The sequence below is a fragment of the Rhinolophus sinicus genome, chromosome 17 (assembly GCF_057876585.1).
Source record: "Rhinolophus sinicus isolate RSI-liver-muscle chromosome 17, RSI-T2T, whole genome shotgun sequence".
Lineage (NCBI taxonomy): Eukaryota > Metazoa > Chordata > Mammalia > Chiroptera > Rhinolophidae > Rhinolophus > Rhinolophus sinicus.
The window spans coordinates 17,728,984-17,801,072 of NC_142517.1; positions in this window are offsets into that span (position 1 = coordinate 17,728,984).

Sequence of the window (72,089 nt, forward strand, 5' to 3'; positions counted from 1 at the left end):
TACATATAAGGCCTATCCTCAGCTGGAATAATTACACCAACGAGGGAAGGTTTAAAAATGGATGTTTAGAACAACAGTCTTCAGATATTAACATTTTTCAAAACAATTTTATTTTAAGATGAAAACCCAGTTTTTAGAGGGATGAAATAGTTGTGCCTGTGTCATATTTTGACTCGTTAGCCAAACTCAGTCTAGGCAGAGACAGCCAGTAGAATGATGGGGTTTGAATTCAGCATCAGCTTGCCGCCATGTTCCTTTTAGAGCCAAGATTAAATTGATTGCCAGAAAAAATGAAAATTAAAAAATTAAAAAAGTGCTACATTTCCTTTTCCACAGCTTGTAAACTATGATTTGTACCCATTTCATGTAGGGACTACATCTGGGTTTGTTAAGCTTTTATGCCAGGGAGGGTCTACATTATGGGCCAATTTAAACTCCTGGAATTGTAGTCAGTTTATTTTGACAGATGGCTATGGCAGTGTTGGGAATGATTTAATGCAGAGATGAGAGTGGAATTCCAAGCACTATTATTTCCTGAATTCCAGTGGATGGTGACCAAGCCTCTTCTGAAAGGTAACTTCAGAATGTTTTCAAAAACTAGCTGTCTAGCAAAAGGAAGGTACGAGTTTATGAATGTAGCCAGTTATGTTCTGGGGATAATATTATAATCCCTATTGATATTAAGAGACTCCTTAGAAAGGACAGAAAATAATGATAATTTGATGTGTCTGTATCAGACTCTGGATAGCCTCAAGCCAAACAAAACAAAATTAACTGCCCAGAAAAACTTATTTCATGAAAGGAGATTCTACATAGTTTTAAACACAACCATAGCCTTGGTTTATAGCTTGTCAAGGTATTAGCTTGTCATTGACACGAGGAAGGAAGTTTTACATAAAACAAAAGGGCTGGTCTGCCATAAGCAAAAGATGAAACGTCATTTTTAAAGATGTAGTTTCTTCCCAAGGGAAAGATAAATTTGTATCTCAGGCAGGTCAAAATGGCTCTGACTGTTTAAAAAAAGGCAGCAATGGCAAGTACCTGATTGCCAGAAGCTGAACTGCCAAATGAGCAATCTATAGAAAATAACCTCTGACTCATTTGGACTAAAACGAACAAGCCTTCTCTGAGTCTGGCTGAACGTCTGTCTCTTTTGAAACAAGTTTTTGACAACATTAGAAGCCCCTGAATCTTCGGTATGCATTTCTTAAATTCACACTGCTTATAGCACAATGAAAGTGTGCTGAAATTATACTAAAATTAGAGGTTTAGTTTCTCACGGCACTGACCCAAGGATACTTATAGTTAGGAAGCCTGTAAAGAACTATTTGGAGCTAGCTGTGTCAGGCAGTCCATCTTAGCTCCACGCTTCATTTCTACTCCAATGATTTACCATCCATTGAAACTCCATAATTTGGTGGGTGGGAGTATTTTCCTGTTGCTGCTATAACAAATGATCACACATTTTGTGACTTAACATAGCACAAAATTATGATATTATAGTTCTGGGGGTCAGAAGTCTGAAGTGGGTTGGCAGAGCTGCCTTCCTTCTGGACGTTCTAGGGGAGAATCCGTCCGATTGCCTTGCCAACATCTAGAGGGCACTAGCATTCCTTGGTTTATGTCCCCTTACCCTACCTTCAAAAGCAAATTCCCATTTCATTCTCTCTCTCTTTCCATATATATATATATGTGTGTGTGTATATATATATATATATATATTCCATATATATATTCCATATATATATATTCCATATACATATTTGTATATATATATATATACACACACATATACATAGATCTATATTTATCATCTATCTTCTATCATGTCTACTTTCATTGTCACATCTCTGTGACGGGCCAGCCGCCACGAGTCGATCAGTACCTGAATGGGGGAGTGGGAATGAAATAAAAGACACACACAAATGCTAATGCGGCCGGTCTTCAGTCATGCTGAAGCCCTGAGTTTATTATCTCTAACCAATATATACAGTTTGAGTACGTGCAGTTAAACGAAGAAGATATGCATTATCTCAGCGAAAGTAAATCTTTCCAGCCTCAACTTTACTTTGACATAGAAGATACAAGGTCACTGAAACTCACAAAAGTAAATATCTCAAGGAGACAGAACCTACCAATTGTTCAGAAAGCCCTTAGTCTTCTGTGTCCGGGAACTGGCCGTTTCCACCACATTCCTCAGCAGCCGTTAGGCGCCTCTCAGATAAGGCAGAGGCAATGTTATGGGGGCAGAAACCGAGCCAGTCTGCAAGAAACCATGGCTCCCCACATCTCCCCCTTTTTTATTTTATAAAAGCAAAGTCCATCCAGCCAGGGTGGCAAGGTGACGGTGCCTGACTTAGGTGTCTCAGGACGCCAGCTTCAACTTACCCGTCATTGGTACTCATATTTTATTATATAAGCCCTGTCTTAGGTGTTGAAGCGGCTCCCAAGTACTTACCCGTCTTTAGCTAACCCGTCCCTCTAAATGCACAGGGGTGAGAGGCTTAAGACTTGTCTTAAGCTCAAGCTGATGGATGTCAGCTCGTAAGTCTAACATTTTGCTGATGAAACATCTAATGAGGATGGGGAGTAGGCACAGAACCAAGCAGACACAGATGCTCAATGTAAGACATATTATAACAGAATGGGTAATATAAGGCATAGAGGGCAAAACACTCCTAAGAACATCAACAAACTCAGAGGCAGCCTGAGCTGCATCAAATTTTAAGGGTTCAGCTTTTCTCATACTTTGAATTTTATCATGAAGCCAGCTTTCTTTTATACACACAGAAACAAGAAGGTTACATAAAGCGGCTGAGGCAGCAAGTACAGATTAGTTACGTTTTCTCAAAGTTTGACCCTGACTGTCTTTAGACCTTTTGGTATTGTCCCATTCCCAGAACAGCAGGTGTCTGTTTGTTCTTTATGCTTATCGGAGTTCCCCTCAGTGATCCTCCCAACCTCTGCTTGTAGTTACATTTTCTTAACCCTTAATGCTCCAGCTCCCTACATATCCCCCTTTTTTATTTTTTTTTTTTGAGATCGTGTCTGGCTTAGGTAGTCAGTACAGACATTTTCACTTACCCGTCATTGGATATCAATCATCAAAGCGATCGACTCCTGTCTTAGGTTGTAAAAACGCTTACTGATCATTACCCGTCATTGACTACCGATCTCCTCTGGGGTTAGACAGGGGCAGTGGCTTTTGGTTTATTAGCCATGTGGAGCCTTATTTTGTGAATTTCTCCATAAATATCCGTGACTGTCCCCATCACAGCTTTTGTGATGCAGGGGAGGAAACACAGTATCAGGAGGATCACAACAAGCGGAATTACAAGGGGGGCCATAATTTGAAGCATTGAAGAGTATGATGGAAATACCTTGTGAAAGCTAGAGACAAGTTTGTTGAGAGTATCAGCTATATCAGAGTTTAAAGGAGAGGCCTCTTGCAGTGTCAAGACCTCTTTATGAAACTGGATAAGATCAAGAGGAACATTTTTTCTTACACGGTCTGTGAGACTCATACCTCATAGCAGAAAAATGTTTATTCCAATCACCCTTTGTCTGTTAACTCCCGAAGCATAAAGTCCCATGATGTCTTACCTTCTCAGGGTCAAGTCACTCATATTGTAACAGTTGTGTTGAGATAAGTGGAGAGAACTGATCTTCATTGCCCTCATGACTTCTCTCACAATCAGGTGAGAGAGGAAAGCCAGAGACAGCAATGGCTTTTGCCAGGCAGGGGGAAGGGGAGGCAAGACTCCTTTTTGGATCTTCTAAGGCAGCTCATTGGGGGTCCCCACTCGGTTTTGTCTGGCTTAGGTTGTATCTCCCGTGAGATATCTTACCCGTCTTTGGCTGCAAACCATCTTTTGGGGACCAGACAGAGAGACATAAGGTGTAAAATATAGAAAAACCGAGCCAGTCTGCAAGGTTCAGGGTTGCAAGAAACCATGGCTCCCCACACATCTCCCCACTGACTCTGATCTTTCCACCTACCTTTTATAAGGAGGCTTGAGATCACACTGCACTCACAGAAATAATCCAGGAAAATCTTATCATCTCAAACCCTCAATTTAACCACATCCCAAAGGCCTTTTCCACATAAGGTAACAGATGAACAGGTTTCTGCAGATTTGATTGTGGCTATCTTTGGGGGGCTATTACTTTGTCAGTGAAATTGGCTTTCATCCCAGTGAGTTAAACAGCCAAGCACAGAGAGTGAAATTATTGTGGTTCCAGCACAAGTCTTCACAGCAGGAAATGTGGAGTATTAGCAGGGTGGTTCAAACCTCCAAGATATATTGTGAGGCATTTTTTTTTCAAAACTATGTTGTATAAAACTTCATCAGGCTCATGAAAAGTCAGCAGCTAAAGAAGGGCAGATTAGAATCTGGATAGTCAGCCATGCCCCTTATGGTGCAAAGAAAAATGCCCCACCCACAAAGATGCCCATATTCTCACCTCCAAAACCTCTAAATATTTTAGGTTACAAGGTAAAGAGGAATTCAGATTTCAGATGGAATTAAGTTGCTAATCAGCAGGATGAAGGTATGGAGATTATTCTGGATCATCTGGGTGTGCCCAATGTAATCACAAGGGACCTAAAAATTAAAGAAGGCAGCAGAAGAGGAGATTGTACCAGGGGTTTTATGTGAGAAGTAGTTGAGCCACTGTTACTGCCACTGAAGGTACAAAGGGAGCCACACACCATGGAATATAGGAGACTTCTAGAAGCTGGAAAGGTCCAGAAAATATATTCTCTTCCAGTCTTCAACATAGAACATGGCCCTGCTGGAACTTTCTTAACCTAGTTAGATATATTGTGGACTTTGACCTCTAGAACTGTAAATAATACATTTGTGTCATTTAAGACCCTGGATTCATATGAATTAGTTACTGCAGCAATGGAAAACCTAAACAGATTTTGATACTATTTTATTTTTCCAGGTTTTTGTGTTTATCAATAATAAAGCACCCAAAGAATTTTAATGACTGTCAAATTTGCATTTTGTGTACTGTACTTAAAAAAAACAAAAACAAAAACAAAAAAAAACCAAAAAGCTGCTAAAACACTGGGAAAACAATTAAAATACAATTTAAAAACTCAGCAAGATCATTTTTCATGATTTTAATGGTTACTACTTATGATTGGAAGGGTTAGAGTTCTATACCTGTCTGAATTTTACCATATGTTTTCATTCTAATTGTAGAAACCTATACTCCTTTTCATAAAGTCAAAGTTATTAGCAAAAAAACATGTAAAATTATTTTCTCCAAGCTGCATGCTTAATTTCTAGATCTAACCCCTAACCTATTTTTATAGCCTTTGTGGAGAGAAAAGGGGCCACATGTTAAACCTGACAAGCTCAAGAAACTGAAAATAACCATGTAGGATGGTGTGACCATAAAAATTCCTGTTCACAGGAAGGAGGTCACATCCTTGGCTTGTAGCTTCCTTGACAAAGGCCAATCTTTACCTTCAGTGAGCCTGTCTGTCTTCTTTCTGCATCTAAAATAACACAACTTTGGAATGTGGGAGTAATCCCTTTTACCAGACCTCCCAGGGGGCATGGCCTCCATACCAGAGAAAGAAACTACAAAATCCCTCACTGTTATCTTGTTTCCCAAATATCATCTCTATGTGCTGGAAAATGCTATTAGCTATCCTGTACCCACCAATATTCAAGAAGTGTGTATCTCACCATTTTGCTTTTTATCCAATCTCAGAGATTTTCCCACTTCACGTTTTCCCACCCCCTTAACCTATAACCAATGGATTTCATGTAACCTTCGTCCTTTGATTCTAATGTATAAAATACATTGCAAAACAGCCATTTCCCAGAGCATTTTCTCAATCTGTTGAGACTGCTTCCTGGCAATTGTTGTCAGTTTGGCTCAAATAAACTCTTACAAGCTTTCTCTTAGGCTGGATGGTTTTACATTGACACCTTATATTTTCAACTGGTTTATCTTAAATTAAAGGATACTTTTGTCTTGATGCACAGTATTGAAGGTACACAAATATGGATGAGTTTACCACTCTACATAAAGAAAGGAATTCACAGGAAGTTAAGTCATGTGCCAGGATGAACCCGAGATATATGTCGTGTGTGTGTGTGTGTGTGTGTGTGTGTGTGTGCATGTGTGTGTGTGTGTGTATATGGCAGAGGTGCCAAAAAACTGTATACAAGTGGATACTTTGGTCAACGTTGCTCAAGCAGTAATTCACCATAATCAGAAGTGTCTGGATCTGACGGTAACCACTTTGAGCACCTGTTGTAATTGCAGAAGTCAAATGTGACTTGTATTCATCTTTTGTTATTGGTACATGTTGAGTATTACAATTTTAATACAGTTTTCCTTTCTTGAAATGTGTATACACTTTTTGGCATTATAGATTAGATAGATAGATAGATAGATAGATAGATAGATAGATAGATAGATAGAGATATATAGATATATAGAATGCTAGTGGATTAACTATAAATAAACAACCTCAAAAGCTGATATTCAATTATATAACTAATCATGTTCATTGAAAAAGACTATTTAAATTCTCTCTTCTAAAAATTAATTGATTGGGATATACAATTTAATGATAAAGTTACCACTGGGCTTATACAGTCAGCTCCAAAAAAGTTTATATTCTATGTGGAGAGAAAGAAGATTCATTAAAATTTAATTTATGATGAAAATTACAAAAAAAAAAAAGACCCCGCCGTTAAAAAAAAAAAAATCTCTAGCATAGTGCAGGATTTTCTCTCCAACATCCACTTATTTATAATCAACTATATTCAAAAGTGATGTTATTGGCTACTAATTAAATATAGTGATATGATTGTGGGATTGGGATAGGAAGCTTGACTAGATTCTTATCGTTAAGATTTATTACTTGTGAAAATTTGAATTAATCATTTACCTTACCTACACTCCTGAGGTGCACCAGTTCTAATGCAATACCCAGGCTATCAACATCTGTGTTACGTGGAATTGCAAATTTACTGGCCCATCACAGCCTCCCAAATTCCATTCTCAGTGGTGGTGGTGGGGGAGTGGGTAGTGGTGGGTGTGAAGTCCAGCAATCTTGTTCTAAAAACCTCTAACAAGGATGCTTTAGCAGCTTTATGTTTGAAAATCATTTGTGTAGTGGCTACATTTGTGTTCTCCCCAAGTCCTTAATTCAGAGTCTGGACAGCCATCCTCCAGCTTTTGAGATTATCAATTGCTGAAAGTTCTCAGATGTATAATCCACTAGGCTTTACCATTAGCTGGAGAGAAGCAATAGACAATAATTTTATCTGCTACCCTGATGGCAGTGGTCTGACTACCTAGAAGGATAGAAGTCTTATTTTTGAATGGTGATTGAATATGAAATAGTAATTTGACTGAAAACTTTTATTCCTAAATCAAGATTAGCATTTGTCACTTAAATGGAAGAGTGGAAGAGGGGAGAGCCGGGACATTATTCTTTTGCAGTGTATGACAGTCAGTTGTATAAGCTGCTTTATACCGTGCTCTGACAGATGGCAACGCTGACACATTCTCTCTTGGAGTCTGAGATGATCTTCAGAGATTCCTATGCTGTATCCCCACCCCCATCACAATCCCTGTGTTGTTACCAAAGAACATTTTACCCATCCCTAGCATTGCCATAATCATCACATAGACTCTTTATGTTGAAATATCCTTACCTTTCTTTGTGGTTCTCTTATATTCATCCCAAAATGGCGAGTTGACTCTCTAGCCTTCATGACCTATTAACTGTACTTCAAATTCTCTGAGTGTGCAGACCAACCCAAACCAACTACATTCATCATTTTTTCAGGCATGTTAATTTTTCTGTTAATCTAGATATATAGGCATATAGATATAATAGAATATATTGTAGACTGCTTCTACTTTACCTATATATAGGTAATTTTTACTGTTAAATCTTCCTTTACTTTTTTTTAAAACATGTCTTAATATTTGGTAAGTGATACACTTAAAAGAGGAAATATTGTACTATGCTATCCATTTGTTAAATATTATCTTTTTTTAAAAATTTCAAGACATGGGTATTCACAGCCTTGTTAACTATGGGCTTGCATTATTTTCTTTAAACATCACAGTATGCATTAGAATCTCATTGAATCTCCCTCACTTCTTGAGCCTTTAATATATTAGCGTAAGAGATGCAAAGTATTATCTGATGTGCAAGACATGATAGACAGCTGCTTTATAAATCTTACATAGATCAATAAGAAGGAAATGGAGTGTTGTTTTCTTTTATAAGAAGGAAAATTAGGAGACATTTTCTTAAAGTGACATTATTATAGTAAATATCTATGAGAGAAAATAAGTAGAGTTAAAATCTTATTTTTAGCATTTAATGGAGTTTGATCGATTATAAGCAGTTGGAACTTGCATTAAATATCATCAATTTGGCCAAGTAAACCTCAATTTTGATTTTTTGAAATATTTTTAGAACAAAACTGAATTGAATTTTTTTTTAATATGACAAATTTTTTAAAGATAAATGCCCTGCTTGTCAGCTAAATAGTTTAACAATTATTTTAAATTTGGAGAATTGATTCATAAAAATATTCAATCATAAGATAGACTTGATTTAGCAGCATTTCTCATGAATAACAACATTCTGTAGTATCTAAGTGGTTAGTATAGTAAAATTAATTCCCATAACCATCATTATTCTTATGTTTGATATCTAATTAGTTGTTGTGATAAATTAAAATAAATTTTGGTAAAAACTTATTAAAATATCAGGTACAAGAAAACCTCATGTTTTGATACTCCATTTATATATTATGAGTTTAAAATAAAAATTTAAGACTTTAAATAAATTTTAAATTGCATTTAGTTTTCCAATGTGAGTTTTGCAATTCATAATAATAACTGATACCTACAATTGACCATATGACAGGCTACGTAGCACATTCACCATGTGACAGCTATGTAGTAATTTTTATGTTTTGTTAATTTTTCTATTAACTGAGATATACATGTATATAAATAGATTAATATATTATAGACATATTTTACTTGATGAGCAGAGTATTTGTAATAAACAGAAATAACTTTAGAATTTTATACTCTTCAGTATAAAATTCAATCATTGCCATTGTTTTGATTTGGTCTACCATGTATACATAGATTTGAAATAGACATGATCCCTGACATGAATTTGTGACTCCAATGCTATTATCAGTATTGTCAGATTGTTTCCATTTCAAAACGCCAAACATGGAATGTGGTTTCATAGTATTCTTCCTTTCTGAAAAGACACTATTTTACATGTTTCTTTCTAAAATGGTAGCCTTATGCAGATTGTATATATATATATTTAATCAGATAAAATCAATTTTCATCACTTAAATAATGAATTATAAGTAAAATTAAATATTCACATGTATTCTGAGCATTCAGTACCTTTTATAGATTAGTATGTTGAAAAGATATGGACATTAAATCAGAATTTCTTTAAAATATAATCTAGCATTAATTTTAAGACCTCACTCTTCATATTAATAGCTTAGTGTTAATTAGATCAGGTTATGATTAAAAGTCTGTCAGTTAAAAATAAATAGCTAAAACCCAGGAATACATCAATTAGTGGGATCGTTTTTCAGTTTAAAGATAACAGAAATGAGTATGTTAAAAGATTTTGCTAAAACAAACAAGCATGAATTTGATAACATTAAAAAAAACTGTAGCAAATAATGCTGTCATTTATGGAACATATACTTTATGGAATACATTAGGTGACAATCCATTTTTAAGTTTAGAGATATTGTACTGAAGGAGATAAACAAGATTCCAGGACTAAATTATATTATTCAGGTTGGAGGGGATAAAAAGACAATTAAAAAGGAAATAAATGACAGTCAGTTTGTATTGCGGTGAACACTGTAGAGAAAAGGTAGTAGGCAATACCAGCATGTGCTATTTTTGTATGTGAGGTGGCAAATTGGTGGTGTGTGTATGTGAGTAGGAAAGAGTCTTGCTCAGGAGTTTCCCTGTATAAATGGTATTTTAGCTGAAACTAAAGATTGAGAATGAGCTAACTAAGAGAACATCCATTAAAACAGTACCTGGAGAGAAAATAGCAAGAACGTGAGACAAAAAGAAATCCTCAACTTACCAAAAAGAGAGATGAGATTATGAAATGAAAGACAGAATTCTGAAGAAGGTAGCTGAGTGGTAGGCTAGGACCAGATACTGCATATCAAAAGGAGTTTTGGATTTTAATTAGAGAGAAAGAGAAGTCAGTGTGTGTGTGTGTGTGTGTGTGTGTGTGTGTGTGTGTGTGTGTGTGTGTGTTGAGTATCTCTTTACTCTGCTATTGTTATTTATTACTGTGGTTAAAATGCATAACATAGAATTTACCATTTTAACCATTTTTAAGTGTACAATTCAGTGGTATTAAGCTTATTCACATTTTTGTGCAACCATCACCAACCACCCATCTCCAGAACTTTTTCATGTTCTGCAACTAAAACTTTGTATCCATTAAACACTATCTCCCCATTGCCCCCTCAGCTCAACCTCTAGAAACTACCACTGTAATTTCTTTATTCATTTGCCTACTCTGAGAACTTCAATGAGCGGAATCATAATATGTCCTTTTGTGACTGGCTTATTTCACTTAGCATGATTTTTTCGAGGTTCATTGACGTAGCATGTGTCAGACTTTCCTTCCTTTTTAAGGCTGAATGATTCTCTCTCTCTCTCTCTCTCTCTCTCTCTCTCTCTCTCTCTCTCTCTCTCTCTCTCTCTGATATTTGGTTTATCCACTTAGTGATGTACACTTAGGTTGCTACCACTTAAGGCTATTGTGAATAATGCTTCTGTGAACATAGATGTACAAATCTTTGTTCTTTCAAGTCCCTGCTTTCAATTATTTTGTGTATATACACCTAGAAGTAGCATTTGATGGATCATATAGAAATTCTCTATTTAATTTTTTGAGGAACTGCAATACCATTCTTCACAATGGCTGCACCATTTTTTCATTATTTTAAAAATAGCCACCCTAGTGTGTATGCAGTGGCATTTCATTGTTGTTTTAATTTGCATTCTCTTCTATTGGGGGAGACAGATCATCAAAATTTCCTCATTACCATCTATATAGAAAGTTCTAAGTATCCACTTATTACCAGCTATTTAATAGAGAAAACAGATCCATTTATTTTATTTATTATCCTTTTTGAAAGTGATATCTATTGCCTGTCATCACTTTTTTCCATCCTTTGATACAATGTCAAAATATTTTATAATTTAATTGGTTATAATTGATGATAAATGTGCTGTTAGTGGGTTCTCTTGGATTATATATTACACATATAATATCATCACCATCACCACCATCCTATACCTACAGCATATATTCTTATACATGGGTAAAAGTTTTGCTCCTCTTTAATCCCTCTCACCAATCACCAATCAGATTTATTAGAAATTGTGTGTTACGCTTCCTTTTGGCTATTTTACTTCCAAGGAACACTGTGAGAAAAAGGGTGGGGAGGGATTAATTACTGTTGAATTAAGTGTTTTACCTTATATATAAACTATATTTTATAGATGGAAACGTTTTTTTCAATGCCCAGAGCTCAGTAACTCTTAAAATATTATATTAGATTCATATATTCAAAACAATATGTGTTAAACCTGAACATCCAGACAGGTATTCTTATTGTTTAGCCTCTTTCTTATTATGAGATACTCATAAACTGTATTCCCTAAGTGATTTCCATAAATAGCCAGTTACTTGGTTACATCTCCTATTCCAAGGTAAAGTATTCACAGGTAGAATGTTAATAAATATGTTTTTAAAAACATTTCAGAGCCAAAATAATTGAATTGAGTGGAATGAAATTACTACAGGTAAAAAAATTCAATCCCATTAAAATTGGCTCACTCATATATTGATTTTAATTCATTTTTCTCAGTTATTACTCCGGTAGTAAGTAAGCAATATATATATATACTTTTTTCCTTTTGAAAAGGCAGGGGTTTTTTTTGTTTTGTTTTGTTTTTATGATAGGGTGGTGAGGAAACATTTGGGAATAGAATTAGTGAAAGTCAACATAATAAAAAATAATGAAATAGAAATAAAATGTATTATTACATATGACTTTGTAATTTGGTGAAAATTATTGTTAGTGCTGACAATTTATCTTTTTATCTGACTCTTAAATTTAAAATGCAAATTTAAAGGTTAACAAGAAAATATTCTATTATAAACATGATCAAATTTATGTAAGAATTTTTTACCTTACATAACAGATTATTGATTTAGTTATATGACATGATTGAGAAACCACTCAGTGTGACATATATGGTATATGGTATATAATGGGTAAATCCAAGAAAAAGTAAATGAATTCCACGTATTCTCATTATAATCTATCGACCCCCTGATGTTTTGATATGGAAGTCCTGTGTATGATTTACAATTGGTTATATAAGAATTTGACTACGTAAACTCAAGGTGATAATTGTAGAGTTCTCATTCTGCACTTGAAGCCATTTATTATCAATACATTTTTATTTGATTTTCATAAAACCCTAAGTGAAAGAAGTTTTCAATATTATTATGCATAGCAATCAAGACTGGATAAATACTATGGAGTATTAAAATAGATGTTCTAGTGCAGATTAGTAACATAATTATTACTCATTACTATTTATCACAGATAAGTCCCTGTTCTTTATTAATTTGTAAAAGAGAAGCAATACCTATTCTACAACATCATTGCAAATTAATATATCACATAAAAAAAAATACCTTGCTTAGGACCTACATTATGAAAGGGACTCAGTAACAATTATTCTGCATTGTTCCCATAATTCAATGACCTAAATATAAAAATTAATATGTATACTATATTAATTGTATACATTAATTAGATGTTTTGGGGATACTCTCATTATTCTATGTACTTTATAGGTATATGTTCATTAATCTCACCAATTACTCTCCAAGGAAAATAACATAATATTCTCTATTACACAGGTGATTGCTGTTTCTTTGGAATAGCTATGTTTGATGACATGATTTATAAACTAAAGCATTTCCTGCCAAATTTGTAGTTATGCTTTTTAGTGAAGATTTGTATCAATGTCTCCTCTATTTTCATGAATGCAACAAAATGTCCCCATCACAATATGGAGTTAACACTGTGTAGGGGTTCTGACAGTCACACTTAACATAATGGATCAGTGTCCTGGGTCAATGTTAAAGGAGCATTTGGCATTTTAAAGAAAACTGTTCCAGATTCTAATTAGGTAAAGATTGCAGGAGATATTATTAGACTTTCTTCTTGAAAGATAACCTCATTGTATAAACTGCAAATATAAATCACCTCAAAGGAACAATTTAATGAGGTGTTTTCCAAGAATTTTATTTTTGTCACAGCATGATCCCTTCTTGAAAGTTACATCAAAGATGGGATACTATAACATAGAATAGTGGCTTTATCAGGAGCACACCTTTGTGTAAAATACCAGTTTTATAATATTAAAGTATTCTGCTATAGGAGGAATTATAAGAAAATTCATGTTGGAAAATGTTTATACTGAAAAAGTGTCCAATATATAAATATAAACAAAATATGTATGAGTGTAAATGCATTTTTGGTAATTTATCAATATAATAATTCCATAATGTAAATGTAAGCAAAAGCATATCAATTTCTCAATGTTATGGCACATATTGTTTTAGAAAAATAATAAAAGAGCTATACACATATTAGAAAAATATAGTTAGTGAGCTCAAGACAAGTAGGAAATAGTCTTCGAATAAAACACACATTATTTATAAACATATTTCCAAAACTTACAGAATTAAACAAAATTTAATTTAAGAACTACTGATTAGTGTACTACATAAAAAAAAAAAACCATGGTCCCAGGTTCAGGCCAAATATATACCTACATTTTATTTTATTAAGTACATATATAAGAAGTAAGTATTTCATTTACAATATACACTAGGCAGTGAAATAGTTTTATTAATATGTAACTCATTTTAACAGTTAGGAAATCTAATATCATTTCTTATTTAGATAAGGTAACTTAGGCCTAGAGAGGATAATTTGTTTCTAGAATTAAAAGATAGGTTAGCAATCTGCTCAGATCTGTCAGATTTCAGTGTACATACCTTATTACAGTTGTTTATCTATGATTGACATTTCACTGAAGTATTCAAACTTAATCGATTAGATATTCAATTAGTTTATGAAGGGAGTTACTTTTAAATGCTACTTATTTAATAATTTTTATTTGACAAATAGTAAATTTGTATATTATATTCTGTCCTAAGAGTAGAATACCAAATTAACAAAAAGTTTGCTTGCATTTTGAGACACTTGATATCATGGGGGATAGGTAGAATTATGCAATTTTGAAAACTTCAGGCAAAACCAAAAATCATTTTATATATTATTAACTGATTTATAAATTATATCTATCAGCAGATATGAGATATACTCGTCTATATATCTAAAGAATTTTCGTACATAAAAATCAAGAAAACACGTAAAATATAAAAAAGTCTATATGCAATAATACAAAAAGAGATTTTGACCATTAAAAGCATTACGATGAATAAAGAATTATAATTGAAATGGAAGAGATATTATTTTTACTTATATTAAGTGAGCAATGAAGGGGGAAATGTGTCCATGGTGGTTTGTGGAATGTAAAATGAAAAGTTATTCTAGAAGGTATTTTTCATTATTTTTTTCCTATGTATGAAAGCCTTGCCATGAAGGAGATACAAAAACCATTGAAAAAATAAAAATGCTAAATTAGGGTGATTAAAACTTTATAGTCTATCCATAGAATGTAATGCCATGAAAAGTGTTTCTGATATGCTGAAAATTCAGGTTACCAAATTGTGTATATATGTATAAAGATGGAGAGAAGAGAGGGACAGAAAGGGGGGAGAGAGAGAGAGAGAGAGAGAGAGAGAGAGAGAGAGAGAGAGAGAGAGAGAGAGAGAGAGAGAGAGAGAGAGAGAGACACTGAAGATAAAGAGTGAACAGGAAAGAGAGAAACCATGAGAAAAAGAGGCCAGAGGACTGATAATTGTGTCATCAATGAGTAATGGAATCATAGGAAATTTTACATTTTATTCCTGTATGTTTTCCTATTTTTCAAATTTCATGAAAAATTATACAAATGTATCTTATTTATAATATGTACACGAACCTTAAAATGTATAACCTTAAAGCATCCAGATAAAATTTGAACAGTTTTACTGTTTGATTTAATTTTGAAACATGACACACTCTCAACACTGGTCCCTGCAAGGACCTTCTCTCTAATTTATTTTATTAGTTACTGGTATAGGCAGAACTCTAAACATGTCTCCAAGATTCTCATTCCTTGGTTATTCAATAAAACCCTAGTCCATGTATTCTGTGAAAGGACTTTGCAGAAAAAATTAAGGTTAAGGACTTTAAAATAGAAAGATTATCTTGAATTACCAGTGGGATCAATCTATCACTTGATCTCTGAAAAACAGAGGATTTTCTCCCACTGGAGTCATAGAGATGCAGTGAAGAGGAAAGAAGAGGAGGCATGAGGTAGAGAAGGAGATCAGAGAGATTGGAAACAGGAGACAAACTCAACCCATTGTCCCTGGCTTTGAAGATGATGAAAGAACACCCTCTAGAAGCTCAGAACAACCCCGGCCAACACAGCAAGAAAACAAAACCAAAAACAAAACAGAGATCTCAGTCCTACAACTACAAAGTACTGAATTTTGCCAAACAAACTGAATGAACCTGAAAGCAGATATTTCCCCAAGATAATCCAGGAAGGAATGCAAACTTGCTGACATTTTGATTTCAGCCTTTTGAAATCATAAGCAGATCCGATCAGATTTTTTGTGAAAACCAGCCAAATCTCCATCCGACACCATACATAATTATTATTGTTGACTGTATTCCTTATGATATATGAGTACTTTGCATCCCCATAACTATTCTATAGCTACCAATTTGTACTTCTTAATTCCTTTTTACCCACCCCCAAGCCCCCTCCCAGCTTGCAATCATCAAAACCTTCTCTATCCATGAGTTTGTTTGTTTGTTTGTTTATTCTTTAGAGTCCACATATACAGCTATCATTTAGAATTGAAGGACAGAGGTTCCCAGGACAAGAAAAAGCTAAAGGAGTTCATCAACACCAAACCAGTATTATAAGAAATGTTAGAAGGACTTCCTTAAGAAAACGTAGAAAAAAAGATTTAAAAAAAAATGTATGAATGGTAAAATCTTGTTACTTTTACTGCAGAGATAGAAAACGAATACAACTACTTAGTTACTCCCTTCTAGGTCCATTCCCCTCTTTCATCCCATCTTCCACCATATAGGCAATATTCTAATATGTTTAATATATATTGTTGAATTAGTAAGCGTTTAAGTACAATAAATAATATCTAACTTGTGTAGGGCATTTAATTTACATAAATGAATTTATGCTTTAGACCTTATTTTCTTTCAGATTGTTAACAATGAGTTATCTGTGTTTATAGGTTATTGAATGTAAATTCTGCATAGTTCATAGATTTAACCACATTTCAGTCTTCCATTTCCCTGTGATAGTCTTTAACGTAACTTCAGTTTTCACAAACACAAAAATAGTGTGATTAACATGCATGCTCATGACTAATGATATGCTGTTCTATGCATTAATAATTTATCTAAGTTCTTATTATTACTTAAGATGATGACTGCACTTGTCCTCAGATAATAAAAGCTCCCTTTCCCTTATTTTTGTCAATGCTTCATATGATCACATAATGCATTTCATTTCATTTTGACCATACCATAGGTATAAACTTTAATCTCATCATTGTTTCAAAAGTCATTTATTTGATTTTTAACCTTTGTATACTTCACTATTTTTTTCTTATCTGTGACCTGTCTGTTCTTATACTTTTGCCTAGTCTCCTTTAAATTACCTGTTTTTTAAGTTGCTTTTCAGAAGATTCTTGGATGTTTTAACTGTTAATGTCAAGAGGATTTGGGGGGTTGGGGAGATGTTTATCATCTTTATGAAGATATAATAGAATTCACCTATTTTCAATATTTATATTGTAGTATTGTTGGACATTTTTTTTTCCATGTAAGTGTGCATGCAGTGGTGTCTTCTGGTCAATGTACAAATGGTGCAGCAACATAGATGTAACGATGAGGTTTGCTTAGAACAACAGGTTTTATTTTTCTTTAAAACATTAACATTTCCATATTATGGCAGCTGATGTTACAGAGAAAAATGAAATACATGAAATATTCTTGGCATAATTTTTTTTCTTAAATTACTGAGGTATATCTTAAATATCACACATAACCACTTCTTATGGACAATTCAAGAATTTATGCTTACTTTACTGAGTGGTTACACCATTACCATAAATCAATTTCACAACATATTTATCCTATCTTGAACATTTACAGTTATTCCTTGTTTCCAGCCCTGACTCAGATAACCACTCATCTACGAGGTGATCAAACAATACAGTGAATATTTAAATTAAAGAGACTATATGTTACAATAAAAAACACATTGCCATTAATCTCCCTCAAAATATTCTCCCTCGCTTCAAGCACACTTATCCCATTGTTCTTGCCACTTTCTGAAGCAGTTCTGGAAGTCCTCTTTCATGAAGATCTTTAGTTGTGCTGTTGTGGCTGCCTTGATGTTCTGAATTATTTTGACTTTGGGGAAGAGCCAGAAGTCGGGTTGTGCCAGATCTGGTTAATACGGTGGATGAGGACACACCAGAATATTTTTATTTGCCAGAAATTGCCATACCAGAAGCGATGTGTGACACAGAGTGTTATCATGATGGAGGATGATTTATGACACACTTTAAAACACACTTTCTCTCAACCATAGCTCACATCTGACTGCACTCAACATGTTGAAACTTGTCACACACTGTTACTAAGGTTCAGTGATCCCCTTCCTGTATTGAAGATCCCTGCCTTTCCATTGGATGGCACTCAGCAGCAGCATTCACCATATTTTGTGGTCACAATGGAAAGGCTCCGTGTCACACATCGCTTCTGGTATGGAAATTTCTGTCAAATGAAAACATTCCAGTGTGTCCTTATCCACCTTATTCACCAGATCTGCCACAATCTGACTTCTGGCTCTTCCCCAAAGTCAAAATTATTCAGGACATGGAGGCAGTCACGACAACACAACCAAAGACACCCATGAAAGAGGGCTTCCAGAACTGTATCAGAAAGTGGCAAGAATGATGGGATAAGTGTGTTTGAAGTAAGGGGATGTATTTTGAGGGGATTAATGGCAATGTGTCTTTTACTGTAATATATATATTTTTTAATATAAGTATTCACCGTATTTTTGTATCACACCTCGTAATTTTGTCTCTTTCTTGCCTTTTGTCGACACTTCCTATAAATGCATTTACAGAACACATGATCACATGACTGACTTCTTTTACTTAACATGCTGTGTTTTGAAGTTGATCCATGAGGCAGCACATGTCTGTAGTTTGTGATTTTTATTTTGAATGGTGTTCAATGCTATGGATATACTATCTATTTTCCAAAGTGGTTGCACAATTTTACACTCCCATCAACAATGTATAGGATTTTGGTTTCTCCACATGCTTGCCAATGTGTCATTGTTTGTCTTTTTGATTATAACGATTCCCACAGATGTGAAACATCTGGTGTTTTACTTTGTATTTCCTTATTGACTAATGATGTTGTATATATTTTATTTTGAAATGTTATAATTACCTGATTGTGTTGTTTGATGCATAGAGCATGCTGTTCACTTACAATCTACCTAGTTAATTGACCAGGATAATTATTTTGAGCCATAGTATGTCAATGAATAAAGCCAATAATGTATATAATATTAATATTGATCACTTCAAAATACACAGGTGACATGGTAAAAAGTGTTTTAAATTAATAAATAGTAGCACGACTCTATAGTTAAATATTAAATAATATGACCATTCCAGAAAGTACAATCCTAAATAAAAATGAACAAGCTGTACTAGTACTGAAAATGAAAAAAAAAAAAAAAAGTCTAGTTTTTAAAAATTAAATGAAGTAAAATTATCCTGATGGTATCAATTTACATAAGTTAGAAAAATATTCTTCTGTATTTTCTTCCCTATTAGGGTCTAGGTAAGAATTGGCCAAAAGAGAATCTTTACACAATATTTATAAAGCAAAGTGAAACATTAGCAATCAGCTTTTGAGGACTTCATAATTATACAAAATTCTGATCTATAGGACATAATTTATAGGACCATAAACTATAACCTTTGGAAATATCTGTTCCACCAGAAAGAAATCATTTTCATTTCCTGTGGACAAAGACCTATATGCTAACCTTTACACTTACAGAGGCGTATAATAACTAATTATATAGAATCTAGCCCAGCACTGTCCTAAAAGAAAACTAGTGACCTCTTCAACTATTTCCATAAAACAAACTCAATATCTAAATATACTCAGCAAACAAGAAAGCACACACAGTTTTTAACATACACTCATTTTCTTTGCCTTCTATTCCCAGACACTTGCCAATTGTTGGTATCATTTGGAATTTCTAGTTTTACAGATAAAATCTCTCTCTCTCTCTCTCTCTCTCTCTCTCTCTCTCTCTCTCTCTCTCTCTCTCTCAATCTCTCTCTCACACACACACTTTCTCTGATAATATTATCAAGGTAACCATAGTCTTCACTAAGAATTTTGCTTTCTCTTACTTCCTATATCACATTGATTTCTTCCTAGAAGTATTTATTGTTTTGCTTCAATAAACTTCCTCTAAAATCCACTCAAAAAGTAACTTTTATGTATATTTTCTTATTATTTCTTTTAATTTGATCTTGTTTACTGTCATTTTTAAGTGACCCTTTTACTATGTAAGTAATTCTAAACTCAATTTTATCTCATTCAATATATTTAAAATAATACTCTATTTTGTTTTTGCATTCAGCATTACTATACCTATTCCTCATACTTCTTTATAGGTGATAAGCATGTGCCCCTCTAGAAACTTTTAAGATTCTCTCTTATCATTGATGTGTTAGACTTCACTACATTGTGTGTAGCTCCCTGCTGGGTTGTGATCATTGTTCATACCAGAGAAAGTAAAACAAAGAAAGAAACAAACAAACAAATAAATAAAATAAAAAAATAAAAAATAACAGTAGGAAAGGAATGTTTACAGAAATAATGATTAGGATTTTCCAAATTAAACAATGATGTCAGAACTTAGATAGAAAGTCCTCAGAGAATGCCAAACAAAATCATTTAAATAAGTACACACAAAAACACACCGATATACACATACACTTTCACATGTGTACTTATTATCAAGTATTTCTCTGCATTTTAGATAAAGATTTTGCCTTCCATTAAATTAATTAAATCATTAATACCACTAGTGATAAAGAGATATCACAGGAAGGGTAAAAGAACATCACCTTGGTATTTTCCATATTGTCACACCACTTTCTTCTCTCCATAATATCCTGGGACCAAATTGTTTGGGTAGACTTTTTATTTGTTTGTTTGTTTGTTTGTTTGTTTCTTTGTTAATTTATTTATTTAATATTTGATGATGACACGATAACAGTCAATGATGGCGTGAGATATTTCATAGTGAGGTTCCTAGATAGAAGTAGAAGGTCCTTTACACCTTGAGAGAATTCCAATTGCAGTCTTCAAGGTTTAATATTTGGCAAGTTAAATAGGCAGTAAATTGATTAAATAAATCCTTTCTCTTCCCAACAATACCTGTATTTAGAACTGTATAAAATCTTATGCTCTTTTCTCTTACCCTGGGAAACATTGAGATGGAGGTCACTGGGCTGAACCCGCTTTAAAGAGAAATGAACATAAATCAGTTTAACAAGGGCAGAAATATTATTCTCGTTACATTTGTTGAAAAAAAACCTCAAGTTCTTTGTTAGTATTTCTCTGAAATCATAATTTAAAGAAATGTCATTATTCTCCTGGGTTAAAGTCCCCCTATCATCGCCTCTTACCTTCTGCTCACAAGTACCTCAGTTCTTCATCTCTAATCTTTCAAATTCTACAGATTATATCTAATCCAAGCAATGTAGCTTTTCCCTTTTTCTTTCCGTCCTTCCTCTTAGACCTTTATTAAATACTTAAATTTGATTAATTCAACCCTTTCTTTCATTTTTCCAGATCTGAAGTTTCTGTTCTTTTCCTTACCTTTTCCATTCTTTCATCACTAAAGCTCAAAAGATGCAGACGGATAAACAGAACACCTCTTACAGAACTGTCATAGGAAGACCCTTGTGGTAGGACAGGTCTTGAGCAGATAGTAGCTTCATATTATATACCAAAGTATGACTGAAATATATACACTAAGCAAATACAGAATTATAAATAGATGCACAATAAGGTAAGCTATTTTTCATTTGTTGTGGTGTAAAACATTTTTCAGAGTAATTGAGTTATTAGCATTTGCTAAACTTGTATTATAATCGATAAAAGGAAAGGTCAAAAAAAAAAAAAAAAGGAAAGGTCTATAATGAACCAATTCAAAATTATATCTGCAACTGTATTTAACAGGATAATTCCACATCTTACTGGGCAGATTCTTGTTATAGTAAAACAGAATAGCTAACTAACATAATCATTGTGAGACTAATACAAAAATAAAAGTCATGAGATTCTTAACTGGTTGTCCAGGCTTAATCCTATTTAATAGATATTAGAAAATATATTAAGCACCATATCAAGTTCTATCCAAGAAAACAATTGGGGCAAAATGTTCTTTTAAATAATTAATATGGGGAAATACAAGTTAGGAGAGGTTAGGTCTTTGCGTGCAGTTAAAAGGCAAAAAAAGGATATATAGAAAGAAACAAAAGTAAATACAGAGAGCAGAACAGAAGCAATAATGTACAAAGAGTGTACAAAGAGAAGGAAAGCAGTTGATCTGTGTTAGTAAACATTTAGCTTCTGGGTAAACAGGTCTGACCACAGAACCAAAACTGACAACCATGTTCAAGCTTCCAATGTCTTTGATCCTATCGCAGTGCTCATGACCCTGGAACGTGAGGACAGGTTAGTTCTTCTAAAAGACTTTTTCCTCTCATAAGGCTAATCACAATTTCAAAATTCTTTGAAAATCTTGCCCTCAGAACACTTAACAGAAATGATTATTTTGCCCTAAAAACACTTTGTGGAGAGAAATCACAGTGTGATTTCTGGATGTTCAATTTTCAATATTTAGCAAGGAAAAAAAAAAAATAAACATGCTTTTGATCAAAAAGAAAAGCAAAAGAAGCAATTCTCACATGCCATGCTTTAGGGAGTCAACAGTCCACTGGCAGATGGAGCCACAGCCTCAACTAAGTATTCAGGAATGCCAATGGTGAGTTAAAATGGCCATCAAAGTTGTAATTTCACACCCCTAGAAACTATTTCAATTCATATCAAAGGAAAAACAACTGGTATCCTAATACCAATTCCCTGAACTTTCAGATCTACTTAGGTACATGAGAAGAGATTACATAAAAAAGATAAGACTTCATACAAACTAAATTAACATAGGCGGATGGAGAGGAACAGAAGGAGGTGTGGGGAAGAAGCTTAAAATTTACACAAAGTCCATCAGTAAATTATTTTTCAGGAAGCAAACTGACTGATTTTCAGTATAGGTAAAATGTGAAAATACAGCAAGCAATTGTCAAAATGCCTGCTTTTCTGTTGAAATGATTGTGCTACATAAATTACCAATTGTCTTTCTTGTTCTAATTACAGAGCACTTAGAGAAAGTGATTCCACTCATATTAAGGCACGCGTCTTCAGAGAGAAGTGAAAGATCAGTCACTCAGTTCAGTGTTAATAATATAGAGCTTAATCCATTTTTCACATAGTGTTAAAAAACTAAGTGACAGTTGTGCTTCCATATAGATGTCAATGGTGTATTTCTGTTTCATTTTTAATCTCAGTATTGACTAAGAGATTTCATTTTTATTCAGTTTTTAAAATAAAAATAAAATGTCATTATCTGCATGATGTTGAAATTGCCCATTTTGGCCAGTGGGGGCCTCTTCAAGCTTCCTCATTTACTGTTCTGACATTTCATATATGCATATATGAGTCATGTATATATGAATCATATATGTATATTTGTATATGTATACTATATATAATCATGTGTATATATTTATGTACATAGATATATAATCATACATATATACATGTATATATGCATATATGTTTTTTGTTTTATTAGATTATATGTTTATTCTGATACTTCTAATTTCAATCTAAACTTCTGCCATTGTATATGTATATTTCTCTTCTCCCACAGAGAAAAACGTTAATGTATTTACCTGCTGGTTAAAAATAGTTTCAGAAGTGTTACACCAACACTGCTACAAATTAATAAGTCTAGATAAAAAATATGTATGAGGGTTTTTTTTTGGAGGGGGACTAAGATTACATGTCAATTTTACTTGCATTAATTTATTTTTTTCTTCACTGTTTACGTTAATCCGTTTGATATACAATTGATTTATTTATTTCTTTTTGCATTCAGTTGCAAATTTCCTTTTTTATCCCTTGTTAATTTATATTTGTTAAAATCTGTAGATTAATAACATGCTTTCAAAGTTAGAAGCTCCTTGCATGTCATTATATCTCCCTCCTCACTGTCAATCATTCCCTTTAGATATCCAATTTTATAACTTCTGGTTTATCATTCCTGTGCTTGTTTTTGACAAAGTAGGTCTTTAAAGTGAGACAGCACACTATGCATGCTGCTTTGCACTTTTCTCTTTGTTACCTAAAAATATATTCTTTATAGTGTTCTTTAACAGTTAATGGAGACCTTTTTCATACTTTTCTTTTTATAACTGCATTGCACTAAATTATGTGAATGTACCTTAGTTTATTTAGCTATATTTTTCTCTGTAAGCATGAAGACTATTTCCAACAGTTAATGACGTTACAATTTATAACTGTGATTTGATTTCATGTTGTTGAATGTGTAACTTCAAGAGAGTTCGTAGAACTGGGCTTGCTGTGTCAGTTTTGATGCCTATCGCCATATTCCCAACCACAGGAATTGTACCATTCCGTATTTCCGTCAGCACCATGTGAATGGCTATTTGTTTTAAATTCATCAATACAGTATTCTATCAAAAGTTTGAACTTTGGAAATTCTGTTAATTCTTTCTCTGATTCAATTTCTTATCTGGCATAACATGTGACAGCTAAATATTCAAACAGCAGATTTCCCTTCCCCTCTCAGTCCTAGATAATAACACAAGGATTATATCAAAATTTATTTTCCCCACTTGACTGAAGGAATTCAACACTCCATTGTCCACTGTTTCTCTGCCGTTTGTTTAGAATTGGTATCACCGAGCTGAAAGAAATAATTACACAGGTTCCTTGCTGTCCCTTTCAGCCTCTCTTTAGTTTTCCTTATTAAGAAAATGTGGACCGTGAGTAGAATTATTAGGGTAGGCCCTCCGCTAGATATGAGAAAGCCAATATAGCTTCAAACAAGAACAGTCTCAAGTAATTATTTCAGTGAGATTTCTTTTTATGTATTCATCAAAGTGAGTTCTAGAAAAACCTAAGAGTTTATGATTAACATTTTCCTTGTCATCATCTATCTTTGGATCACATAATTTACTTTGAATAGGTTAATTGACTATTACTCATCCATGATTTTAATGAAGTGTATTAAAATATCACCTGACTTTTCTGCTACATGTACTTTCCTGAAACATATTACGTTTAATTTGTGCTAGTTTGTGTGGTTCTAATTCTTGAAGAGTAAGTTTACCATATATATGTAAGTTAATTTCACAATAGCAGTCTACAATATTTTAATAATATATGTATGCATTGATAAACAAGCTCCATACAATATGTTTAAGTATTCAAATGTATATCTTAGTCTAACACATATGTCACTGTTCCAGATTGATTTATTCTGAATAATTGAATATCTCAGATATTAAGAGGATACCTCCTTAAATATAAGAACATTTTATTATTTTAAGGGTTTGTGATAAAATTATTTTAAAAGTGCTACACATATTAATAAAAAAATAACACAGAAGCCAGAGCATTTTTCTTATTGAATGAAGTCTTCCTTTTGATCATGTACTGCACTGGATTCCACATAGAGATTTATTTTCTTTTTCTCCTACTAATGGAAAACTAAACTTTAATTTCTAAATTCTTTAAGTAATTGTTTCTTTTCTATCTTGGTTGATCTTTCCTGGAATAACAAATACTCACATTTGATACCTAAGACCTTATAGTAAATCCTGAATGAGCAAAACAAAGCTCCAGAAATAAGGGATTAAAATATGAGTTATAGCACAGAGCTCATTCTCTGATGTGGAATAAGCATAGGACACTTTATGTTGATGACTGAACTGAAAAATATTTGTGGAAAAATACACACAGAAAGGACATTTTGAGGAATAAAGGGATCTCAATCATGACATAAGTGAAATCCTTCGTTTTGTTAACAATCTTTATAGCTGCACACCATTTTAAACATACAATTCAATGGGTTTTCACAAACATAAGCACCCACGTAAACATCACCTCAAAAAGTTTCTACTTACCAATGGAAGTCACTCCCATACTATGCCCTCAACAATAACCTACATGATTTCTGTTCTTACATGATTTCTGTTCTTTTTTTTTCTTCTTTCTAGTTTCGTGCTTGTAGAATTCCATATAAAACAAAGTCTGCTTTCATTCAAAATAATGTTAATGAGATTCACCTATATTGTTTAGTGTATCAGTATTTCTTCTTTTATACTGAGCAGAATTTATACATATATGTCTGCTTATTGAGGCTAAAGAGCTGTTTTTGTATTTTAAATAAAAGTCTTTTGTAATACATTTATATATATATATATATATATATATATATATATATATATATATATAGACACGTGTGTGTATGTGTGTGTGTGTGTGTTTGTGACAATTATTTTTCTTTCACTCCAAGGCTTGCCATTGCATTTTTTAAACAGTATACGTAAAAGAGAATTTTCATGAAGTCTAATTTCAGAATTAGTTAAATTAATTTTTAATTCTTTCTGAGAAATCCTTGTCAACTGCAAATTTGTGAAGATATTTCTCACATTTTTTTTTTATCTAGAAACCTTTGCATTTTGGATTTTATATTTAGGTCTATAATCCATTCAAAGTTAACTTGTGTGTATAGCACAACATAATGGTTAAAGCTGTTTTGTTAGTTTGCTTCTGATTTTGTTTCTTCATTTGAATATCCAGTTGTTCTGATATCATGTTTCGGAAAGACTGTTCTTGTTTTTTTTTTTTTTTTCTTTTCCCTTTTTCTGGACTTTCTTTTTGTCTATTCTTCAACAAAACTCCACTACATTACTTATCACTGTAAAATCACGAAGTCAGGCAGTGTAAATCATGCTACTTTGATCCCTTTTGTTCAAAATTATTTTGCTATCCTAGGTCATTCAGATTTCCTTATAAATATTAGAACCAGCCTGACAACTTTTACAAATTCCTGCCAAAATTTTGGGTGTAATTGCATTGAATCTACAGGTTAATTGGGAAATAATTTACATCACAAAAGTATTGTCTGTTTCAATCCACCAATATACTGCATCTCTCTATTTACTTAAATCTTCTTTAATTTATCTTAAAACTATTTTAAAATTATAAATAAAGGATTTGCATATACTGTAACAAATTTATCCTAGATTTTTTGCTTTGAGTAAATGGACCTGGACAATTTAAATATTTCCATTTGTCAGTCGGTATGTCTTCAAGCAGGTCAGTAAAAGGCACTGGTAGACACTGAACAATGGAATAACTTTTGCTTCCGGTTCCTGTGCACTCTAGCACCCATCTCCTATTGTATGGTTAGCTTCTCCAGTGTAGAGCAGTTGCAGTGCAGAATACATCTCCCAGCCAGCCGCTGCAGCGTGGGTCTCGATACCAGGCTTCTGTAGCATGTGACACTTCTCTTGTTCCAGGGTCCTGCAGCAAGGATTGTATTTCTAGCACCAAGATCCTATAATATGTGTAGCTTCTTTGTGCCAGGGCTCTATAACATGGGTGGTATTTTCAGCACCAAGCTCCTAAGGTTACATTTTTCTAGCACCTGAGTTGTGCAGCACAGGTGATACTTCCAGCACAAAGTTTCTAGTGCATATGCAGCTTCTATTGCACCAGGGTCTGGTAGCAAGGTGTGAACATCCAGAACCTATCTCCTACATCATTTGCATTTCCTATGCACCAGGATCCTGTATCATGGATGGTATTTCCAGCACTAAGCTCCTATAGACTGTGCAGATTCTCTTGCTTCAGAGTCCTCCAGTAAGCGGTGAATTTCCAGCACTAAGCCTTCAGCACAGGCCTTCTCTAGTGGCCAGGTCCTACAGAGTAAGTGGTATTTCCAAAACCCAGCTTGTGAAATTTCTCTTGATCCAAGGTTCTACACAATGACAAAGAGCACCCAAAACTTCCCCTAATCCCCAACTTGAGGAGTTTTGTAGTGGAGTACCTCTAGAGATCTGACCCCATGTCCGGATTTCCCTGGCACCAGAGAGGGTGGATCTCTAGCAAGATCCTCAAGCACAGCACCACACAACTTCTCTGCCATGCAGCCATCTGTGGCAGTGCCCTGTCAAACAAAGTCTGGATCCCAGTACTGGAATGTGTGGAGAGATCTTTCATGGGTACTTTATTTCATCCCTAGAGGTAGTGGCTGCTTTATATATAAGCCAGATAATATATTAACGTATTTCTATATTGCTCGATTTTATATTTTTAAAGATTTAAAAATATATTTTTGTGTTTGTGTTTTTGCAGTGTATTGCTCTGTTGTTTACCCTCTTGAAATTTCTGTTTTTTGGAGTCAGGGTAATCCGGGCTCCATAAAATGAATCATGATTTTATCGCTTTTCTTCTCTGTCCTGGGAGTGTCTGTGTAGAAATGGTAGTGCTTCTTTCCTTAAATATTTTGTACAACTTGCTATTGACACTTTTTTGGGTTTTAGTTTTCTCTGTGATGAGATTTTTTACTAAAAAAAAATCAATTTTATCCACATACATACAACTTCATAGACTATATTTTTTTCTTGACTAACCTTTGATAGTATTTATCTTTAGAGGCATGTGTTCATTTTATCAAAGATGACAAATGTATTGGAATATAGCTTTTTGTTATATTTCATTATTTTCCCTTTAATGTCTGCAGGATTTGTAGTGATGTTCCTCTTTTCATTATAGATATTTATAGTTTATGACACCGTTCTGTTTTCCTGATAAATCTGTTTAGAAATTTATATATTTTATTGTTTTTTAAACAACTGTGATTTAATTTCATTAATTTGACCTATTGTTTTTCTGTTTTCAATTTTACTGATTTCAGTTGTTTTCTTTATTATTTTCTTCCTTTTTAAAACAGAAGAAAACATACTTAATCAGTAATACTAGTAGGTATATATTTATTTTCTTAATTGTAAAGTACAATTCTTATTTTTTTAATATAACTGAAAATTTTCTCTAAATTATACTTAGGAAAGCCTTGCATATGAGTAATGAAACCTTTCAGAGCAAAAGTGCTTATAAAATGGTGATACACAGTTGACTTCAGATTAAATGGCCTTAGATAGTCAGAGGCTAGGTGGGATAGTCTCTTTAGTGATATCACAGCTCTAGGTTGATACCTGTATGTTTCCTTCTACTTTCCCTCATTGTCTCAAGACAATGAAACAGTGTTAAATATCACGTCATTCCATGCCATTTTCCAAAGCGAGGAAGGCAAAGGGTGGAAAGAAAATTGAATTTGACAATCAAGGGCCTCATTTAAAATGAAAATGGACAATCTTTCCCAGAAATCTCTTAACATATACTCCATTAAGTCTCAATGACACTTTGATTTCTTCATTCTTTGTCTCTCTATATTTTATTTTATTTTCTTATGATGCTAACTAGAACTTTCTTTATAATGATTCTATAATGGTGGAAAATACTTTGAATGATATTATCATGGTGGCATATTTGTCCAAACCTACAGAATGTGCAACACCAACAGTGAACTCTAATATAAACAGTGGACTTTGGTAATAATGATCTGTCAATGTAGGTCCATCGATTGTAACAAATGTACCACTCAGGTGAGGGATGGTGATAATGGGGGAGGCCACGCATGTGTGAGGGAAGGGGATAAATAGGATACCTCTGTTTTTCTTCTTCATATTTCTGTGAACCTGAAACTACTCAAAAAATGACAAAATTAAAAATTTAAGGTAGCCAGGCTATGTCTCTGCCACACAGACATAATAATTTTGTCCTCTTGATCATTTCCTTTACCTTTCTCTGAGATGTTGTTGATTTATGAGCTCTTGACTTTTATTTCCTGCAGAGTGAGTATCAGCAGAACAAGTGTTGATAGTAAGGTAGTTGTCACTGAAACTAGAGACAAGAGGACAAAGCTATCAAACAATAAGTCTATACATTATCACCTAAAGTTTGAAACATATGTATTATCCTGATTTGGGATATTCCAAATGCAGAAGCTGACCCAATAATTTGTGTTTAAGCATTTTACTTGGGAGGTCACCTCAAGAAATATACAGGAAGTGGGAAAATGAGACAAAAAGAAAAAAAAAAAAAACAATAAAGAGTTTCATAATTGGCAGGTTTCCTGTAATGGAAACCGAGACTCAATCCCACTTATATACTCTTTAGAATAAAAAAGAGAGTTGTTCTGTGAAGAGATGAAGAAGCTGGGCTATTTATCTACTAGTAGCTCACAGACCACATCACTTAAGGGACATTCCTAGGGAATTAAAATCTCTGTACATGCAGGCCAGCAGGAACTATGTCTGAGTACATTACGATGATCAAGAAATATCCCTGAGCAGAGGAATACAGGAAGTCACACGGCTGTTTTATGGCATCCTTCTATATTTGACTTCCAAGGTGGACTGGTGAGAGGAGAGCTCACTCAAATCCACATGGGCCCCATATTAACTTCTCTGTGTCCTGTCCTGGTTTCTTCAAAGTAGTGCCAAAATTACAATCTTTAAAAAGAAAGGCACAGGGTCAGCCAGTTGGCTCAGTTGATTAGAGCTCAGTGCTTATAACACCAACGTCACCAGTTTGATTCCCACATGGGCCAGTATAAGCTGTACCCTCCACAACTAGATTGAAAAAAACAACTTGACTTGGAGCTGATGGGTCCTAGAAAAACACACTGTTCCCCAATATTCCCCAATAAACATTAAAAAAAAAAAGAAAAGAAAAAAAAGAAAGGCATGGAACTGGAGAATTAGTAAGATGATCGATAATAAAAGCATAGTTTTGTCTAAAACCAATCATGCCGGCCTGGTAACAACACTCTGGGGAAGCCTTTCTCCATGTATAAGACCAGCAATTTGGTCTTTGATCTTGTGTCCTTGGTGTTCAACACAAGATCTTGTCTGGAAACTGTAAAACTGGAGACAAAGAAGAGGTCACATGTGACCTTGTGAACCTGAAGCCAGAAATGACTCATTTAATTTCTGGACAAATCCAATTGGCAAGAGATAGTAACAAAGCTTTGTCTAACAATAGCATGCCACCCCCTTCCAGTGACACAGGACAGAGACTAGCATTGGGTTCAGGCTGCACTGGAAGTCTCTGTGACATAGATTTTCAGGTTATTTTGTTTTCAGCTTGAAAGTTATTCCAAAATTAAATGGGAAGAGTAAACACAGAGCTTTCTAAGAGAGACTTCTTAGAAATAGCAGAATAATGAGAACTTGAAGTAGATCCTTGCATTGCCAAAGTAAAATTATTTTTAAAACATCATACAAATTTGAGTTTGAAACAAACATTGGCAAATGGGTAAGAGACTAACAAAAATAAAGATATGATTGATTATACATGTAAATCTACAATAGGATATAACTGTTATTTCAGACCAATAAGGAAAATTACATATTATATAATATATGCAGATATATATTTGGTTAAATTTTGGAGAAAATATTAGAATTACAGAACAATATATTCCTCATTATTTAATTAGTAAATACAGAAACTATAAACATATATGAAACAGAAATACCATATATATCAATATTTTACTTTTGCTAAATAGAGAACTCATTTGAAATATAAACAGGAAGAAATTATAGCATTGACACATTAATATAAAACTTAACTATGAAAAGCACAGGAGACAATTTTAAATGATGATGATTTAATGATATCATTCTTTCCAATTGCTTTCTCATTTGTTTGTTTTTAACATGCATTTATTATAAAACATAGAAGTACTTAATTGCTTAAAATATAGAGAACTGCAAATCAATGACTACTTTTTTAGAGCACTCAAGACTTATTAAATGAGGATTTTGAAAAAGTTATGAATATGCATGAAGAAGTTTAAGTAACTAAATAATTTAAGAAATAAAAAGAGAAACTTTAAATTTAAGTAATGATATTTAAAAATTTCCCTTTAGCACTAAATAGCATTTGAATTCTGACAGTTCACTTAAAAATTTCTATATCTCTTTTTTTTTTTTTTTCCAATCTTAAAGGGAGCAATTAAATTGCCTTGTACTGAATTTAAGATGCAATTAAAACAACTTTAATAAAATTATGGCATCTAATAGAAAAATTAACTGATAACTGGTAGCAAAAATAGAATAGAGAATCTTACTTAGGAATTATCAAGAGCTTTGCCAAAATCAATAGAAATGGGCACCTTGCAATTCTTTCTAAAATGCACATTTAGAAAGTTACACACAAGCATTAGAAATATTTTTTTAAAATATCACCACAGAGAAAAAGCATCTTTTTAAAACTAAAATTCTTGTTTTATTTTCTCTCTATTATAACTGCATGATAAATTATAGTAAAATAGTTATTTGATTTTTATGTTCCGGAATGATTTTTTTTTCAGTTAATTAAAACTGTTAATTTAATTTTCATGTGATTGTTTCACATATATTTACCTTTTTTGTTCCCTAAAATTCAACCTATAAATTGAAAAAGTATTCAGAAAACTTTACATGTGTTTTACCACTTTTCTCTGAAATGAGGGCAGTAATAAGTGGCATTTTAATGTTCCGTGTACTCAGCAGTTTAGTGTTTATTTGCTTTTTAATTCAGTGTGAGAAACAGCAAAATCAGCAGTACAAAAACAAATAATTGCAAATAAGAAGTAAAAAATAAAAATGTTTAGTGCTATTTAGAATATTTTTTACACTGATCTATTTTTAATAGGCTGTATGATTGAGTTTTGTCATGAATAGTTATATGACTTTTATTGTTCTGACATATTTATTATAACATTTTCCATTATCGTTTGAAAAATATTTTGAATTTTCACATTTTCTGTAAGTCTGAGAGTATCTTTGTCTTAAAGTAATAATTTCTGTTTTGAAGTATGGTAATTTGGAAAACCAAAAACAAAACAGAATAAGTCGTCTTATTGCTGCATAACAAATTACCCTAAAACTTTGTAGCTTAAAACAGCAAATGTTTATTATCTCTCATAGTTTCTCACAGTCAGAAATCCAGCAGCAAATGAGCTGGATGATTTTAGTTGAGTTTGTAACAAAGTTGACTCAAGTTCTTAGCTGGGACAGCCATCTCAGGCCTTAACTGGAGCTTTAGTATTTGCATCGAAGCTTACTCACCTAGTTGTTGGAAGACTTGAGTTCTTCACTGGCTCTGCCTGGAGGTTTCCCTTCCTTAATACATGGGCCTCTTCTTATGTCTGCTCAAAATATAACAGCCTATTTCTGCCAGAGAGAGAGAGGGCGAGATGGGGAATGGGGGTGTGGTGAAGACAGGAGAGAGAGCGGAGAGACAGGCGAGAGAGAACAAGCACTATTCTGCCATATGCTATTTGGCACACTGAGAAACCCCAGTAAAATATGGAAGGGTTTAAGGATGTGAGACCAAGGGACAGGGATCATTGGAGGCCATATTAGAGGCTGACTACCACTGTCCTGCCTGACCCTCAATGACTTGTATGTTCCTCCAAAAAGCAAAACACACTTACCTCCCCTTAAGGCACCACTAAAGGATTGTCCCATTACAACATAACTCAATATGTCCAAATCATTATCATTTCAACATACAATAAATAAATTGGGTTTCCATTATTTTTTTAGTACTAAGTCTTTGAAGTATGTGTTGCTTGTGTCTGTTTATTGTCAGTAGAATTTTATAAGTCAAAAGACCTCTTTTCATTCTGTACTTGCTCTGGCCTTTTCAGCCAAAGTTGGCAATGTTTCTGAATGCAGAATTCCTTATAAAGTGGTGAATCTGATGAGGTCCATATCATTATATAAAAGCCACATTTATAATTTATTGGAGATAAGCTGTTCTTAACTTGCATTTCATCTGGGAAGGCTAAGGGATGATGACTTTAAGCTTCTGAAAAATGTTAATGTTTGGTTGAAGGGATATATGAGTCACATGTTTTATATATTTAGAGGATTTTTTTGTCTGATATAACATTCAATCTTTCTGAGATCACAATAAAAGATTTCCCGTTACACCTTCAGCTTTATCTTTGGTCTGCTTTCCTAGCAGTCATGGATTTGATCTTTCCCAAAAATTTTAGCATCCATTGCCATCTGACAAGTCTGAGAATTTTCAAAACCATCAAGTGTTGGTATTTTGACAATCCTTCCTCTATTTTTTCTCACATATCTGTATAAGCAATAAGGGGAACCAGTCAGCACTTTAAACTCTATGATTGGAAATCTCATCAGGAGCCAATTCTCCGGTGTTTCTGCCCCTCTAATGTTTATCCTTTCAAGGACATTTACATACACACCCACACATACACACACGCACGCGCACACACACACACACACATCTGTCCTTGGCTCATGGCCCCATTCATCTTCAAAGTTATAAATGGCTGGTTCAGTTTTTCTCATGCAGCATCACTTTAACATTCACTCTTCTATCTCCCTCGTTCACTTTTGTGATTACATTGGACCTACCCAGATAATCCAGAATAATCAAGAACAATCTCTCCATTTTAAGATCCTTAACATAGTCGCATTGACAAAGTTACTTTTGCCACGTAAGCTAACATGTTTACAAATCCTGAGGATTAGGATATGGATATCTTTGTAAGCTCATTCTTGCATTCTTGTGCTAACCCTAATTTACATTTTGGACCCCAAAGATTCGGTTCCATCCCTCATTCAAAATAAAGTCACCCCATGACCACATCTCCAGAAGTCTCAATCATTTATAGGGTCAACTCAAGTTCACTATACCCTTAGGCTACACTAAATTTATAAAACACCATGAGATTAATGAAGGAAAAGAGATAGTGAAACAATCGAGATGTGGTAAACACATGATACATAAAGCTGCTGCCAGCGTAACACAACATACTGTTTTACAGCAAACATTTTTAAAATAAGTATAAATATTACCCTATAAAATAACAATTGGAAGTATAGTATAGTAAATGCATGAGCCAGTAACATGTGCATTTATTATCATTATCAAGTATTATGAACTGTACACAATTGTGTGTGCTATACTTTTATATGACTGGCAGTGCAGCGGGTTTGTTTACACCAGCATCGCCACAAACATGTGGGTAATGCATTGTGCTATGACATTATGACGGCTACCATGGCACTAGGTGATAGAAATTTTTCCGCTCCATTGTAATTTTATGGGACCACCATTGCATATGTGATCTATTGTTGATTCTCAGATTGTTATGAAGCATGTGATTTTATCTGTATTCATCTATAATTTTGTCTGTTTGTTTCCTGCTTTAGAATTTGGGGAGATCAACTGCCTTTATTCATTTGTTCATTCCATACTCTTTGTGTCCCTTTTGATACAAGCTAGAGGTGTTTCTGGCTGGCAAAAATTGTGTACCACTCTTACGAGTCTCCTATGGATTTCTTTGGGATTCACTCTGTTATTAGACAGGAGGCTCCATCACAGATCTTTCCTAAAAACTACATCTCTATTCCCGGTTTCTGTCCAAATGGCTGAGGTAATCCGTGAGTCACACGTCTTCAAGGAGTCTTTATGGGAGTGAACGCTGTGACCTTTAGTTCTTTTCTAGGCACCAGCCCAGGTTTCTCATCATACCCCGGGCATTCTTTCTAGAGAACATTTTCCAGAGAGTGAACTTCCTAATTAAACATCTTTTACAATCTGCATAAGTTGATATATTAATTATCAGTTTCTGTTTCCTTTTATTTGACAGTTTTTCTCTCAATGCATATCTTTCCTCCTGCATTTTACTATAAGCAGCAAGAAACAATCATGCAAAATCTTCAATACTTTGCTTAGAAACTCCTTAGTTAAATATCCAAGTTCAAAATTTACAAATGTTGCTTTGCAAGACACAATGTGGCCAAGATTTTTGTCAATGAAAAACATGACTATCTCTCCTCCTGTTTCCAATAACGTGCTTCTTGTTTCTGAGACCTCACCAGGAGCATCTTTGATGTCCATATGTTTTTATCAACCATCTGATTGAGGAATTCCCTAAGGTGATAGATATCTTTTACACCATGTTCATCCATTTCTTTTGAGCCTTCACCAGCACAGTCTTAAATGTCCATATTTCTACTAACATTCTGTTCAAGGCAATCTAAAGCTGTTTCCAGAATTCTCAAATTTTTTTCAGCTTCTGACCACTGACCAATTCCAAAGTCACTTTCAAATTTTTAAATATTTGTTAGAGCAACACACCACTTCCAGGCTATAATTTCTGCCAAATTCTGCTATAATTTCCTTAGGCTGATGAACAAAAAAAAAAATTACCATAAATGTGGTGGCTTAAAACAATACAAACATAATATCTTGTAATTCTAGAGGTCAGAAGTCTGAAATGAGTCCTACAGGGTTAAAAGCAAGGTATTAGCAGGGTCGTGCTCATTTCTGCAGCCCCCAGGGAGATTCTGTCTTTCTTAGCTCCATGGGTCTCTTTCATCTTCAAAGTCATCAGTGGCCAGTCCAGTCTTTCTCATGCTACATCATTTTGACTCTGACTCTTTTATTTCCCTCATTCACTTTATAAGGACACTTCTAATTATTGGGCTTATCGTGATATTCCTCCTATTTCAAGATTCTTAATGTAACCTCACCCTCAGAGGCCCTTTTGCCATGTAACATAATATTATATATTCATAGGTCCTCAAGTTCTTTGAGGGAGGACATTGTTCTGCCTACCACAGTTTACATACAGCTCTCTTGCAAGATTGGGAGTTTCTTAAACTTGTGATTTCTTATTTGTGACACAAATCCCATTCATGTGTAACATTCCTCGGAGCTACTTTCAGTCACCTCTGGGACTTGGGGAGCAAAGGGAATCAAAGCAAATATGAAGTTTGTGGGGTATGCAGTGATTTGAGTTAAAAAAGACCTTTGTCTCTGATCTAGGAGTTAGATGTTTTCTGCTAGCATCAAGGAGACTGTGGCAGGCCAATTTGTTAACTTGCAAACAGGATATAAATTTCAAACCTTTCTAAGTATTTGACTACTTTAGCCTGATTACACATTTCACAATTCACACCTATCTGTAGACTATATATAGTGTTGCTAACCTTTCTGCCACTACATTAAAATAATCCCTTCTCTAATTTTTAACAACACATAACTCTCTTATAAGTCCTATTGAAGACCATGTGAATCCTAGTAAGTGCTTTGACAAAGCACTGTAGACTTTATTAGTATCCTCCTTAAATTCTGTCTAGTTTTAAATCCACTCCCACATTTCAAGTTTCTTCCTGTAGCACTCAGATTCTGATATCAAAATATGTATTAGCATTCTTTTGCTTGTAATAATATGATCGTAAAACACAGCAGCTTAAAACAATAAACACTTCTTTCTCCTATATTTTCTGAGAGTCGAGATTCTGGAAATGGCTCAGTTTAGAACTTCTGTCTCTGTGTCTCCCATGAGATTACAGCCATATTATTCACTGATGATTCAGTCAATTCAAGACTCAACTGAAGTTAGAGGACAGAGCCAAACTCCTTCATATGGTCGTTGGTAGGCTTCATCCTTGTTGGCTCTTGGCTGGAGGCTTTATTTCCTCACCATGTAAGTTTCTCCATAAGGCTGCTCACCACATGGAAACCTGTTGCCCAAAAGTGACTGATGAGAGCAAGAGTGAGACTAATAAAAACATCTTGGTGTTTATAATTTAATCTTACAGGTGACATACTGTTAATTATGCCACATGATTTTTTGCTGTACAGAAACAACCAGGTACCATGTGGAAGAAACTGCACTGGGGTGTCAATGCCAAGATTTGTGATCATTAAGGGCTCTGTTAATTCTTGGTACTACAAAGTGTATTATATATTTTATTGTGCAAAATTAGTCCTAACTATTCCTGTATCAAAATTATCAAAATCTTTGGTAATTTTGATAACAATACAAAAATAATCTAGATCTACCCTATATCTTTTATTATGTATCTGAGAAAAGAAATCATATCTTGTACCGAAATCAAGTACATTTAAAAATATTATTATAAAGAAAAGAAAGACGTTTTATAGAGCACTTAATTTTCTATACTAGTATATTTGTATATGGAAGTATCTAAAAATAAAAACACATAATATTACATGGAAAAAAAGCTGTCACTCAAAGGTAGTATGATTCATGGCATACCAGAATATTGAGAATTTTACCTTAGCTGGATGACTATGAACACATAGTCATGCATCTCCAAGATTTGTTCCCTTGTCACCTCTCCAACATTATCTAGTGTCATCTACCCTCCACCCAGATATTCTCCATTCTGGCTACTCAGCGCTCCTCTTCTGGTTAGTTCCTCTACCCATGATTCTCTTTCTCAGACATCTCCAAAGCTCATTCCTTCACCTCTTTGAAATCTTTGGTCAAATATCTTTTCAGTGACACTTTCCCTTGTTGGCATTTTAATTATTTCATATGGTGCAGCCAATTCCCACTTCCAGAATATGTTTTTCTTAAATGTACTTCAAGCCTCTGTAATACTACACCATTTGTTTCTTGTTTCTATTGTCTGCCCAGGACACAAAAATATAGTTTCCATGAGGCAGAGATTTTTGTCTGTCTTTTTCTCTCAGGTATCCCTGGCATTTAGAATACTGACTGAAACGTATAGAAACTCAAAGAGTATGTGCTGAGTAAATGAATATATGGAGGTTTTTGAAATAGCAAGCTAAAAAATGTAATCTAAAGTTTGAATAGAGCATGATAGATGTGTTCCTAGTTCTAATGAATAAATTGTTATTTTGAAATACAAGAAAGTAGAATTAGTTACAGACTTAGATCGTCACTGCATATGTATTTGGAAAGATTGCTCATCTTCCTAGCTATTGTCACATTGGAAGCTATTAAGGGATGGAAGACTGTTTTTGATTAAATATCATTGTTGTTCCAATATTCTTATTATCAATTAATGTCAAATGAGTATTGCTCGACTGCACAGAATATTGATTATTTCAATTTTAAAAAGTTATTGTTAATTGTATAGCACAACTTTAAAGCAATGTAGAGAGAGAAGTTATATTCTGCATTGACTTGAAAGGCTGTATAATCCAGTTGATTTTAGCTTTTCTTTGGAGCTTGAATTATTATTAAGGTTATATGATAATAAATTCTGTTTTTTCTATTGAGCGTCATGCCAATATATATTTTTTTTCCAGTTAATGGGATTGCTATTGTACTTTATAGTAACATTTGCCAATTCAATATCTCCTTTACTCAAAGGAAGATCAAAGGGCTTTTTGCTCTCTGATCTCTAGTTCTTCAAACATTCTTGAATGACATTTCTCATTACTTTCTGAAAATATCCAAGGTAAGGCAGAATGCCTGAAACATAATGAAGAATCACTTCATGCCAAAAAAGACAGAGGAGCTAAAATTAATTTTATGTTTGCCAGAACTGTTGTCAGCAACTCTACTACTTTAAAAGAAAATCTCAGTTGATGCAATGTTTTAGAATTATATTCTCCCTCTCCCCCGATCTGTTTAACATTAATCCAATTAATAACCCATTGGATTTCAAGCTAAGTAGTTTATCTTCTACATGATACAAACTAACTAACTATCTTGTATCTATTTTCTAATATCTTCTATCTTCTTTCCTCTTCCTTTTATTTTCTGTAAAGATCTTCAGGGACAGCTATGAAGGAATTATGAGTGTAAGCTACAGACTCTAAACACTTTTAATCAGATGAGCTTTGACTGTTTCCATTTTAATTATTGGTTTTCTATATTAGTTTTCTTTTGATGAAGTAATGACTCCCTTGGATAGAAAAAACAAAAAGTCTTTGTCATAAAATGTATTAGTATGTGACTATTTTGCCTCAAAAAGATGTGATACCAAATGTACAGGTAAGAAGTGTTCTCTCAAATTGTATGTCCACCCAGAATATAATGTGACCTTAATTGGAAGTGGGGTTTTTGCAGATACAATTAATTAAGTTAAAAATGAGGTCATACTGTATTCAGGTAGGCCATAAATTTGACGAGTTGTAAATCGTTGTCCTTGTCTAATGTCCTTATATCCAATGTAATATATATTCATGGCTTATAAAAACAGTCAAGTGTTGATACAGGCATGCATAAAGGGAAAATACCATGTGACAGCAGAGACAGAGACATGACTAATTCATCTACAGACCGAGGAATGCTAAGGATTGCCCATAACCACCACAAGTTGCAAAGAGGAAAAGAAGGATTCTTCCTTAAGCTTCAGAGGAGCATGACTCTATTCACACCTTGATTTTAGACATCTATCCTTCAAAACTGTGAGAGAGTAAATCTCCATTGTTTTAAGCCATCCACTTTGTTACAGTAGCCCTAAGGAAACTAATATACTAATATCGAATTTATAAGATCTCATTCTATAGACTTATTTCAAAATATTTAAAAAATCTCTATATTTTCTATAGGGAATACATTTCTGATGTATACATTATTTTGAGAGCCTTTTGTGTTAATGTCATTATAAGCTGAGATTATTCAGAAATCAGTCTCTTAAAAGTTATTAAAATTATTAAACATTTTTCTTCATTTACCAAGAATTATGTATTGTATGGCTCAAATTATTATTATTTTAATTAGTTACAGGATTACAAGAAATGAGGCAGTGTGATACATCCTAATAGAACATATAATTTGCATACAACTCTATCACAAGAAAAATAAAAGAGGAGATAATCTCAAGACCATGGAGATCTGCATTATATTCTCTGGCCTAACAACTTTTTTTTTTTTTTTTTTTTTTTAACCTTAGATAAGTGTTTTGACCTCAAGGCCTTCAGCATACACATGTCAAAATCATAAATATTAGGTTTGAGATTGCCTAATTTATCGTCTAATTCTAAGATTCTGATTTGCTTTCTTCTCTCATATTTGGAGAATTTAATAATTACCAAAAATCCTATCATTCAACCACAATGGAAAATGTTGCTTGAAAGGTGGTATAGGCTGAATTGTGTTAACTCAAATTCCTATGTTGGAACCGTACCCTTTGTAGTTAGCAAAGTGACTGTATTTGGGGATAGAGCCTTGAAGAAGGGGTTAAGTTAAAATCAGCTGGTTGGGGTGGGCCCAAATCTAAACTGACAGCTATCACTATAAGCAGAAGAAATTTGGACACAGAAACCAGGGCTTTGCACACACAGAAGAAAGACCATATGGGACACAGAAAGACCACAGTGATCCGCAAGATGTTGAGAGAGTCCTCTGGAGATACCAACCCTACTGACACCTTGACACTGACGATTCTGCCTCAGACCGTCTAACATGCAGAACTGTGAAAAAATATTTTTTTTTCTTTTTTTGAGCCACCCACTCTGTTATCTTGTTATGGCAGCCCTAGAAAATTAATACAAAAGTCATCCAACACAATTATCAACTGGTTTCAGAAATTGATAAGGCAGTTATGCAATTAGTTGACAATAATAAAATTAATGGACCTTTTATTTTCCATTAGAGGTTGTTCTTTATCATTTTATGAAATAAAAAGAAAAGTAATGAATTACTGTCATATAGGATAAATTATTTCATATAGAAGAAATTTGGTCATACATATTAAGCAGAAACTCTACTGAAATATATATACATATATATGTGATATATATATATATATTATATATATATATCACATATATATTTAAAAATAGCATAGGCGTGTGGTTTTATATGAAGAACTGAATCTTCAACATCATATTCTAACCTCTTCTAAAGCATCAGTGAAGTAAAAAAAATAAAGGAATACAGTGATATAGAAAATCTACTACACCATTGCTAACAAGCAAAGGAAATATGTAGATGTTAGAAACTTCGAATACTACCTATAAGATTTATTGCAGGCAGATCTACTAAAGCAAGAATAATTTGTCTATCATCTAATGTGTATAAAAACATTTAATAAAGTATGTTAAAAGTATGGCGCATATGAGATGACGTATTTAGATTATAGAGAACTACCCTTGTCCTGTATAATCTTGAAGAACTCTGAGCAATGATGATGATAATCATTGTGATCACCTCATTCATATCTTTAACTTCCTTTGTTAATATCAAAATTTTAGAGAAGTATATTAACGTTTCTCCTAATTAGTTTCTCTCAATTTACTCTTATACTTTTCTCAATTTTTGCTGACGTTATTTTGGTATATTGATCTGAGCTATAAAATATCTTTACCCTATTGTCGGATTTAAATTTATTTATAAAAAGAGTAACTTTTCTCCAATTTATCCTAAATTCTTTAATCTAGAGGCAGCATTAATCTTTCCACCCCTGCTTTTATGAATCAACTGTTTCTTCAAAAAGACAAATGAACATTAATTTCTGTGATCTTTTAATTTTTAAATCAAATGAATACTAATAACTTGACATATAAAAATTAATATTTTATTTTTGCTTCCTTATCCCTCTTTAACTTCCCTATTTTATTATTTCAGTCAGTAATAGAACTTGAAAATATGTCATTTTTACCTTTATATAAGAACATCTGTATTAATGGTTATATTGTTTCTCATAAATATTTTTTCCCATAATTCTGAGTATGTCACTCCCTCATAGTCTGATATCTAATGTTGACAAAGAAAACAAAATTGATAATTATGTCCAAATATTTAACCTGTATTTTTTTTCAGAAAGGTTTCGTTCAATTTGATAAAAAATATGATTTCTTTGAAGTTTTAAGGTTTCACTAGCATCTGCATAGATTTTGATATATTTTCATCAATTTTTTCTAATTGCTAAACATGAATATAGATTTTTCTGCATATCTAAATTGTTTCATTACTTGTATGCACAATTTATATTTTAATATATCAAATTTATCATCTCCCATTGTATTTTGAGAACATTTTTCCTTATCTACATACCTACATTTGTGTTTACGTTGGTGTCTCTCTGCTCTCCTTTTATCTGTCTTATCATCTCATACCTCATAGAGAAGTAGTTTTTATTTTTTATTAACGCATTTTTGTAATTTTTGCCACATTTAGTATTCCTTTTTTATTTTCTTGTCTGCCATGATATATCTCATGCTGCGTGATTTTTTGACCAGCTTTTCTTTTTTTTCTTGTTTTAATATTTTTCGTAATGTTTAGCTTTGAGATTTATGTCCAAATCTTGTATTTTACTGTACTTTTTGTTTGTTTGTTTGTTTGTTTGTTTGTTTTTAAAGTGGCCTCATCAATCTTCATTTACTTCATGGAACTAGTCACATTAAATGTATGATGAAAGAGCTGTTGCAAATACAATACCAGGGCCACATTGAATACTTCATTAAAATATATGCTGTACCAAAGATACTAATGGGAAAAGCAATATATGCTGTAAACATAGGCCCATTTTGTCTGTTTCTGTTTAGCAGGTGTTGGAAAAAATGCAATGATCTCTTTGTTCTGGGGTGGGAGTCACTGCATTATTTTAAACCCATTTTGCTGAGCATTGCCTGACAAAGATCCACTGCATGGAGACGTTCTGGACTGTTGCTGCTATTGACCTTACTGTATTACTAGGTCTGCTGCTGTGTGTTCATTTTGCCCCATTAACCAAGGATTGCTTAAATATTAATTTCAAGCACATCTGGTTGTACCTGCTTGTGCCCTTGCAGCTTTGAGATAGGGAGGGCTGATTGCCACAGCCTGCGCTGGAATAAGAAATAATACTCTGATGATTGTAAATTCATAAAGAAATCACCTAGTTTCTGTTATTAGAGTTATTAAATTATTATTAGTATAAACATTGTTTTAACTTAATACACGAAGAAATATTCTCTTCCCCCCCCCCCTTACCCTCTTTAAATTTATTCCACTAAGATCATGCCTTGTGTTGTTAGTGATAAATGGGCATATCTTCAGAATAGTGTTCGGTGTGATTCACTATCTGACTACACCAATACCGAGAAAAGCACCGAACACAGGATAAATTCTATAAAATCTACTCTCGTTCAACTATATTTATCACATGCAGATACCCAATTTAACATACTAACAGACTTCTTCAAAATTTCTCCTATCTAACTTAATTTAATAGCACGTCTTTTTGGCTTTTTTAGTGGATATTAATGATATGGGGACATAAAATTAACCATTGAACAGTGTTGTGTTCATTCAGAACCAACTAATATGAAAGCAAATTCTGATTTACAGTCTTCAAGATTTCTAATATGGTTTAGAGCTTAAGGAAATATTTTCCATAGTAATTGTTATAATTTGCTTAGTTTTGTGGCCAATATAAATCTCTTATTAAAAATCCTCAAATATATCAGGTGTCATTTGAAATTCTAGAGTGGAACTAAATGAAAAATTGAATGCCAAACATATGTCATATGCATGATCAATTTAGTTTATTTTCACAAATTTCTGTATTATGAAACATCTGTAAAAAACACATGCCATGCATTTCTATCTTGTTTATCATAAATTGAAAATAAAATAAAATGGGAATATAAAACTTATAAATATATTTGCATGGTATAACAATACAATGAAATATATTTTCTTCAATCCATCTAGAGCAATAAATTGCCTTTACTATTTATTATATATCAATTCCAATAAAACTGATTGAAATAAAGTAAAATATAAAGTATATTCACTTTAAATGCTCCTTATTGAATAAAATTTCCCAATCTATATGCACAGAACTTTTTTCTTTTAGGGAAATGCTCCTGCACTTCCTGCTGACACATTCAAGTGGCTGTGCCTCCCCCATTAAAGTGGTGATTAAGATGCCAAATTAGTCACCTAGAATAGTCTTTTTGGAAACAATATACCCAGATTTAGGTTTGGGTATGTTCTGCCAAAAAAGCTAATCAGAGACTTTTATTGGTACAGACATCGATGTTGGGAGATACTGGTTCTTTCTACTTTTCTGTTCTGAAACTTCATAGACTATGCAATCCTAGAGTTTTTCTTGGTGACTAAAGCTCACCTATTGGAGAGCAGAATAGAAAAAAAAAAAAAAAAAAAGACAAACATATAGATTTGTATATTAGTTCCCTATGCAGCATGAAAGTCACCACAAAATAAGCAGCTTAAAACAATATTATTTCACAGTTTCCATGGATCAGGAGTCCAAAAAAGGCTTAGCTGGGTCCTCTCATCACACTGCAACCCAAATGTTGCTCAGGGCTGCGATCTCATCAGAGACTCAACTGGGGATTGGTTCATGTTCAGATTCCTTTAAGTTGTTCATAGAATTCATTTCTTTGTAGTTGTCAGATTGAGGTTTCCATTTTCTTGCTAGCTATGGCCACGGTGGGAGAAACTAATTTCTTTATTTTACTAATAAGTGTATCAGAAATATTTTATACCATTTATAGTGATAAATTTAAATTATGCAAATAAATTAATAAGGCACAATCAATGAGTAATAGGTTAGTAATTGAACCCCATTTCCTATATTCCAGTCCTTGGCTCTTTCAATTTAACATTATTACTCTTCTATTTTTAATAAAGTTTGTCAAGTTAATAAAATAATTAGGTTATTTTTCAACAAAACCACAGCACTGAGACAGTTGTGAATTAGCTGTAATTTTTAAAGTGTGACTAGCTGATCACCTGGCTCAGAATCACTTAGTGTAGTTTTTAAAAACCCAGTTGCCAGAGCTTCATCCAAGAGCTATTAATTCTGAAAATATGGGTGCAGAATATGAAATTCTGATTTTTCTAAAGCTACAATAGACAACTCAATCCAAAAAAAAAAAAAAGTGTTAGTTATCAGTTTAACATTTATACTAAATACTTAGGGTTGTGATGTATATTAAATAATATGTTACACATAAATCTATAGCACAATGTATGATAAACATGGTTTTCAAAAGAAATGAGCTCTTTAGATTACGTATTTTATAAAGGATTTCAGCATTCTAAAACATATAGGAAAGTAGCTTTTGGAATGAGTAGAAAGAATAACATTTTCAATTTAAATTGTTCTTAATACCAGAAGTGTGATAGATATGTTTAAGAGATAATGATCATTCCTTGGACATATCTAATTATATTATTAAATGTGGCATATAGTCTTAAAGCTTTTTTTAATTTAAAGAGGAAATAATTTAGATTATTGTATACGGTCATAGAAATGTTTTCATAAAAGTTAAATGACAAGGTAACACTTATTTTGAGATTAACAAAATATATTTATGATATGTATTTTGTTATATTACTTATCTCTTTCAAACAGTTTTGAACTATAGTATTGTAATCACCTAAATAGATATGTAACCTTATTTTAGCCTAACAAACAACATTCACACATGTTATTTTTTGAGAAAAGTTAGCCTTCTTTAAAGACCCCTTGTTACTTTCCTTAGATATTGGTCCTAAATGTTTTTTTTTTTTTTTTTTTTTTTTTTTCTTATTTTGATATCTTTGGATGTGTATTTTCTCTCTTTTTTAATGAACATATTATAAATCTCATAAACTAAGAAAGTTTGTTCTAATATTTCTCGTGACTGATACATGAAAGAACTTTGAAAAATAGGAAAGTGTACAAATTATGACTTTCTAGGAAGCTTTTAATTAAGTTCTAGTTCGCGATGTTTTGTAGAAGTATTATATTTATTCCTTAAGATATTCCAAAAATGCTTGTTTGTCATAGCAACTTTATTTTCACATGACACAATCTATATTTTATCATTACCCCTAACAATATACTGAAATATACTCTTTATATTTTGCATGTTAACTTAATTAAGCCTGTCTTTAACATGCTCTTTTAAATTTCAGAAGAAAATTTTGAACCTTAGACTGCAATGTTTTTCCCAGCCTAAGAAGTAGTTAAAGAAAGAGTGGAAAGGTATCAGGATTATCAGTCTCTTTTGCCTAAATCCAATTTCTAGCTTTCAGTAATAATGTTTCACTGATCTAGGATCAACATTCTGATATTATTTTATTTGTGAAAAGTGCATATATCCTAAATGAATACAGGTTGGATTTATTTGTTTTACACAATTAATTAAATAATGACATATTCCACTTAAACTTCTTGCTTTATTAAATTATATTATTCATTAAATGAATATGTTCTTATTTAATTAATTGTGTAAAACAAATAAAACAACCTGCATTCATTTAGGATATATGCACTTTTCACAAATAAAATAATATCAGAATGTTGATCCTAGATCAGTGAAACATTATTACTGAAAGCTAGAAATTGGATTTAGGCAAAAGAGACTGATAATCCTGATACCTTTCCACTCTTTCTTTAACTACTTCTTAGGCTGGGAAAAACGTTGCAGTCTAAGGTTCAAAATTTAAAAAAAAATGTTTTCACAAGGTCAATAAAAGTCATGTTCCATATTTCATTTCTTTATGGATTTGAGTTGTGTCCTATTGTAAATGTTGGTGTTAATTTATATCCTATAACGTGTCACTATATCTGAACATGTCTTTATTACATAACTTTTTAAACATGGCAAATTAATGAAAAAAAATTATGGCCCACAATTTTCTCAAGTTCAAAGAAACCAAAACAAGATAGACAAGAAAATTACACAAAAGTACATAATAATTTTGCCACTGAATTCAATGATAAGGTGAAATATTAGCAGTAGTTAGATAAAAAGAGATGAATTATGCATCGGCAACAAAGATAAAATCAAGTACAGATTTATTATCAGAAACAATGCAAATTAAAAAAACACAATATCTCTTAATGTGCGAATTAGGAAGAGGAGAAAAGCAAAAGACAATATCAATCTAGAATATTCAGAGAAGCTATCCATCAAAAGTAAATGTCAAAGACATTTCAGCAAAAAATATTTAATGAATTACTCAACAGCAAACATACAAAAGCTCTAAGTTATATAATTCAGGCTAGAAGAAAACCATTTCAGGTAAAAGTTCAGATCTTGTAATGAAATAACAAACGTATACAATTCTAAATATATGGGAGAAATGTAAAATGCTTATTGAAATCTTATTTTAAAACAGTTTAGAGTTTAAAGCAAAGACATCATTTAATCGTAGCATTTATGACATACACAGAGTGTAGGAATATATTGAAAAATACAGGAAGAGAAACATATTATTGGTGAAATTTTCTTATAGTATACAACAAGTATGACACTCAAATGCAGATTGGCATAATATATTATCAAATATACGACAAAGTTATAGTTCACATGTCAATAAAAACAAAAATGAAATATTAAAAATACAATTTTTATTGCAAAAATATAGGAATAAAGGAAAAGAGAAAAAACAGATAAAAATCTAAACAGTAAGTGGGATCTATAATAGAAATGTAAGATTGTTAATTAATAATCTAAGTAATTGAACACATTTGCAGAATATAAAATGTTATGTGCACAAATAGTAAGGAATACATAAATTACTGTGGAACAAATAAGATATTTCATGGGATAAAAAGTTATTATATGAAAATATCAAATGTTTCTAAATACCAGCAATAGACATTAGGAGATGAAGTGAATACAGTATTTTAAACAACATTAAAATGTGGAAATTAAGAAAAATATAACAAAACCAATACAAGATATTAAATTAAAAATTGCAATATATTGAAAGAATGAAGAGATACATAATGTTCATTGATGAAAAATAATATTGTTGTTATTAATTATTTATAAATGATCTCTGGGTATCACAATGTTAAATCCAGCAGATTTTTTTAAATGATAAAATGATTTTTAAAATTATATAGAAATTAAATGTATCTTAATTAACCATAACAATTTAGAAAATTAAAGTCAGAAACTATACTACCTATTTGAGAGCTCCTCAAACTCAGATTCTTTCCTCAGCCATGTCCAGTCTATTTATAAACCTATCAAAAGCAGTCTTCATTTCTATTGCGGTGTTTTTGATCTCTAGCATTTCTTTTTTTGGTTGTTTCTTAGAATTTTCAATATTTCCTAATATGGATTTTCTGTATCTGCATGCTGTCTACTTTATCCCCTACCCTTAGCATATTAATCATCATTGTTTTAAATCCCTTGTATAGTAATTCCAACGTCCCTGCCATACGTGAGTCTGGTTCTGATGCTTGCTCTGTCTTTCCAAATTGTGTTTTTGGCTTCTTAGTACGTCTTACATTATTTTTTCTTGATAGCTAGACATGGTGTATTAGGTAAAATAAATTGCTACAAATAGGCCTTAATAATTTGGTGTTGAAGTGTGGAGGAGGAGAAACATTCTATAGTCCTAAAATTGTGTCTAGGAGTTGTAGTGAGCTTGTCTCTGGACTGCCAACTTGGCAAGAGTTTCTCAGTTGTTGTTTTGTTGTTGGTTGTGGTGGTGATTTTTTTTCCTCCCCTCAGATGGGACAGAATAGCCAGAGCAGGCTGACAATGGATCTTTCCCTTCCCCCAGGTCAGTAAGTCTCTGACAAAACACCTGCAAGATAGTCTCTGGTTAACTAGTTTCAACTGAGGGCAGGCCTTATTGGGAGAGATGGAGTGCTCTGGGGTATTTCAAGATGGTTCCTTTCCTGTTCTCCTGCAAGAAACAGGAGGGGATATTTCTGATGTTTGTTGTAGAACCCTGGTCAATTTCCTGGATGTAAATTTTATAGTATTGTGAGGCCCCTTCAAGCCTGGGTCCCCTAGAGTTTTTAACTCTCAGACTTGGCTGCACTGAGCCTCCAGCAATTCATCAATTCCAGTCAAGGTTTTCCTGCCACTGGTTGCTGGAGTAGTTCCATTCTCAAGTCTCTACTCTGGTAAGTCATAACTCACTGTATTCCCCCATCTGTCTCTCCTATCCTGGGGATAGAGGTGTGCCCTGTGTCTCCTCCTCTCTTATAGATCCGAGAATTGTTGATTTGTCCATCTGTTCAGTGTTTTTACTTGTTGATTAGGTCAGAGTGTCAAACTCAGAGCTCCTTACTTGTGGAACCCAAAACTGGAAGTCTATACAACCTATTTGAAGATTTAGAATAAAGCTATAAAAAATACAGTGTGGGACACTTAGATTGTTTCCATGCCTTGGCTACCATGGATAATGTTTCAATGCACATAAAAGTACATATACTTTTACAAATATGTTTTCAATTGGGGGTGTAGATAACAAGAAGGATTGCTGTGTCATATGGTAACTGCATTCCTCATTTTTTGAGGAACCTCCATACTGTTTTCCATAGGGGCTACCAATTCACAGTCCTACCATCAGTGTACAAGTGTTCCTTTTTCTCCACACCCTCTCCAACACTTATAATTTCTTGTCTTATTGATAATCACCATTCTAACAGGTGTGAGATGGTATCTCATTGTGGTTTTGCTTGGTATTTTCCTAATAGATAGAGAAATTGAGCATCTTTTTTTGTCTGTTGCCCATCAATCTGTGTGTCTTAGGAAAACTTTCTGTTCAGGTTCTCTGCCCATGTTTTAATTGAATAGTTTTTTTGTCTGTTTGTTTCTTGTTATTGAATTGTATGACTTCTTCATATATTTTGGATATTAGCCCCTTATTTACGGTATCATTTGCAAATATCTTCTCGCATTCACTTGGTTGCCTTTTTGTTTTGTTGATGGTTTCATTTGATGTACAGAAGCTTTGGGTTTGATGTAGTCCCATCATTGTTTTTTACTTCCCTCATAGTCACATTCAACAGTATGGTGGTTACCAGAGAGGAAAGGGGGTGGAGGTGAGAGTAAAGAGGGTCAAATATACAATGATATAAGGAGACTAGACTTTGGGCTGTGTGCACACAATGCAATATACAGATGATGTATTATAGAATCATACACCTGAATTTTATATAATGTGATTAACCAATATTACACCAATAAATTTAATTTTTAAAAGTGTGATATTGACATAATGATAGCCGTCTAAATTAGTGGAATGGGAGAGGGAGTTCAGAAATAGAAACACAGATATAGCCAAGTATTTTGACAAATGAGATGAGGTAATCCAATGGGAACAGGATAACTTTTTCAACTTTTTCAATGATTCTGAAGCGATTATGTATATGTTTTTACAGAAGAAAAACAGATCTTCAAATCTTAGCTAACACTGCATGGAAAAATTAACTTAAAACGTATTAATAGACTAATGAAAATACCAAAAGTATAAAACTTATAAGTGAAAACATAAAAAAATTCACACCTTTGCATTAGATAAAAAATTCTTACAGAGGTAACACATACAAAAACTAAACACGGAACTGAAAAAAGTGATGTTATACTTAATTAAAAAATAAAAAAAACATGTTGTTCTAGAAACCCTTTGGTGACTAAATAGGTTTAAAGATTAAGAGAAAAACACTGTGATACCTTTATCTGACAAAGGACTTGTATCCATAATAGAGAACTCCTTCAACTCAAAAATAACAAAAATCAAATGACAAAAGCAAGCAAACAAACAAAACAGCAAGGTGCATACAGGATGCCAAATAACTAAAGTACACATATATTGCTAGTTGGGGTTAACAATGTTAATATTACTTTGAAAATTATTTTGATATTGTCATACAAAATTAATTACTAATTTGCCATATTACTCAGAAATTTCAGTTCTCTATTTATCCAAGATAAATGAATATTTATGTCCAAAAATTATTTGAAAAAAATAATTATACCAGATTTTCAATAAAGTCTTAAGCTTGAAATGACTCAAATATCCATCAACAGGTAAATGTGTGTGTGGGGGGATATATATATATATATATATATATATATATATATATATACACACACACATATATATACATATAATATGAATATAATATATTCTATAATATTCTATAATATATATATTCTATAATATTCATATAATGGATGAATCTCAAATCTTATGCTAAAAGAAACAAGCCAAATGAAGTTCATCAAGTATCTTTCCATTTGCTTAAATTTGAAAACAGATAAAACAAACCTACAGTGATAGTAATCGTATCAGTGGTTTTCTAAACTGGTGTGAACACTCACAGCTGATTGCAAGTAATTTATAGTAAGGTCTGAAAGGGGCTAGAAATATCTATCTGGACTCCATGACTTCTCTATCAGCCAAAGCTCCCTTCAGGACAAAGGCCCTCAGTGATGAGTAACTGTAAGAAAAAAAGCAAATCAAACTAAGCAGAAAATGGTTAATGGAGCCAAAATACAAAGGAGGCCCTAATAAAATAGGGAGACTTAAATAATTTCAGAAAGAGTTCAAAAAATTAAACTAATATTTTGAGCTGTTCACAAAACTAGAAATGGAGGAAGTTTTGGAGCACTGAAGTTAGAATGGCTACCTTACCTTCATTCTTTTCTAGCATTTAGGAAAACTGATTTCAGGTAAAATTTTAAAAAGGGGGTGGGTGTATAAAAATGATTAAGGTAAAATCCTAGGCAATGTTTTTTTTTATTAATAACAAAAGAAGTAAACATAAAAATAACATCCTTATAAAAATTTAAAGCATACACTAAAGGTATCACATTAAACAGAGAAAAATCATAATGTTACCAGATGTGTTAAAAAGAAGATAAAAATGGATACTAGTTTTTAAAATGAACAAATAAGAGAAAGAACTCTGAAGAAAAAAATATAATCAATTCAGGAATTGAGATTTTTACCTAAATTAACATGGACAAATAAACATAATAATTTTCATTTCAATTCTCAAAATAAATGGAGGAAACTTTCATTTAAGAAAAGAAAGAAATATGGAAAATAGAAAACATTATGAATACATATACTATGTATTTACATATACAATAGAATATGCTATATATAAAATTTATTTTTTTTCTGAAAAAGAAATTTCAAGCAGCTATTCCAGAAAAATTCTGAAAGTTCATATTGAAAGAGCCCACATCAACTTATTTGAAGAAATTAATCAAGAACAACTAATACCAAGGCCTATTTTAATGTAATTATTTGACTTTTTGTTGTTGTTGTTCTCTTCTAGCTAATTTCCACAGTCTTAGTGACTTAAACAACAATTAAATTTGTCTTACAATTCTGAGGGGCAGAAATCTAAAATGACTGAACAGGGATATATTCCTTCTGAAGCCTTTAAAGAAGAATCTGTTTCCTTACCTTTTCCAGCTTCCAGCTGCTATCATTCCTTGGCTCGCTGTCCCACATTACTTCAACCTCTGCTTCGACTACTATTACAGATCTTTTTCTGACCGATTCTCCTGTTACCCTCTTACAAGGTTGCGTTGGCTCCACCTGGATAACCCAGGATAATTTCCCCATCTCAAGAGCTTGTACTCAAACATGTCTGCTGAGTCCTGTTTGCCATGTAAAATAACATCTTCACAGGTTCTGGGGATTAGGACGCAAACATCTTTGGGTGGCATTATACTGCCTACCATAGATTTTAAGGAAAACAAAAATGGCATCCAGATAAGAAAAACAAGGGGAAATACAATCAGATAATCATACATTCCAAGAGCAACACTAATGCCACAGGAAAGTGAATAATATATTTAAGAAATGACATGAAACAAAAATATGAGCCAATGGTGTATTTTCCAATTAAAATTACTTCAAATATAATGGCCTTATTTTAAATGCCATCAACATACAATACCCTTTGAGGATTCATAGAATGAGATTTAAACAATTGAAATGACAGAAAAGTCACCCAAATAAACACTTCAGTATAATATTAAAATATATATTTACATGTACATGTCACAATAAATGATTAATATGAGTGAAAGAACATATAACATTTATTAAGGATACACATCTAACACTGTGTTTGTGACTATAAAAATAGGGAAAGAATGAGTAAAGCACATACAAAAAGTAAATATTTTAAATATTCATATTGTTGGTCATAGCCCTGATATTCCAATTTTAGGAATGATTTTGTGCAACAATATGAGTTAAAGCCAATGTGTAATTTATATATAGTATCTTAATTCTATATAAATATCCTTGAGAAAGAGGATTTTTGGTGAGCTAAAAAAGTGTTCATATACAATGTAGGAGAGATTAAGTAAACCATCTCTAGTCCAGATTTGGAATCAGAAGTCTTAGAAATCAATTGATGCTTTACCATATATTGCTGTCAACTGAGAATGCCTAAAAATAATAGCCAAACCACTAGCAACAGCATCCTTAGTGACTAGATTGTGACCTGAGATGCCAATTCCCACTAAATCAAAACACAGCTTCTTGAAGTATTGTTAATTCCAAGTACAGGGCAAAAATGTCCAATGTGTGCTTGAGACATTGTCATTCACAAGAACTAGAAATCTATCACTGATTTTCAGGATCATGTCAAAGGACTCAAGAGCCAGTTTAAGCAGGTTTTTATTAGCCAAATAATAATAATCTGAGAATAATTAAGGAAAATTACTGTTGTAGATTGAAACACATTCCACATGTTAAATTCCATAGCTTCTATATAATGAAAACATAGTGGTTGTGTTGAGCAATTTTAAGAGCCCCATTAATTATTTTGAATATTAGTATTCAAAGGAAGTGAGAGACAGAGTGTCTTTCTTATAAGAACTAAATAATTGGATGAGAAAATGGTAGATGAAACAAGATTTCTTTTTTTCTGGTAGATAGCTGAAGACCTCATAGATTTTCAATATCACCATTTTTCAATTCTTATTTGAAAAAAAGAGCCTCCTAACAGTATATGCCTCCTGTTGAAGAACCAAACACCACCTGTGAATTAGACTTACAAAAATAATTGAATCTGATTATGATTAATCCTCTCAGCCAACTACTACTGTGTTTCCTTGAAAATAAGACCTAACTTGACAATCAGCCCTAATGAGTCTTTGGAGCGAAAATTAATGTAAGACCGGGTATTATATTATATTATATAAGACCCAGTCTTATAGTAAAATAAAACCTGGCATTATATTGTATTGTATTATATTATATTATGTTATGTTATGTTAAGTTATGTTATGTTATATTATATTATATTATATTATATTATATTATATTATATTATATTATATTATACCCGGTCTTATATTATAGTAAAATTAAACAGGGTCTTATATTAATTTTTGCTCCAAAAGACTCATTAGAGCTGATTGTCCAGCTAGGTCTTATTTTCGGGGAAAGATGGTATATAGGAATGCAATGGATTTTTGTAGATTGCTTTTTGTATCCCCCAAATTTACTGTATTTGTTTATGATTTCTAATAGTTGTGTGAGTGTGTGTGTGTGTGTGTGTGTGTGTGAATTCTTTAGTGTTTTCCATATAAAGAATCATGTCATCTGCAAGAAGTGATGATTTAACTTCTTCATTCCCAATTTGGATGGCTTTTATTACTTTCTCTTACCTGATTACTCTGCCTAGGACTTCCAATACTATGTTGAATAACTCTGGTGATAAGGGACAACCCTGTCTTGTTCCTGAACATAGAGCAAAAGTCTTCAATTTTTTCACTGTTGGTTATGGTATTAGCTGAGGGTTTGTTATATATTGCCTTATTATGTTTGAGGTACTTTTCTTCTATACCCATTTTATTAATTCCTTTAATCATAAATGGATGTTGTATCTTGTCATATGCTCTTTCTGTGTCTGTAGATATAACCATATGATTTTTATCCCTTATCTTTTTATGTGGTATATCACATTGATTTGCACATGTTGATCCATCTTTATGCTCCTGGAATGAACCCCACTTGATCATAATGTATAATCTTTTTAATGCATTGTTGGATTCAATTTGCTAGTATTTTGTTTAGGATTTTTATATCTGTATTCATCAGAGATATTTGTCTGTAGTTTTCTTTTTTTGTATTATCCTTGCCCGGTTTTGGTATCAGGGTAATTAATGTTGGCCTCATAAAATGAATCAGGAAGTATTGACTGTTCTTCAACTTTTTGGAAAATTTGAGGAAGACAGGTATTAAACTATCTTCGAATGTTTGGTAGAATTCACTAGTGAAGCCATCTGGTCCTGGACTTTTGCTTTTGTGTGGTTTGTGATGATTGTTTCAATTTCCTTAGTGTTGATTTCTCTATTTAGATTTTCCAGTTCATGATTCAATCTAGGAAGGTTATATATTTCTAAGAACTTGTCCATTTCTTCCAAGTTATTGAATTTGATGGCATATAATCCTTCATAGTTGTGTCATATGATCCTTTGTATTTTTGTGGTATCTGTTATAATATCTCCTCTTTCATTTCTGATTTGGTTTGTGTCTTTTCTCTTTTTTCCTAGGTGAGTGTAACCAAGGTTTTGTCAATTTTATTAATCTTTTCAAAGAACAAGATCTTTGTTCCATTAATATTTCCTATTGTCTTTTTGTTCTCCATTTCATTTAAATCTGCTCTAATCTTTATTGTTTTCTTCCTTTTGCTGACTTTGGGTTTCATTTTTTAGCTCTTTTGGTAGCTCTTTTAATGTAATGTTAGGTTTTTTTATGTGGGATTCGTTTGTTTGTTTGTTTCTTTAGATAGGCCTATAATGTTATAAATTTCCCCCTTAATATTGCTTTCACCACATCCCAATAATTTTGATATAATGTATTTTCATTTTCATTTGTTTTCATGTATCTTTTAATCTCTCCTTTTATGTCTTTTTTGACACACTCATCCTTTCTTTAATAGCATGTTGATTGATCTTCATGTATTTGTTGTTTTTCCCTCTTTTTTTTTTGTAGTTGATCTCCAATTTCAAAGCCCTGTGGTCAGAGAATATACTTGGTATGATTTCAATCCTCTTAAATTTGCTGAGGCTGGTTTTGTATCCCAACATTTGCTACATTCTTGAGAACGTTCCATGTGCACTAGAAAAGAATAGTCTGGTATTCTAGGATGAAATACTCTGTATATGTCAATTATGACCATTTAGTCTAATGTGTCATGTAAGGCTAATATTTCCTTATTGATTTTCTGTTTGGATGATCTATCTATAGCTGTCAGTGGAATATTTAGGACCCCTACTATAATTGTGTTTTTGCCAGTTTCTCACTTTAGTTCTGTCAGAAAATACTTTACATATTTTGGTGCTCCCTAATTAGGAGCATATATATTTATAAGTGTTATGTTTTCTTGTTGTATTGTCCCCTTTATCACTATGAAATGTCCATCTTTGTCTATTGTTATCTTTTTTGCCCTGAAGTCTGTTTCATCAGATATAAGTATGACTACACCTGAATTTATCTGGATGCCATTTGCTTGGAGTACTCTTTTCCACCCTTTCGCTCTGGGACTATATTTGTTCTTGAAGCTGAGATGTGTCTCTGAAAGGCAGCATATGGTTGGGTTTCGGTTTTTTTTGTTTTTGTTTTTGTTTTTTGTTTTTAATCCAATCTGCTACTCTGTGTCTTTTATTGGTGAGTTCAGTCCATGTACATTTAGGATGATTTTTGATATATGAGGATTTCCTATAGCCATTTTATCTTTTGTTTTCCAGTAAATCAGTGTCTCCACTGTTTCTTTGCCTTTGGTTTCTCTCTGTTACTTTAGTTTGGTGATTTTAGTTCTATGATTTTTTTTTTCTTCCTTATTTCCTCTTTGTTATGTGCCTCAGTTCTGGATTTTTGTGTTTTTTTGAGTGGCTACCATTAAGTTTATGTAAAACATGTTCTCATATATATAGTAGTCCTTTTACTCTTTATGTTATGTAGTGTATAGTGCCCTATTCTGTGTGGGGGTTGCCATTTCCTGCTTCTGTCTGTCTGTCTGTTAATAATCCTGCTCAAAGTTTTGTATTCTTTTGTCTTTTTGCTTTAGGTCAAATAACCTCATTCGGCATTTCCTGTAACACAGGTCTTGTGGTAGAAAATCCTCTCCACTTCTGTATATCTGAAAAAGGTATTTATTCCTCCTTCACTGAAGGATAACTTTGCAGGATGTGTTATTCTTGGCTGATAACTTTCCTCTTTCAATAGTTTGAATATTTGATGCCTTTTCTTCTTGGCTTGTAGATTTTCTGCTGAAAAGTCTGATGATAATCTAATGGGCTTTCCTTCGTAGTTTACTGTCTTCTGTCCCTAGGATGCCTTGAAAAAATATTTATTTTTGATTATATTTTGATAGCTTCAAAATAATGTGCCTTGGAAAAGGCCTGTTAGAATTGAGTAATCAGGTGTTCTATTTGCTTCTTGGATTAGAGAATTCAGTTATTTCCATATGTTTTGAAGGTTCTCGTTGACTGAATAAACTTCTCCCTCTCTTCTCCTTCTGGTATACACTTTATTCTAATATTGTTCTTTCTGATGGAGTTAGATACTTCTTGTAGAGTTATTTTATTTCTTCTAACTCTCAAGTTTCTTCCTCCATCTGCATCATTTCCAGATTTCTATCTCTGACATCATTAATTCTTTCCTCCATCCTGTCAGCTGTAATTTCTAAACTTGCTATTTCATTCTTCATTTCTTTTATTGAGTTCTTCAGCTCCAGAATTTGTATTATTATTATTATTTTTTTTTAGTTTAATCTTTTTTGTGTAATATTCATTTTGTTTGTTGATTTTATTTCTGAGTTAATTAAATTATGTATCTGAATTTTCTTGTATCTTGTTGAGTTTTCTTTGGAACTGTCATTTAAGTGATATATTTCATGTCTTTTATTTTATGGATACTTTTTACTTATTCATTGTTTTTTTCTAAGGTGCCTTGTTACCTTGGTTATTCATAACAATTAATGGATTATTTCTCTTTCTGGGCATCTGCAGCAAGTTGATATGAAAAGATCCTTCCTTTGTTTTCCACTAGTTAGTGCTGGGGCATTTTATTTTCTCTTGTGCTGTTCTGGCTTCTTGCATGGTAGGAGATTTCCTGGTAAGGTGGCATTCTCCTCTGTCACCAGGCTGCCTTGGTATCAGGATACCACACATGTGGGAGGATATGGTGGGTAATGGGTCCCTGAGCCCCTGAAATCCCCGTGCTGCCCCTGCAGCCAGACGCAGAGATGTGTGCCTCAGCAGCCCTGAGTGCTCCCACTATGATGAGCTATGGAAAGTGAGAGCGGAGTGTTCTGGGACAGGCAGCTGGTATGGTTTTGGCTTTTTTCTCCTCTGAGTAATGGTGACTGACAGACTAGATAGAACTGCCTCACCCCTATACCTCCTCCCTGGCCACTGGAATTAGCCACACTGTGTGTCTGCCATTCAGGAAATGTATCTCTGGTTCTCAGGGCTGTAGATATTATGCTTTTTAATCCAACAATGCTATAGTTTTTTTGTTTGTTTTTCTTTTTTTTTCTTTTTTTTTCTTTTTTCTTTGGCTTGCTGCTAAATTGGAAGGGTGTGGGGAAGGCAAGCTCTGGGATGTTGTGGGGAGGCTGCCAGGCTCTGTGGCTTTGTTTTCTGCCTTGAAGTGAATGCTGTTATACCATAGTTGTTGCACTTCTTTATTAGGTCTTTGCCCTGATCCCTGGGTTCAGCTGCATTGTATGCTGATCCATCAGGCAGACTTGCTGGGGCCACAGAGCGCGCACCTGCAGTCTTATTTCTCCCGTCTCCCAGGACTGTAGTGAGCTCTGGGCTGCGTGCTGCAGTCTCTGTCTCTGCACTTTTCCTTTCTCTCCTCCCCTGTTCACTCGGATTTGCTCACCTTCAGATATTTCGATGCACGGATCTCTCAGACATGTGTCTGTGTTACATAGGGAATCCTTTGTTGAATTATAGCAGTTCAATTGATTGTGACTTCAAGGGGAGATATCAAGGAGCACCCTTTATGCCACCATGTTTCTGACGTAACTAGAGGGAAATTATTTTATTCTCTTTGTCGATTTGCATAGAACACAAGTAATTCTTTGTAACAGGCTTGAAACTTGTCTAACTACTGGTCACTTTCAGGAATATATATTGTAAATAGCTAGGAAAAAAATTGTTCTAACGTCTCAGGAATTTTTTTTTTTTTCTTAAAATATACCTCTTTCTTTAAGCCAGGCAAAAAGAAAAAAAGGATTATGATTTTTATTCCAATACCCAAATATGATGATGAAAAAACCATTATTCTAATTGAAAATGTGTGTAAATAATGAACACTATTGTTTAAAATAAGGACAAAATGCACATATTTTTACAAACAAAATTTGTACAAGGTCAGATTTTAAGACACAACCACCACCTGTAAATTTTCCTTCTGTTATAAATGTACAGTTCTTTTCAAAATCAAATAAACATTTTTCTTCAAATTAAAAAAAAGCAGTTTGTTTTCTAGCATTCCTTAATATGTCAATCATTTAAGTTAGTTTTCTACCAAATTTTCCCCCAACATTATACTCCATCGCATTTCTTTAGACATGATCCAACACTTTTGTATCGTTCTCAACTTTTAGTTTGATTTGATATTACATAAACCCTTTCTGGTTCAATTTCTATTATGTAGAACAAACAAATATTTAGATTGAAATTGAAATCAGTCTGTAACTCATGTTAGTAAAAACATGACAGGCTGTAGAACTGTTATAAGCATAAGTTAATTTATCTGTATTGATAAGGCTGTATCTGTATTTGGATACTTTTGATATTTTTGCCCACACTTCTTGTGTTTTACAAATATAAAGTAAATAGGGACCCTTTTGTGGTTGGCTACATCTTTGTCAAAAGATTGTGCCTCTATCATAGAAAGAGGTCTATTTAATATTGATTGTTAAATTTGCTTGAGAAAATAAGGGCACTGGGAAAAAAGAAGAAAAAAAAGAACAAAATTTGTGTTTGATTTAACTTCTGAAAATGCTGTCAGGAAAAAATGCAATTTACATTCTCTGTGAACAAATGGAGTATGTTTGATGCTTGGCAATGCAACTGCCCTTCTCATTTTAATAAAGAATATCATCTTCATTATTTGTTTTGACTGTCATCTGTATTGTTTATTGCTAAAAAACATCTATGCATGATACTAAAAAAAAGGGCTTGTCTATTTTCATAAAAATCATCACATTTTATAAAGTCAATGCTTAGATCTTTTGCAGTAATTTAGAAGCTTAAAGATATGTAAATATATAGAATAGGATAGCAAGTTGTGGATATGTGTATATATATATATATATATATATATATATATAGACACAGAAACAGCAGATTTTTCTGGAAGACTTAGAATTATTTGGTTAAAAAGGAATTTTCATTCATGGAAAAAATTCTAGAAGATTTATTATTAGTGCTGTGATTATTATACAGGAATTTTTATTGATTTACTTTTTATTATTAGTTTCAAGTGTACAAAAAAAAACCATAATGATTAGACATTTACACCCTTACAAAGTGAAAACCCCCACAAATCTATTGCTGTTTGACATTGTATATAACTATTACAATACCATTGACTATATTTCCTAAGTTGTACTTTGCATACCGTGACTATATATTTTTAATTATAGTTGACATTCAATATTATTTTATATTAGTTTCAAGTGTACAGCATAGTGGTTAGGCATTTGCATAATTTATAAAGCATTCCCCCAATAAATTTGATATTGTACCACCGTTTTTAATAAGATGATTAAGTAAAAACTTTATTTTGAGATTCAGTTATTATTATGTATGTAGCTGAGAAATGCTTTTGTGAAACTATGGTTGTAAAAATAAGACTTGATCAAAGAAACAATTTTTCTATTTTGAGGGGCGTGCTTTTTTAGATATATTTTTTTGAAATATATCAAAACAATGCTTTCTCACTTTCACATTAAACAGATATAAGATGCTAGAAACTCTACTAAAATATTTAATTAAATAATTTGGTGAAGAGACCATTACACTAAAATAGGAATTTATAATACTTTTCTCATTTTTGTAGATAGTAATAATAAAATATGTATTGTTGAAGATGATCATGTTTACTTAAAGGCAAAGAAAATGAGCAATATGAATTCAAAAACACAAGTTTTGAAATAGCCAGATGGCACTTAACATAGTTCTTTTTTCATGTTGTGAAACCACCTAACGCTTTTGCTACTTAAGGTTCCTACATTTTTTTATTTTTTCTCTGAGGAAGTTTTATTTCTCCTTCATTTTTTTAATAGACTTTTTTTTTTTTTAACTTTTTATTTATTTATTTATTTTTTATTGGAGCAGATTTAGGTTCAAAGCAAAGTAGCGATGAAGGTAGAGAGCTATCACCTCTACCCCTCCCCCACACGCGCACAGCATCCCCCATTATCAGCATCCCCACCATAGCAATGCATTTATTATAACAGCCTCAAATCCACAGTTTACATTAGGTTTCACTCTTGATGTTGTACATTCCACTGGTTGAGAACAAATGTATAATGAAGCTATTATCATGCTATATACCAGTTTTACCTAAAAAAAAATCACCTTGAAAAAAATTAAGAGGGTTAGTTAGGACTACTGTTGTTTTTTCCTGTTTTCTGTAATGTTTTGAGGCATAAGGGAGTAAAAACACATATGTGTTTGTTTATATATTTGATCATAAGAGAGACTAACTGTGAATGCCATGAAATACATCTCATGGAAAATTTTCTTGTATGAATTAGTATCAGCTTCATTAGGGAGATCATTATCAGGTCTTCAAAAGGATAAGTATAGGACAGGATACACACACACACACACACACACACACACACACACACACACACACGATGAGCATGCAACTTGTCCCTGGAAAGAGCTTTCCAAAGACAGAAGCACAGCAGCTGTGACTGTCGTTGTATCAGTGCATATGACCCCAAGGAATTAGGAGCCAAGTAAGTAGGGGCTCTCTCAAAATTAGAAGACTTGGGATTTATATTTTTTTCTGAACGTGGAAAGTGGAATATGTCTATGTACTATAAACAATGGCATACATTTTACACTAAATATAGTGCTAACTCTTTTGAACTTCTTTAATTTTGTTATTCAGAGGCAATATCTATTGCATAGAATATTATGACTTTTTAAATGTATTTAATCGTATACTAAATATATATAATATAGTTATCGTAATTTTTGTTTTACAATATTTTTATCATTTAAAAAATATTCTGAACAATAGGTACCTTCTTATCTATACCAAATGCATTTCTACCTCAGGAACTTTCCATTTCTGTTAGTTGGACATAGAAAGCTTTTTTTCTCCAAATTTTTTATGGCTTATTTCTAAGCGTCAATCAAATCTTTTGAAATACTGCCTTCTTATTTCAAACTGAAACATCTAGAAACATGATGGTGTAACCTGCCCTGACCAACTTATTTGAAATGGTTTCCTTCATCACTTTCTGTCTTTTTTTCCTGATTTCTTTTTCAAAACACACATAAGCGCCTGACAATACATTACTAATCTATTTGTTCATTGTTTGTTTCTCCTACATCCCTCAGGGTTTCAATGTTTTAATTGTAGCCAAAGGTAGAGACTCCGCTAATCAAGCAGAAAAAGAATTCATTAAAAAAAAAATAGAGGAGCTTCCGGAATTGTTTATTGGGCCAGAGAACCAGCATGAAAGCTCAATAACATGATGGAGAAAAACAATTGTCTAGGAAGGAACTGTGATGAGTGCCTTTATCTCACTGACACTAGGGGCGCCGAGGTAATAGCTGATGCTGCTGGCCTCAGCGGTGCCTCTTCTGTGCCCAAACTTCAAGCCACAGCTGCTCCTGAAATTAAGATGCATCTTGAATTAGCCAAAAATTAATTATCTTCTCCTTAGAGCTTTCTTGCTCAATTTGCTCACTGCCAATCATATAAGTAAATCTGAATGAAGGAGGTTTGGCCCATTATGGAGATATAGCTCAATAAAAGTTGGATACATTTTATAGAGTGTGATTTTTTTATTTTATTTTATTTTATTTTTAGAAACTTACTTGGGAAAAAAGTTAGTCTGATGATTTCATATTTTTAAATATCTTCAACTGAATTTTACATGATAATCCTGATCTTCTTAGCATTCAAACTAATCACTGCTAAAATTATGTCCAACTCCACTTTATTTTTCAAAAGGAAAAGTCTCCCCTGAAATTGATCAAATCACCAAATCATTTTTATATGTAGATCCAGAATTTGTACACATATATACATATATGCCAATCATACATGTTACTACAAAAATAGTTTAATTCTAATTATATATATGAGAGAAGACATTTATTTTTTATTATAACTTATTATATTAATACTTCCCTAAAAGTTTGTAATAATAAGAACTTCATCTCTAAGATTCAATCAATCAGTGATTTAAAAAGTATGTACATTTTGTTACAGTGGGTAACTGGGAAAGATGTTGGGAGATAAAACAGATGCTAAATGATTCACTTTTTACAAGACATTTATAAAAGAGAAACAAAATTAAATGTCAAAATGATAGAACTACTCTCAGTTCAGAGATATAAACCTCCCCAAACTCATTAAACTGGAAATGACAGCCAGAATAGGTGTTTATGAAAGTGAGAACTTAAAACTTCTATGTGGAAAAATATATTCTTACTAAAATAAGATAGATTGAGATATGCCAATTTTCCTTTTTATATTTAAAATACTTTACAAAGATATTTTGACATAGATACTTTATGATATCTATCTTTGGGTGAATTAAATAAATACAATTTCAACATCACAGAATGTGAAACTAGAGAAAAAAAATTGTCTATGCATAAAGCATACAGAAAATGAGTTGTCAAAAGAGAAAAGAAATGCATTCACATTTAAAAGGTAACACTGCTTACCTCAAATTAGCAAAACATATACATTTAATTATGACATTTAGAAGCCAGCTTAGAGAAAATTACATACACATATACATTATTTCGTGCAGCTGATATTAAAATACTATGTAAATTATCACTATGAATGATGATTTAAAAAAAGCATATGTCTAGTTCTGTATCTGTTTCTCTCTCTGGGAATTCTTAAATTCTATAACTAAAGTAGGCATTGGGAATGACTTTCTGCTATGTGTTTGAAATGAAGCACAAAGAGAGTAACAGATTCTTCTGCTTTGGGCCAATAGAGGTAGAAGCCTGTCTGATAACTCTGATTCATGATCACTGCTATATTTTATCCAGTGGATTAATGTGGCTTCTAATCAGGGATTCAGCAATACAATAAAAGATGAGTACATTTTAAGGCACTTAGAATATGGTGCTTAATTGCAGTTCAGATTGCATGGTATACATCACACTGATCGTGCCTTACATCAATTGTTTCTGTGCCTGGACGTTAGTTCCATCAAAAGGCATAAACATTCACTGCATTACTCATACACCTATACTTCTCTTCATTTAAATTTAACAACATTTTTTTTTTCTGTAAGAAAGATTTTACAACATAATTGTCTTTTAGCCGTTTTAAGTTTAATACTTGTATAAATGGTTAAAATAACTATCTTAAGTACTTGATTTAAAGGTCCATATGTATGTATTGATAAGAATCATTAACTTTTGGACTGAATTTTTCATTAATGTCAATCTGGTCAATTTTTTTTTGCCAAATCAAGGTATTAGTAAAATGTGTATCTCAATGATTATTTATCACAAATTCATATTAAACACAGAGAGTTATGTAAATTGTCTTGATAACTCTGCTAGTTGGTAAGTTGATTAGAGTCCTCATTATATAAGGGGCTGCATATATGTAAACTAAGTAGCATGTGGTTCTCTTGCTTTTCTTTCTTTCTTTCTTTCTTTCTTTCTTTCTTTCTTTCTTTCTTTCTTTCTTTCTTTCTTTCTTTCTTTCTTTCTTTTTCTTTCTTTACTTATTTTGATTAGTTTCAGGTGTACAAAACAATGTAATAGGCATTTACACCCTTCACATGATAACCTCCCTCCCTCCTTCAATCCACTGCACCTCTGACATCGTATATGTCTGTTACAATTCCATTGACTTTATTCCTTATGCTGTACTCCACATCCTGTGACTATATATGCATATATATATATATATATATATATTTAGTTGATATCCATTATTATTCAGCTCTAGCTTCAGGTGAACACTGCAGTGGTCAGCATCTACACCGTCCATGAAGTGGTCTCCCTAATAAGACAAGTGTCTATTGGATACCCTACAAAATCTTTACATTATTGATTATATTCCCCAAATTCTCGTTCCCTGAAGCAATCTAATGATCACCAATTTGTGTGTTCTAATCCCTCATCTTCTACCTCATCCCCACTCCCCTCCCATATAGCAACCCTCAGTTTTTTCTCTATATCTCTGAGACTTTTTCTGATTATTTTGCTCATGTATTGTATTCTTGAGATTCCACATATAAGTGAGATCATATGGTATTTGTCTTTCTCTGTCTGACTTATTTCACTTAGCATAATGTCCTCTAGGTCCACCCATATTGTTGCAAATGGTAAAATTTCATTTTTTCATTATGGCCCAGTAATACTCCATTGTATAAATGTACCACATTTCTTAATCCAGTCATCGACCAAAGGGCATTGCAGTTGTTTCCATGTCTTGGCTATTGTGAATAGCACTTCAATAAACATAAGGGTGCTCATATTTTTTTGAATTAGCATTTTGGATTTCTCTGGATAGACACCTAAGAGTGGAATTGCTGAGTCACAAGGTAGTTCCGTTTTCAGGTTTTTAAGGTACCTCCATACTGATTTCCATAGTGGGTGCACCAATTTGAAATCCCACCAAAGGTGCACAAGGGTTCCCTTTTCTCCACATCCTCACTCTCCTGCTTTTCAATTGGTGTTTTTGATTAACGGATTAGAGATAGCAACACTATTCTAATATGCTAATTAAATTAATTCATTCAGTAACTATCTATTAAATACTGACTATGTGTAAAGCATTGCCTAAGAAGTCTGCGATACACTGAACCAAAAAGAAAAAGTTATTCCTTAATTCCTAGAATTTAGAATATAGTGGGGATAAAAAAATATGAAACCAATATTCACAAACAGTATACCAGCGATGCATTTTTCAACAGTTTTCCAAATTATTTCTTCCCAGAAAAATGTTTTTTTTTCTGTTAATGATTTCTTTCACACACACACACACACACACACACACACACACACGCACACACATGGAGTAATTGTGAAAATATTCTGAAAAAAAGAAATAGGGTGATTTTTCCCTATTTATAAAGAGGTTGTGGGCCTGGGCAATTTTTCCCTGAAGATTTGAAATTAAATCAAGTATATAGTGGGACCTGAACAATGAGTATACAGATGTGAAGGGAATAGTACTGTGTTTCCCCGAAAATAAGACCTAGCTGGAAAATCATTTCTAATGCATCTTTTGGAGCAAAATTAATATATTATGTCATTATTATATTATATTATATATTATATTTATGTTATATTTAATTTTACATTTTGTTTATTATATATTTATGTATAACATATATTATATTTTCTATATATATTATATCATATTATATTATATTATATTGTATTACATTATATTATGAGACCCAGTCTTATATTATAGTAAAATAAGATTGGGTCTTGTATTAATTTTTGCTCCAAAAGACGCATTAGAGATGATTTTCCAGCTAGGTCTTATTTTCGGGGAAACACCTACATGGCTCTTCTAGGTTAAGAAAGCAGCATGTCAGAAACTTGAGGCAGTCAGGTGTTTATCAGGTTCAAATGCCTCAAGGCCAGTCAATGAATCTCTGGTTTAGCAAATAGAGGAGGGTTCTGGACATATTGTTCTGAGTCTTGTAAGTTATATTAAGAGTGTTAGAGTTTAGCCTTGTAATAATGGAAAAATCACTGAAATGAAAAAAGGTAGTGTTGCATTTGTTTACATAATTGAAATTCACTATTTGTTTATAATTTGATATTGTCTTATTACACATGGTTTGATTCCGTTGACATTAATTTAACTGTTGAGAAAACAATTTCGCATAGAACCGAGCAAGACATCATTAGGAGATAAGGTGATTATTAGGGCAGTAAACCACTAAAAAGAAAGATCATTTTATTTTTAGGGACTTTTCTCAGCTACAATAATTAGTCAAGGTTAATAAAAATTACTTGAGTTTGAAATTGTCTTCCAGCAAGATCAGTTCTTAGGTCACTTTTACACTGACTCACTGTGTGGCAGAAAAGTCTAATGATCAGAGTATCACAATTCTTTCATCAAATGTCAATAGAATTAAGGTATTTTTAAAGAAACCCCAGTGTGTTTAGCTTCTATGTAGAGTCTGGAATTCAAGCATTTGGTCAGCATCAGATCTCATCAGTATCAAGTATTTTCACTATCAAGTATCCCTTGTTTAATGATGAGCATTAATGACCTTGAGCCTCAGAGAAGTTAATCTGTCTCAGTTGACTATATGGGATACTTAGTGGGAACATACATGTGTCTGATGCTTCACCTGTCTGCAACGTGTATTCCTTTATAAATGACTTCCATACTTATATAAGCTGATTCTCAAAGACCCCATAAAATAAACATGGATCAAGTGATTTTTGAGCTTACTGACCACAAAAAATGGTGCTTTATACATTTTCATTCTTTTCACCTTATATCTCATTCTCTCTACAATTCTTTTGACACCAAGCACATTAGGTTTAGAGCTACATAATACCCTATTGGTGAGATGGAGTCAGGCCAGTGGTTTTAAGACTCAAAAAGTAGAGAAAAGATTAATTTTTGTTCCTAGAACCTAACTCTTAAAGGTCTTTCAGTTTCTTCTCTGACATAATGACAACCAATGAAGCATGTTGATTCTTAATCTAGCCCACATATGAAATGTGCTTTTGGTGGTTTGGTACTTACAGATGATGAGAAATTACCTAGCACAGCCCTTATAATTGTTCTAGCATAAGTATGATACTCTAGGTAGAAAACAAATTCAAACTGCAGTAATTGAGGCTCAATACCCAAAGCAACTCTGGAAAACAACTCTGGAAAGCAAAAGCCATTATGTAAATAAATCAATAGCATTAAAATGAGAAGTGCTAGTAGGAAATGAACTTTCTGATTCGCCTCATTGTAGTGAAAACAGTGCTTCTCTATACACACACATTCATGGGCTTGTAGGTTCTGGGGGTCAATCTGACTTTAATATATACAAGTTATAGCATAAAAATAGCCAGATATATAATGAATGATATGGATATAAACTGTAAAAGTGTAAAACATTTTCTCTGTTGGATATCACAAACGATGAAGCATTTTAAAATTGTTAGACTAGAAAACAGTTTGAAGGAAAACATTAGAAAACCATTACCTAAAATTATTTTAATACTATATATTTTAATTATATATGTATGCCATATATTCCATAATCAAAAAGGGATTTTTCTAGTTTTCTCAATAAAATTCAAATAAAACGAGACTTTTGCATGTTTAAGCTTTCCCTCATTTAATTGCATGTGTAGAACTGCCCAAATGGGGCACTGGAAGGCCCTCCATGAGACACCCCTTACCTATCTGGAAACTAACTCCTGAAAGCCATCTATCTTTAGTCTGAGGCACAGTGGCTGCAGAATAAGTCACTCTCCCCAAACTCTGATGGAACAGAATCTGCCAACATTGAGCTGCACTATCTTATCAACGTGTGGTGCCTTCTTTCTTAAATATTCTAGTTTCCTGTATAGGAAGTAGGCATACACTGTTCTCTACTCATATGTAAACAGGGGTGAAGTGCCGCAAACAAGACTCAAAACCAGCACTCTGTCTTACTTTTTCTGTTTCTTTCAAACTCCCCATCCACCACAAAGGTGGTGGTGGTGGTGGTGGTGGTGGTGGTGGTGGTGGTAATGGCGGTGATGGTGGTGGTGGTGGTGGTGGTGGTGTGTGTGTGTGTGTGTGTGTGTGTTGAAAATCTACTTGCTGCAGAAAAACCGTCAACCTCCATCTTACTTCCCCCCCACACCCCTTAAAACCCAAACAATATAAACTTATTTATCTGGTGTTTCCTTTCCTTCTGGCTGGCAGTGGTCTGCCTTTGTCACAATGTAAACTAAGGCTGGAGAAGAAAGACTGTAAATGGAAATGTTTTTAGAGGAAAAAAATAACATGCATGTACATATCAAATAACCTTTTATATGACACATGTAAAATATAAAACGAGATAGTAGGCCTCACATTTAGAAGGCATATTCAATCACATGAATAAATTAACATTAGAATTCTACATAGTCAATATAGGATATTCCAAACACATTTAAGAACATAGCATGGATTACTATTCCATTGATGAAAACAAATCAGGTATGTTTTGTTTTAATAATTATGTTTTCTATTTTACTTGTGTTTAACTTCTTTTGATTTTGAGAAACATGGATTATTTTTTAGTTTTTATTACTACTATTTTAATTTCCTTTTCCTGGGAAAATAATTTATTTTAAGCAGAGATATATATTTTTGTATCAATAAATTTGGGGAGAATAAAAGTAATTGCGTATACAAAAACACAATTTAAAAAATCCAACTTAACAACAAAAATGGCAATTTAATCATGGCAAATTTTTTCACATTATATTAAAATCAAACCTTCATTTTAATATTTAGTTGGCACACACATCTTGTGGTTACGTAATGGCAGTCTTTAGATGTAGGGAGGTTATAGAAAAATGAGTATATGCATAATACTCTTTCACACAGAGAGATATATCCAATATATAAAAACAGAATCTTTTGCATAGAGAAATCACTGAACCTCAAACTGCTCATCCTCATTTTCTTTGTTTATATTGTACCAAATTGATTTATCAAAACAAACCCTAGACTTTTGTAAGGATATGACTACCCAAGAGAAAGCCTATAATTTATAGTCATGTTTATTGCTTATGCTTATTCAACTGATTTTTTTCTTACCTCAACCTTATCTCCGACCATTCTCCTCCTTGCTCATTATCATCTCTTAATACTAGTGAAGCAAAATGATAGGAGGCACCTTGAAATTCTCATGTTCTCCCCCTCCTCCCAGTTCCATCGAGTAGTGAGTCATTTTCTTATCACACCCTCTTACTCTCATCTATACAAATGCTTCTCAAATTGCCATCTGATTTCTAGGCCTGGAACACAATTGTCTGGGTGATCTACCACAATTCCTTGACAAACCCTACTTACCCAAGGAGGAATCATTTCATCCCTAAGTTTTCTTATATTTGTAACATAAACATTTGATGAGAGCTTATGAATTACTTGAAACTATTCAAAACACTTTACATTCAATTAATATCTTAATTTCCCTGACACCACAATGTGTTAGACATAATTATTATACGTATATCACAGATAAGGAATATGTGGTACAAGGATACTAACTAATTTTCCTAAATTCATGCAGGTAGAACTACAACCAGGATTTAGAACTAAATGTCTTAGAGCTTATGCTTTTAATCACTACAACTTAGCTGCTTTCCGTCACTACATGTTTTTACTTTATTCCCAAGTAAGTTTTAGTCATAAAACAGCAAAAATAAGAAACAATTGTTTTATCTCTAATGGATATTTTAGTTATCTTTGCTTTTCTAAGGTCTATTTAAAAAGTAAATAAATGATCATAATTTAGCAAGTGATATGTTTAGTATATGGAATTAAGGTCATTTTGATAATTGTTTGTCTTCCTTTAGCATGATTATCCAGGTCACCTTGCTCACCAGAAAGCTAATTCTTATGTTATCATATATAATACTTATTTTTTCAGCACAGAGTTATACAATTTTGTTTACCAATACCAGAGATGTGGGAGCCGTTACATAGCAATCTGTCATAGGATGTGAGCTCAAGATATTTTAGCTATTTAAAAAAGAAGCTCCCATATATCTGAGTGATAGCTGTATAAATCTTTTTTTTTTTCTTTTTTCTGAATCTTTTAACCCTATAGTCTCCAATTTAAAAGTAACAATTTGGGGAGAGAGAAAGAGGTTTTCTATATCCTGCAAGTTTGTTGATTTGCTCTGTTTTTAAAATCTTTGCTGTGGTGAACTTAAAATTGCTTTTAGAAGTTTTATGAGTTTTATAGTTAGTTAAACTGTATCCTAGAATCTAAACATAGATCGAATACAAACTTTAGTGTGTGTGTGTCTGTGTGTGTGTGTGTGTATGTTTTCCTCTTATTCATGGTATTCATAAATATTTTAATAGTTATTGGAATAATGTTTACTAGAGGCTAATAATAATTGCCATTTATAGCCAGAAATCTATATTACATACCCTAAACATACATTTAGTCAGTTTTTAAATATGAAATTAGAATTTTAAAGTTTTGTAGAAATCTTTATCATTTGTCTTCATTATTCAGCTATTATTCATTCATTTTCAAGGAATAAATTGTTTGTTTTGCATTTTGAAAGAACATGAAAATCTAATAATTTATTTCATGGTGAAAACTCAGGAGAAAAAATCTTTTCTTCACATATCTTTTTATTTCCCTTTATAACATCTATCTATCTATCTATCTATCTATCTATCTATCTATCTATCTATCTATCTATCTATCTATCTATCGTCTATCATCTATCTTTTCATCCAGCCATCTATTTATCTGTCCACCAAGTCCTTTATTAATAGATGTACTTCTTAGTATTATAAACTTATGACATATGCTCCCCTCACCACCTTACTATAAACACTATGATTATAAAGACAAAAATCATCCCTCATTCCAGTGTCTTGCAAAATATCTTGCTCATAGCAAAAATTCAGTATGTCCTTCAATAAATTAATTTTATGGTGATATTTTCTAATAAAATTGCAAAGGCAGTGAACCGTCAACATATCAGACAAACTAGTTTAGTTTACTCATATGTGGCATATAAAACATAAAGCAACAAATGAAC